The 68,325-nt window shown below is 62.0% G+C and overlaps 2 protein-coding genes across 3 annotated transcripts in view; one reads left to right on the top strand and one right to left on the bottom strand.

Moving 5' to 3' along the window:
- The window catches only part of BNIP3 (BCL2 interacting protein 3), an 8,529-nt gene extending 4,605 nt beyond the window's left edge, over positions 1-3,924 (top strand). Inside the window, exons 3-6 of the mRNA XM_054585036.1 lie at positions 250-334; positions 1,592-1,698; positions 1,772-1,921; positions 3,037-3,924. Coding sequence (XP_054441011.1) covers positions 250-334; positions 1,592-1,698; positions 1,772-1,921; positions 3,037-3,082 — 388 coding nt within the window. The 3' untranslated portion in view covers positions 3,083-3,924. The remainder of the gene's footprint in view (positions 1-249; positions 335-1,591; positions 1,699-1,771; positions 1,922-3,036) is intronic.
- A 2,103-nt stretch (positions 3,925-6,027) lies between these two features.
- On the bottom strand, positions 6,028-30,836 carry PPP2R2D (protein phosphatase 2 regulatory subunit Bdelta). Of its 2 annotated transcripts, XM_054585044.1 has the most exons (10): positions 30,699-30,836; positions 30,514-30,606; positions 19,252-19,349; positions 17,028-17,193; positions 16,521-16,633; positions 13,827-14,004; positions 11,650-11,814; positions 9,902-10,071; positions 9,738-9,829; positions 6,035-6,705 (listed from the first exon to the last, which is right to left on the bottom strand). In XM_054585044.1, the coding sequence occupies exons 1-10, from the start codon at positions 30,703-30,705 to the stop codon at positions 6,426-6,428; spliced, it is 1,362 nt and encodes a 453-aa protein (XP_054441019.1). In that variant the 5' UTR covers positions 30,706-30,836; the 3' UTR covers positions 6,035-6,425. The 2 variants fall into 2 exon arrangements, with proteins under 2 accessions (XP_054441023.1, XP_054441019.1); XM_054585048.1 differs by lacking the exons at positions 16,521-16,633; positions 17,028-17,193; positions 19,252-19,349; positions 30,699-30,836 and having other exon boundaries at positions 6,028-6,705; positions 30,514-30,595.
- Positions 30,837-68,325: the final 37,489 nt, after the last annotated feature.

The raw sequence follows: 68,325 nt of genomic DNA on the forward strand, positions 1-68,325 counted from the left end.
TGTGCAAGACTGCAGAGCCAGGAGGTGACAAAGCCCACTGCTCTCCGGCCACCCCTGTCCCTCTGGGACTGACCACTTGGTGCTTTTTGAGCTCAGCTGCAAAGGTGGGGGATGGGTGTGGTGCTGGCCTGGTGCTGGGGGGAGGGAAGCCACTCCTCCCTGGATGGCCCCCTGCCCGTGGGGCTTTGCCTCTCCCGGTGGAGGGGACGTCAACGCGCCCGCCGCCCGCCTTGTTCCTGTCGTCCTTAGCCCGCCTCGCTCTCAGACCCCTCAAGACACGAACCGAGCGTTTGAGACGGACAGCCACAGCACCGGCGAGAAGAACAGCTCTCAGGTAGGCTGGCCGCGGCGGGGGGTGGGGCGGTCGCACCGGCAGCCATTCCGCCCAGAGGCCCAGTGGAGAGGGGTCCGGCATGGAGGGCGCCCCTTGCCTTTGTTTGGAACGTGTCGGGGGAGGGCACCTCCCGCGCGGGCCAGCGCGGAGCTGGGCAGAGGCAGCGCGGGCTCAGGTCGGACCCAGGGCCGGCCCGACGGGGCTGTGCCCTGGCGAAGGTGTGAGGGGGGCTGGGGGTCCTCAGTGGGTGGTCGCTGTCTTCTTGGCCACAGGTCGGGCCTTGAGTGGGCTGGGATTCCATGTCTGCAGGAGAGCCGGCCTCTTCTACAGGCCGCTCAGGGCCCCTTGGCTGTTGTGGTCAGGACGCTGGCAGGCCTCTCGCGGTGGGCGCTGCGGCCGCCTCCAGGGACTCCTCTCCAGCCGTGCTCACTGGTGCTTGGGTGCCGTTGAGTCAGGCGCTGAGCAGGCTGGCACTTCACCCTGGCCCGGTCCCGCGTGCCAGGCACCCAGTTTGGCTTGAGCTCAAGTGCAGGGCGATGGCCCTCAGCTGCAGGGCCGGGGCGTACAGGAAATGCCCCGGGGGCGGCTCCCTCCCTCCCTGGTGGCCTCCTGCAGAAAGGGGGAGGGAGGACGGCCTGTGCCCCGGGCTGTGTCCAACACCCCAGCGCCCGGGCCCAGCAGGGGTGCCTGGCCGGCTTGCAGCCTATGTTCTGCAGTGGGGTGCATGGTGCTGTTCTGGGGCGATTCTAAAATGTTAGACATTCCCCCCACCTCCGAGTTTAGAAAGGAATTTTATGCTCGGGTACAGAATTTTGAAGTGCAAAAGCACCTACACGCTTTCATTGTAGAACCCCTTTCAGTTGGTGTGCTGTCTGTGCCACGTGCTTTTTGCACGCAGCTGGACTCACAGGCCTGTGAGCGGGGCCTTCCCCTTGCGTCCTGCGTCCTGCGGCCCTGACACTGAGCCGCCGCCCGGCCTGGGCTTTCGCCTCCCCTCTCCGGCCGGAGCGCCTGTGTGGACGTCTCTGTCCGCCCCCTGCGACCCTCCCCAGGGGCAGCGTTTGCAGGGTCTCACAGTTGGAACTTGCACACAGTGGTCGGTCGGTTGGTCCGGCCTGCCTGCCTGGCCCCGGAGTGTGGCCTTGGCCTCTGGCCCCGAGTACTGCCCCTCGCTTGGCCCGCGGCCCGACGGCAGGTGGGCGGTGCTCCTGCTGTGGGCGTGATGGCCCATGTACTTGTAACGCCCCCTTCCCTTAGTCTGAGGAAGACGACATCGAGAGAAGGCGCGAAGTCGAGAGCATCCTGAAGAAAAACTCAGACTGGATATGGGACTGGTCGAGTCGGCCGGAAAACATCCCCCCCAAGTGAGTGCTCTGCGCGCCGGGGAAGCCTGGGGACGGGGCGCGGGCCGCGAGCTCACGGCTCCTCCCTCCGCAGGGAGTTCCTGTTCCGACACCCGAAGCGCACGGCCACGCTCAGCATGAGGAACACGAGCGTCATGAAGAAGGGGGGCGTCTTCTCGGCCGAGTTCCTCAAAGTCTTCCTGCCATCTCTGCTGCTGTCGCACCTGCTGGCCATCGGGCTGGGGTGAGTGGCCTGCCTGGACAGCCTGGGTCTCGGGGACTCCGCCTTAAACGCTTTGCTGAAGCAGTAGGTCGTAAGTCGTAGCTTGTGTAACAGCGTGGAGGAAAACACGTCCACGTGGCCACTGTCCAGGTCAGGAAACAAACATGACCTTGACCCCGCGGGCCAGCTCGGCACAGACGCTGCCTGCCCAGGTGAGGGCACGTGTGGGGACTCGTGCTGGTTGCTTGCCTGTGCTATGTGCAGGTGACAGGTCCCTCTCAGTGCTGTGGTGAGCAGAGAGGTGCCATCACTACGCCTCCTGGAGGTCCTTCTGCAGGACAGTGAGGCTCTTGTTTCTCTGGCTTCTCACAATAACAACGCAGAAAACACCGGTTCAGCTGTGGGTCCTAACTAGGAGCCTTTGGCCTGGACGACGCTGCGGCACCCTGGCCCGAGCCTGCGGGAGCCGGGGCTGCTCTTTGCCCCGGTGCCGCCAGCTTCGGGTCGGGGGGGGAGGGGCACGTGGCCTCGCACATCCTTCCTGCAAGACAGTGTCCTGTGGCGGCAGCTCACTGGGCAAGGCAGCTGCGGCCCGAGGCGGGCGCCACTTGGCGGGAGGTGGGAATGGGGCTGCTTTCCCTGACCTCTGAACCCAGCCCACAGCTCCAACCGACACGGGAAAAGCTTCCCGGGGGCTCCTTGATGTCCGTGTCGGGCTGACTGTGGCTGAGGCTTCATAGGGTCGTCCGCACCCAGGGAGCTGACCACAGCGACTTCTGGTGCTTCTCCAGAACCAGCGCCTCGGGTTCTATGGGGGCAGAGCCTTCAGTTGAGGGCAGGGGTCTGCAGCCAGCTCCCGCCTGGCAGCTGCCCTGTGTGCCTCCTGCCGGCTCCTCCACGTGTCTCCTTCCCGGGAGGGGCCCCTCCCTCCTCCGTCCTGGCCTCTGGGACACAGGCCATCACCGTGAGCGGTGACTTTGTGCAGCCGGCCGCTGTCGGGCCCATGGAACAGCAGAGGGTGCTGCATCAGGGGCGGCCCGGCGGGGCCCACGTGGCGGGAACCCCAGGCACCTGTGCGCCTGCCGGGGCCGAGGGGTCCTGGGCCCGCCTTCACCGCCTGTCACTTTTCTGCTCAGGATCTACATCGGGCGGCGTCTGACCACCTCCACCAGCACCTTCTGACGAGGCCTGGAGCCGGCGGCTCTTCGCAGGGGAGCGGGGTTCACACAGGAGCTTGCGGCCTGGCCCTTGGCGGCCAGCCGCTCTGTCGAGTTGCTCTGTAAATGCTACGCTCCTGACTTAGTGAGATGAGCGATAGCCACTACGGCCGCGCGAACCTGGACCCAGCCGTGCCCGCGGGGTCTGCCAGCGAGCATGTCACGCTAACCCTACTGGAATAACGTGGTGGCAGGTTTTCTTTGATGTTATAAATACCTGAGCATAAATAATTTTACCATGCTAGTCAGGACGTATGTAGTGTTTTAAGAAAAATGATCTGTAACCTTAATTCAGTTAAAATTCTCCCTATTTTGAAAGAGTGAATACTGTTGCTAGAATGACTCCATAAAGGACTTACACCAAGTGAACAGGTGGCCTCACGCCCACACCGCGGCGGGAGGCCTGGACGCGGCTGGGCGGCGGCTGTTGGTGGCCACACCCTTCCCTGGCTCCGTGCCGGGTGCCTGGGCTGAGGCTGGCCTTCTGTGTGTGTTGCGTGCTCTGAGAGTTGGCTTCCTCCTAAGCACACGTGTCTACAAGACTGGAAATAGGAAGACATAAATCTTCGCCAAATCCTTCAGATGACTGTATTTCCATGTGATTCTATGGTTGAAACAGCATAAAAGCTTTTTGATTTAAGCTGGGCCTATTCTCCGTGACCCGAGTTCTTCCTTCTCCCCACAGTGTGGCTCTTCAGAAGCTGCCCTTCTGGCGGGCTGTTTACATGCTGTTGTGTATTTGTTCCACTTTTCCACACTAAATGCAGTCGTGTTAAAATAAACGTTTCCGTTTTTAAAAATGAAAAACCTTGGTTGATACTGAAACAGTTACTTTGGAAGGAGTGGGCCCCACAGCCCTCTCGCTGGAGGTGGCCGGCTCCGTGGCACCAGAGTTCGTCACATCCCCTCTGGAAGCGTCTGCGGTCTCACTGACTCAGCAAGCGTGCGCCTTTCATGGGCGCGATGGGGCCTGACCCTCGGCTCGTCTGGTACCCCAGCCTTGGGGTTGCCCTCGGCACGTGCAGGCCAGGCTGGGGTCCTCGGGGCTGGCACCCCTCCTGCTGTCGGAGCCTTCCCTCGGGGGCCAGGTCGACGGCCCCGCCACCGGAGGGCTTCCGCCGAGCGCTCGGGGGAGTGGGCCAAGGCCTCCGGGCTGCGTGTCCGTCACGGCGTCCGTGAAGGTGCACGTGTCTCAGGTGGGAGGACAGCGTCGTAATTGAGCTTTTGCAAGCAGCCTTTTGTACTGTTGATAGGAATATGCAGCACAAGATATCCCAACCGGTTGTGGATTTAAAATTAAAAAGCGACTGGCATTTTAAAATGCAGTTTCCTGTCCAGATGCGCGCATTGCCCAGACTGTCTGCAGCTGTGCCGCGACACTGGTTTTGCCACAGAAGGCGCACTGGGGACAGCTCCCTGGAGTGACCCTGGGCAGACCCAAACAAGGGACATCGGACCGGTCTTGTGACCTGGAACCCACGTCAGGGCATTTGCCCTGAGCAGACCTCAAACCCTGAAGTGGTGTGTGCCCAGGGATCCCGCCGAAGGCCACACAGCGCTGCCCGGGAGGGGACGACGCTGCCGCCGCAGCTCCCGGCGGAGGAGCGGGCGGGACAGGCTGGCGGCTCCACAAGGGGGCGCCGCCTGCTTTCTCGCAGAAGGCGGCGAGGGTTGGGGGGTGGGTAGGGGCAGCACCCTGACTGTGTTCTGAGCTGATGCCCAGTGGACAGGAAATAGTGACCATTGTCCAGCAGCCCAGCCCTCTGACGGCCAGTCTCGAGGAGGTGCTGCTGGGCTGCTTGGGCCAGTGTCCCTGCCCTCGGGCGCAGAGGCCTGCCTGGGAGGGCGGGCCAGCCGTCAGGGCGGTCGGCCTGCAACGAGGACCCTGGGGTGTCGGGTCAGCTGCCCCAGCAGCCCCACTGGGAGAGGCGAGGAGCCCGCTGAGTCCAGGGTGCGTAGTGGTGGACCTGAGAGTGTCAGGAGGGGCCACGCCACTGACTGTGAAAAGCCATAGGAATACACACACCTCGTGTGTGCGAAGGCAGACGGCGACAGCGCCAGGAACGAGGCCGGCTGCCGGGCGGGAGGGCGCAGCGGCACGTGGGAAGGCTGGGGGCCGGGCCGTCTCTGTCGCTCGCTCTCCGGACCATCGCGATGCTTCCCCTTCCGCCAGGGCCAAGGAGCAACCAGGGAGCCCGAGGGACGAGCGGGTGCAGCCACGCGGAGCGCTGGGGAGGGCGGGCAGCCCGGGCGCCGGGAGGTGAAGCTGGTGGACGTGAGCGCCCGTGGCTGGTCGACCTGATGTTCATGCGTGGGCGGTTCGGGTTTGAGCTGCCTCGCTGTGGGCTGATGCCGAGCGCAGGCACGTCCCGGGCGGCGCGCTGAGCGGCGCGGAAAACACGGCTCCAGTTCCAGGTGTGAGCCCTGGACCCTGACTGGCTTGGGCTCAGGTGGGGGCCGCACCCCGTGGCGGTGCCTTGGGGGTGCCACTGGCGCCCTTGTTACTTGCGTAACTTTGCGGGCTGGAAGCGCAGCCCAAGACCCGGCACGCGCTGCGAGCGAGCGGCGACAGCCTGCGCCCCCGGCACCGCAGCCCGCGCAGACCCGCGCCCCGCGCCTTCCCACCCGAGCTGAGGCGTCCCCGGGCCTGGCTGGTGTGTCGGGCGGACCCTTTCTCCAGAAACAAGCACAGCCAGGGGTCAGGGACAGGCACGCGCAGCGCTGCACAGGGCCCCCACCCCGCCAACAAGGGACAAGCGTTCTAGCTACGCTGAAGCGCAATTCTGTGTAATTTCCTCACACGTGCTCAAAGAAAAAGGCGATCCTGAGGTCTGGATTAAAAACACTTGGGACAATGCGTGGCCTTTATTGGGTGGCCACGCCCCGAGGCGTGACGGAAGATACAGGTGTGCGGGGGTCCGGCTGCCCGAGCCTGCTTGGCGGTGGCCCCGGGAGGTCGGCACAGTTGCCCCTGAGAGCCCAGTCAGCCAGCAGAGGGACGAGAGACAGGGATCAAGTGTCCCGCTGGGTGTTCATTTTTTGGTCTATAAACGGGAAAGGACGGCTCAGGTTTAAATAAATACATTTATTGTGAGTAATGGCCTTTACTGAGCTCTGTCCATCAGTCTGCCCCGAGCAGGCACGTCGCACGTGCAGCGACTCCCGTGGTCCCCCGGCCGTGTGCGTGTGGGCTCCTGTCCGGGCGGGAACGGCGCGCCCCTGCGCTCCCGGACAGGGAGGGCACCCCTCCCCCGACAGGAGCGGCCGGCTTAGTCGTCCATGCAAGACGAGACGCCGCCTCGCGCTGCCTAGTTGACCTTGTCCTGAAATATGTACAGGTTGTTGGTGGCCGCCACAGCGATGATGTTGTCGGCAGGGTGCCAAGCCGTGTGTAGAATCTTCTTGTTGAAGTCCAGACTGTCCACGCTGATCTCGTCCTTCTTCCGCTTCCCACCTGGACATACTCTCCGCGGCTTCAGACTGGCACGAGGCTTGCTGTTCTCTCTGGAAGCTTCCAGCGTCACGTCCCTCCGTGTGTTTCTGTCAAACATTCTGAAGAAGTTGTTGTAGGACCCCGTCATGATCGCACTGTTCAAACAGAGAGAGGGGCAGGTGAGCCAGCAGGCACAGCGCGGCACCACAGCACAGAGCAAGTCTCGGAGACGAGACAGCGCAACCATGGCCGGGGGGAAACGCGCGGAGCAGATGGATCACGTCAGCGAAAACAAGTATTACAGAGTAAAAAGCAATGGGTTCGTGCTTTTTAATTACATAGACATATTTTCAAAAAAGGTAAAAATACCCTCTAAGTATCACCTGTCCTGGTCATGAGCAACAGGGTGATTTATTTTCAAGCCTGACTTCTGTGCTGTGTCAGTGATTCAAAGTTGATACTCATGTGCACATTCAACAGACACTAGTCTAATGTCGCTGTAGCGTCTTTTACAGAGGACCAAAGAATGCAGTTATAAAGTCATTAATTTCAAAGTCTTTTCACATGAAGCAGCAAGTAAACAAGGTCAGGGACGGTCGCCAGGAGACGTGTGGGAGACGGAGGCTCACTTTGCAGCGAACCCCAGGTGAGTGTGCCTTTGCTCCAGATCAGTTCTGACGGCCTCCAGGCAGTCACGCCTCCCGCACTGCGCTTCTGTGGCACTGGTGCAGACCTCTGGCCTGTCTAGAACGAGCGCAGAGTGCTGACTGGCAGCAGACACGGCCGCGACTGGAGCCCTGGCTGCAGGAGGAGCCCAGCTCTGCCTGGGACGGGTGGGCCACACAGCCCGGTTCCTCCTGGCGGACGAGACCACAGCCTTCGCCACTTCTCCCCGCTTCTGCTCCGATGCCCACGTCCTCTGGCCCCCCGACGTGCAGGGCGCCATGAGAGGGAAGCCCCCGTTCATTTACACGGGTCAGGGCTGGTCCAGGTTGTGGGCGCCTAGGTCAGTGTCTGATTAACCCCGTGTACGCTGCACTCGAGAAAGAGCCACTTGGGAGAAAGCTCGTACCCAGCTACTTGGGCTTCGCGTGGCTGTGGGCATGCGGCCAGATGTAGGCGGGCGTCCATGGGCTCCCTGCTGGGCTGCTGGCTCCCACGAGGCAGGGCCGCTCGCAGCCTGGCCCAGGGACAGGGGCCCTGCCCTTCACCCCACCCCCAAATGGAAGCTTCCAGGCAAAAAAGCAGGGGAGTGTTGTGAGAACAAGGAACACGTCAACACTACTGGAAAGCTTCTGGAGGTTCCTTGAACAGGTGATTTCAATGGATTTTGCATCAGTTCAGATGTACCAAAAAGGAAAAAGAATGGAAGTGCCCATGTACCCACAAGCTGACAGTTAAATGCCACTGTGTCCCCTGCGGCATAATCACTCGAAATCGAGGTGCCCCACCCTGTGCTTGCTATGCCCCAAAGAGTCGCGTGTTCTCAGACCCCGCTGTCGGAGACCCCAACGCCACACAGGCCCCCAAGCACAGGCCCGGGCAGGTGGCTGCCTGAGTTCCCTGAGCCGCTGCGGGGGCCTGCGCTTCACTTCCCACGGGACGTTCCGCTGCAGCTCAGTCACTCTGACAAGCTCTGCTGAGGTTCCTGCCGTCTCGTAGGCCAGGCTCCTCTGGTGGCGCCTGTTCAGGTTCGGCTCCTTCCTTCAGCCCCAACACTCCCGGCATCGCTGTTGTCTGTCCTGTGCTGCTGGACCGCACGGCCTGTGTTCTTGGAGGGAGGTCCCGCGGTCTCGGCTGGCGTGGGTCCTCCCGGCGGCGCGGTGTTCCCGCCAGAGCACGCCGGTACCGCCTGCCGCTGGGGCGCGCCCCCGCAGAGGCGCTCCACCCCGGGGCTGCCCGCATGGCGCTCGAGTGCTGCCCGCCGGGCCCGCTGGCCAGGGCTGGGCCGGCAGGGGCCGAGTGCGGGCTGGCTCGCCGTGCCCTGGGAAAGCCCCGTGGGCGCTGCTGTGAAGTGGCCCACTGCCAGTGCGGCTGCGCCTGCCCGGGCCCCTTGCGTCACTCCCGTGGGGCTGGGGGGCCATGCAGACCCAGGGGTCCTGTGTCCTCAGCCACTGCCCGTCAGACACCGAGGGCAGGCACGGCGGTCTGCCGGCGGGTGCACGGCCCGACCCGAGGCTGGCTGCTCCTGCAGACGCCCTGCACACCGTGCCCTCGGGACAGACGCGCAGCCAGTGCAGACAGACTCGTCACTGCGAGGGGGGCAGGCCGGGGTCCCGAGCCTCCGGATCATCGCCCACTGCAGCCAAGGCTTCTGATGGGTCCCCCTGGGACAGTGCCCGAGCGCAGATGGAGCCTTCCTGCGACCACGCGGGCCCCGTTTCAGGGCCCCGCTGGCGGTCCCGCTCCCGGGCTGTGCGGGCTGGGGCAGCGGGGTCCTGGCGCCCCGGCCCTTGGGAGGTCTGTCCCCCCGCGAGCCCGGCTGAGCGTGAGGTGGTGGGGGTGTCAAGGCGCCATCCCCGGCGTCTGTGCAGGGGGCTCCTCAGCTCGCCCGCCCCCCAGCCCCTTCCTCCCGGGAGGGCTGTGCCACGCAGAGCTGTTAGAGATGCGCGAGGCTGCACCCTGCCACCGTCTGGGACAGGGGCGTTCGTGTGACGTGACAGACGCGGCTCAGCACTGTCGCCGTATCTGAAGGACGTGCACAAAATAAACCGTCCAGGTGCCAGAACTGTCTCGCTATGAATCCACTCGGGGGGCCGCCCTGGCCGCCACCTCTCTGTCCAAGCGACGACCCATAGCCCCTGCTTCCCTCCAGCAGCAAAGGCAGCCTGGGCCGCGGCCGCCCGCACACTTACGAGCAAGGGGCCTCCCCACTTCCTCTTCACTCAGCTTGGAGAGTGAAAAAGAAGAAGTTACCGTTCATTCAGCATTTAAAAACCGCCAATGTAAACCTAGCACTGAGCTTCCTGTCTAACCCCTGAAGGAGCTATGAGCAAGGGGACATCGCTCGGGCACCCTGGTTCCCTCCCCGGGGCTGTCACCGACACACACACGGTCTGAGACGCCACGCCGCCACTGTCCCCATGCAGCGCGCCCAGCTCCCTGTCTGTCCCTGGGAGCTGCGTGCCGGGACCGAGGGGACCGAAGGGGTGAGTGTGGGTGGCGCCCAGGTGCGACGCAGGCTCACCTGTCCGTGCCGTTCCAGCAGCACTCGAACTTGTCGAAGATGCAGTCGTTTTCGTACAGAGAGCAGAGCTTGCTCCGAAGGTACTCGTGGACCTTAACGAGACCACAGGGCGGTTAGGGAGCGCCGGGCGTGCGGGGCGGCGCGCCGCTGCCCAGGAGTCTCACCTGGTGGCTCTCGACGGGCCGGCTCTCCATGTTGAGGTCCCAGACCTTCACTGACAGGTAGTCCCGGGTCATCATGTACCGACCGCTGTGACTGAACTTCACGTCGGAGATGGAGGAGATAATTTCTGAGAAGAAAGACCGACTGCTGGGATCTTCAGGTTCTTCAAAAACTAAAAAACACAATGTTTTGGCTTCTGTTTAGAAACCAGACAACCAATCGCCGCGACCCCCCTGCCGGAAGGAGCCCCCCGACACTCCGGGGGGCGCGGCTCCAGCGCCCAGCCTCCACGCGCTCCTGGCCTTGACGGCTGCGCCCAGAGCGCCCAGGCAGGCCCCACGGTGCTGGCGGGCGGTGAGGGACGGCATCCGCAGCGCGAGCCCCACAGCGCCGGACTCGGGCCAGCGTCTCCGTGGGCAAGGCCTCCACAGCTGCCTGGAAAAGCCCCCGGGACCCCCCGGCGTGGGTCCTGGGCCGGCACCCTGTCCAGGCCATCGTTGCACAGGCCCCTGTGTCCTTGTGGCACTGGGCCCTGGCCCCGCCGTTGGCAGAGAGCAGTGGCACCCTAGGAGGACGCAGGCGCTGCACTCGGGGCCGCTGCGGACACGCCCCACCCCGGCTGCGTGACCACCGCCTCCACCTGGGCACAGTGCGGCCCGGCTCCACTGGCCTGCACGCCCACCTGCCGGGAGGTCGGCTTCACTGCTCAAGGGCCAGGGTCTTCTGACAAGGCGGGGCTGTTACTTGCAGGAAGGCCTTCCTCCTCCTTGGCAGACCTGCCTGGCCCCGAGTTCCACTCTCGCAGTAGCCAGTCCACGGCCTTCCATCCGCGCACTGTGGAGGCCGTGCCCTGCCCCCGAGCCCTGGGCAAGGAGGTCGGCAGGGCTTTTCAGTTATAGCTGCCTTCAAAATAATTTTTTAAAAAGGGAATCTGTACGTTTGCTAGCTCTGTATGTGAATTTTAAGCAAGCTGGTGGCAATACCAAGCACTTATTCAAACATCACTTTGCTGGCAAAACCAACCCTGGAGCTGACACCGTGCACCACAGGCGCGCCCTGGAGACGGAGGCCCGGCGGCCCGCAGCTCACCCTCCCCGCAGGGCTCCACGAGGAGCACGGGCCCTGCACACCCTTCAGCCTCCAGGACACAGCGCAAAGCAGGGCGGGGCCGCACACCAACGCCGGCCTGTGCCTCCTGACCGCCCAGAGTGCACGTCTAGGCACCGGCTCAAGCAGGACGGCTTTCCGGGTGCGTCGGCACCCGCCAGTGACGTCTCCGCAGTATACATCACGCCCCTGACACGCACGCTAATTTCTATAAAGTGGGGCCCACCTACCGGCGAAGAGGAAACGAAACCGCACTCTCCTGACCTAGAAGGAAAGTCAGGGTGCCAGGCTTTCCCAAGGACTGGCCACCAGTCCAGCGCAGCCTGATGGCAGAGGTGGGCCCCAGGGCACATGCATCCCAGCAACGCGGGCCCAGGGCGGAGGCAGCCCGCGGCTCTCGGCTGCTGGCCAGGCCCGGTTGCCGACACGTCGGGACTCTGGGCGGAGCGGACATGCGCTGGCCGCGCCCTGCAGTGCCTCCGGGAAGCAGGCCTTATGGCCCCTGCTTTGCAGCAACAGCCCACGACCAGTGTGGCCGAGGTGGCCGCTGGGTGTGGGGGCGAGAGGAGCGCCCGTGGCCTCTGTGCCCAGCCCCGCGTCTGGATGCAGGGCTGAAGGAGCCACTCCAGCTGGCGGCACTTACACTTCGAGTGCCGGTCGCACAGGGCGGAGGAGCGCATGTCGCACAGGCGGATGGTGCCCTTGCTGCTGCTGTACACAAGCACGTTGCACTGGTGCGGGTGGAACTCGGCTGCGGTGATTACCTCCGTCAGCTCCTCCATGTTCGCGGGCTTGATATCCACAATGTCTGCGGGTGCGGTTAAGGCAGAGAGCCGGGTGGTGCAGCCAGTCCGCGAGCCACGGGGCGGGGCCGCCCCCACGGCGGGGACCGGAGATAAGCTCCAGGCCGGGCAGTTACACGCAGGTCTCCCGGTGCGCCCGCTCTGGTAAGAGGGCCCGCGCCGACACCCTCACCAGGCCAGGGTGACGGGCCAGGGGATGCGCATGCGCGCGCGCACACTTGCAGCGCTGCCACCGTGGACGTCCTGAGGGGCCTCCGTACAGGCTGCCCGGCTCCGAAGGCGCAGGTGAGGGGAGTGAGCACCCGCCTGCACGCAAGCCCACGCTCACCCAGGAATAACCCCACTCGCGTGTTCCCAGATCCCTCGAGGACCCCCTGTCCCCATCTCTGTCATGCGAGCAGATAGGTCTTTTGAAAGTGGTCACAGAGGCAACTATGTGTGAGGCAGTATTTGTTCTCTCGTCTCGGCACAGGGAAGGGCGTCTGAGGCATGGATGTGGGACCAGTTTTCCAAAAAGCAATGAAAGACAGGACCGCAGAAACAAGCCCTTTAGGTGTTAAGAGTTCTCACAGCTCTTTAGGGGAAAAAGGCGAGCTTCCAGGAGGAGAAAAAAATGACAAAGGGCAGTAAAGAAATACTCACAAAAATGGATATCAACCTAATAGGAATCCACGGCTCCAATGAGCAGCACATAAAACAAAGGACCGCTTGTACTACGAGTCCCGCAGTGAGAAGTCCGCACGCCTGCCGACGCGGGAAGGTGGTCACAAGCCGCTATAACACAATGAGGCGCATGGCGGGGGGCCGCGCTGCCCCGGGCAGCGGGCCAGGAGCTGTGCCGCCCTCTTTTCCTTTGCTACAACCCAAGGGGCCTGTTCTAGAGCCTCGACTTGGCCGAGGACGAGTGGCTCACAGAGGATGAGTGGCTCACAGAGGCCGGCGGCGGGATGCCGCGGGCACTGAGCTGGCCTTGGGCCTGCCGACCCTCCCGGCCACTGGGACCTGCACCATCACCGTGCGGGGGGCGAGCTGGTGTTTTTAAAATGGGCACTTGCGCGCAGCCAGACGCCTCGCCACGGGCGCGCTCTGCAGGGCTGCACGAAGGGAGACTCTCCCTCCCTCTGTATCGCTCCAGTTTTACTCAGAGAGAAGAGGGACTGAGAATCGGAGGTTCAAAGGGGAACGAAGGGGACACGGGGGCAGAGGCACACGCAGGCATCACGCCCCGGGAAGCTTCGCCCGGTTGGAGAAGGAAGAGCGTGGGGGGCCAGACGGGCACGGGGGGCCAGAGGGCTCCTCCGACGGCCCCGCCGCGGCCCCAGGGGACTGCGCCACTGAGTCCAGTTGGGGGCGGCCGCTGACAGAGCTGCACGTGAGGTGCTCGAGCTACAGTCGCTTCCACTCCCTCTCACGAGATTCCCCCGGGTGAGAGCGTGGGCGGGCCCCCGCCCCCCGGTCCCGGCGTCACCCCAGTCGGCCGGCCGGGGCTCCGCAGCGCGGAGAGATCTGCCTGACGCCACTTGGTGCGTACGTTTCACAGGCCCCCCATTTTCTGGAGAAACCAGCACCTTTAAAAATGTGGGAGTAGCCAGTAATATTTAGATTTTTACTCTAAGAATAATAGCATATATCACTTAAAGATGAAAGTTTGATTATTCCTTAAATAGTGCATCTTCTAAAACAGAACTCGTCCATGATCAGTGGGCTCTTGGGTTGGGTAATTAGACATCACTCTAACCAAGGCCAGTATTTCCTATTACCGAATTTAGCCGGGGGCTGGGGGGGGGGCGGGCGGGGCAACCTGGCCCTCTCCTGTGCTCACTACTTAAAACCGCCCCCTTGTCAACCAGGAAGGCGGGGGACTTAGCTCTGCCCCGCAGGGGGAGCCCCTCCCGCAGGCGAGCTGCGTGGTTTGGGACACCCACCCCAGGCTCCGGGGCAGCAAGGACAGACGCCCGCACAGAGAGCTCTTTGTCGGAGGGCAAGCCCGGAGGCGGCCCTGCCTGGCGAAGGATACTGAAGCTTCTGTCTGTGACCGCTAAGTGCCACAGGTTAATCCTCAGGTCATCTGCAGAAAGATACGTTTCATGATCACTGTTTACAGAAATAGAATTGATATGGTATGTGTGAGCGTTTGCAAAAATTCGTCGTGGGCTTGCTTCTACCATGAGGTCCATGGGCTTCAATATTGGGACCTAAAAACGGAAGGAAACAGGAATTCAAAACAAGATCACAGCAGTGCGCAGTCAGAGCACAGAGTAGAAAACAGAAGGGACAGACCTCCATCCCCGGGTGACCGCTCTGCACAGGTAATGCCCGGGCTGCCCCTCCTGGCTGCCACTGCCTCGTGGAAGAGAAGGCTGACCTGGCACCTAAACCAGCTGCCTCCAGGGCCCTGAGGCCTCACAATGTGGGGTCGCTGTCCCCTCCGTCCCCGCGGCCACAAGCCGCCCGGGGCTCAGGCGGACCCGCCCCATCTGCCCCACCCCGGCAGCCGGGGGCCCGACCTCCCCTCTGCCTCCACAGGTGGCCACTGCCCCGCGCGCAGGGTGAGCGGGGAGGGCGCGGGGCTGGAGGGCGCACAGGAGGGGCCCTGGGCAGGCCCCTCACTCAGCCTGGCGCTGGCCGCTCGTGTGTTCACGGGGCTGCTCACTAAAGCGGCAGAGGCGTTTGCTCCAGTAAGAGGTTTTTAAAAGGGGTCAGACCCCGCGGCTCTGGGACGAGCAGCTGAGGCCGGCGAAGGCTTCCTGGGGACAGGACACCCACACAGAAACTGGGGAAGAGAGCCTGTGAGGACGAGAGCAAGGGTCACCGCCCGGGGGTGGGGAGGCGCTGCTGTGGGCGACAGGGTGCACCTGCGACCGAAGGGAAACGTCCAACACCGCGGACACCCAGCGAAAAGGAGGGACTTTAAAACGGAAACAGAAGATGTGTGATTGTATTCTTTTTGTAATTCAAACCCAAAAGGGAATGCCTAAGACGACCAGGAGGAAATCTCTCAATTCAATCTTCTCTGGCCAAAATTCTTGGGGAGATGCGCACAGAAAGCCTCCCCTCACTCCAGCCCGCTGCGCACCGACCCCACACAGCCTCCCCTGGCGCGGTGCCAGCCTCCGCGGCTCGGGACAGGGCCGCCTGCCCCCGGCTCACCTGCCCCCCGTCGGGGCACAGGGCCACCGGGCACGGTTACCCGTCCCTTCTGACGCTACAACGATTCAGGAGAACGACATTTTACGAAGCGCAACGGTTCTCTCTCTCTAACCCAGGTCGGGCTGGACAGCCTGCGAGTCCACCGTGAACCGTCAGCGAGGGAGTCAGGGACTCGGGCACAGCCCTGAACTCGCAGGGGAGTCAGGGCGGCTGCCCGGCCTGCGACTTCCGACCTCACCCTGCGAGAGATCAGAGCAGCTCCGGGGACAGCGCTCTCCTCACGTGCTTCACGGGCCACCAGTGCCCCCACTTTTAGTCAGGCCACACCCACACAAGCAGCCTCGAGGGGCACCGAGGCGGCCCCCCCACAGGCCCGGGGGCGGCAGGCCCAGGGGGAGGGCAGAGCGCTGGGGACAGGCCGGGGCAGGAGGCGGGGCCGCGCACTGGCCGGCGCCATGCCGCTGCTCTCCTTCAGGGCGGCGGGTTACGGGAGTGGCCACGTGCAGTGGCCGAGGCCTGGTGTCACGGTCACTGACACACCTCCCACGCCACCACGAGCCGCGGACGTGAAAGCAGCGGCCGGGGCGCCCGCAGTCACCGTAGGGACCGCCGCTCGTTTCCAATCAGGGCCCCACAGACTCCGTTGGGGTACGGCACACAGCTGCCTGCTCTCAGCCCCCCCGGGAACAGGGCGACGCCCCCGACCCGAGCGGTCTCCAGGTGACCGTCCCACCCTGCGTGGCTCCTCGGCCACGCTCACCCGCCCCCGCCCCCCTGGGCGCGCCCCGCCTCCCACACCCGGGTGGCCGCGCCGGCGGCCCTCTGTGCCCACAGCGGCGCTTCCCGTCCCCACGGGGAGGCCCGCCTGGCCACAAGGTGCGTGGTCTACCTCCCTTGCCACATTTAGGGTGCCATCCACGGTAAGCACCAGCAGGCCAAGTACAAGACATTGAGACTTGACGTTTTATTCAGTTCCATCCACACTAACAATGTGAAAAAACCCTAAGTACCAGAACTGATGAAACACGGCTATGGCACACCGTGCCAGGGACACGGCAGAGGGAGTGGAGAACGCAGCCCCCTAAAACGGCAGCGGCGCTCAAGGCCGACAGGCAAGGGTTCTGAAGCGCTCAGCCCCGCCTCGGTCGGCTCAGAGGAGGTCCGCCTCTGGCCACCACAGATGCGCCTCCGTGGCCTGGAGCTCCGCTTTCAGCCTGCGCCCGGCGCTCTGCGCCCGGGCGGTGTCCTGCGCTCCTCCCGGCGGTCAGCCCTCCCACGTGCCATCCGGCCCCTGCACAGTGACAGGCAGTCCGTACACGTGCAAAGACTCCTGCTGTGGGTTCTGCGGGAGCCTTTCTCTTGTACGCATTTTCTGAAGATAAAGTGTAACTTTTGCTCTTGTGTGAATATGAAAAATCCCGTTTCTAACACGTGTATACACGTAATGACCGCAGTATCACACATAACTTTCTGAACCAAGGAGGCCGCCCACAGCCGACGTGGGCGTCACCGCCAACCACCGAACGGGAAGAACCGAGAGTGTGAGGGAACGAGCGCATACCCGCAGCGCTGTGATCCTAAACGGGTCTCGAGGTCGTCCGTCTTCGTCTTTCAGGTTATAGCCTTCTGCTCTTTTATCCCGTTCACTTATTTTCCATAACTTAATAGTTTTATCTGAAAATAAAAACCTCACTCTCCATATTAGAGGAAAAACCACACCGTGCTGCTCCTGGCTGGGAGCTACACTAGAGTGCTCCGCGGGTTTCTGACCGCGGCGCAGGCCCGTCACCTGCGCGAGCAGGACGCCAGAGCTGCCCCCCGGGGGGCGCCGTGGGCGCTTCATTCGCCTGCGGGGCTTCCTCCCCCTGTGAGTGGGCGCCGCGGGACAGAGCGGGCGCGTGTGTGCAGGCTGTGTCAGCCCATCACTTGCTTCCTAGTGAGTGAGCACCCTCCCCCCGCCAAAGTTTAAAGCAGAAATAACTTCTGAAACAGGTTAAAATAAAAAGGAACCTACACACAGAAAATTAAAATTCTAAAGCAAACAGCCATTAAAAACAAAAGCTCTTACCATTCGTAGAGAGTAGAAAATGAGCAGCATTCTGTTGTGGTAGCCACCTAATTTTATTAATCTTTTCCTCAATTTCTAGACTTTTCAAATAGTCAAACTCTGGTTCATGACTTTGAAAGGTACTGTAAACATTATATTCTCCCCTAGAATGAGGACGGCTTTTATTCTGCAAGGAAACATGAAACTGTTTTAATGAACAAGCACATTGCAGGAAAAATGTTAGTACAACCAATATGAACATCAAGTGACCGCACACATCTTTAAAAGTTCAAAAAAAAAAAACAAAAACAAAAAAAAACCCAAAACCCCAAGTCAACAAACAGCCCCACAGATGACGCTCAACATTAAGCTCCTGAGTCAACGCAACCGTAAGAAAGACGCTGCCCAGCCCCTCTGCTGTCACCCGCCAGGGTCCCAGGACAGCCGGGCGCCTGCTGCAGCTGCTGGCCGGGCTGACGCTCCCCACCCCGGGACGGGGGTGGGAGGGGGGGTGCTGCGAGAGCGGGACCACGGAAGTGACCAGGCAGAGCCTGCCCGCCGCAGGGAGGGGCCTGGCCGCCAGCGGGAGGGGCCCGCCGTTCCCCGGGCGCCGCTCAGCAGCTGCGACACAAGCGGCGGGGGAGACCCCTCAGAGACCTGCCACCCGAGGCCTCCCCTGCCAGCCCCCAGCACACAGAACAACGCCATGCGCTGCGGCACGAGCAGAACCCAGGCTCGGGAAGGTGGCCGCTGTCACAGAGCAACGACCAGCCCCGGGGGACGGCAGGGTGCCAGCCCCACACCGAGGCCTTTCTTCCCTCTAAAGACAAGTGGGATCTGGGTGGTGGGTTCACACGCACAGTTATGTTCGTCTCTGAAGTCTTCATTTGTGGACAATGCTGTTTTCTATAAAACATTAAATATTTCATAACTAAAAATAAAGGAGACCCGTATTTTGTCAGTCCTTGCTCTTAATGAGTGAAATAATTGGATGTTTTTGGGTATCTGAAAGTCTACTCGCTGTTGAACACCTGAAACCAGCACAATGAGGCATCAGGGCCGTAACGGAAAAGCCAGCTGCGTGAGCCTCGGCTCGCGGCGCCCAGACGAGCTCCACCGGGAGCTTACCGGGCTGGCCACGGTCCTGCCAAGACTGAGGAGGGATGACTGTATGTATATAACACTCACAAAAGAATTCTCACCACCCGAATCAGAGAGTTAGCGTGTAAAACCTTTTCAAATTTACATGGCCACAATGAAAACTAGAGCTCAGCAGATACATTTGAGCAAGGAGATGCTGGCGCCCTGTGGACCGTCCGCATTTACCAGGCAACTGGCCCTTCCGTCGGAAGCCAGGGCGGCCCGACGCCCCCCGGCAGCACGTGTGCCCCAGAGCCTTCCCTGGGAGAGAACAAGGGCTCAGGAGCCTGCACCCCCAAGCTTTGCCACAGACCCTTAGAGATCAGAGCCGGGAGGTGACCGATCGGCCAGGAAACAGACAGGAGGGCCAAGGGGGCCTTGTCGTGCGCCCGTGGGGAAAAGCGAGCCCAGTCTGCGGGCGGGGCGGGGGGGCCCGGCCCGGCCCGAGAAGCGGCAGGGCACGGGACCCGCTCCGCCCCGGCACTCTCCTGGTTGCCGGTGAGCGCCTGGGGGCGAAGGGGCGGCCGAGGCCAGGCCGCTCCCGCGCCCTCCACGCCGAGCCAGAAATGAGGGGTTCTCTCCCTAGCCGCCCCGAAGGGGCCTGACCTACGACTGGCACCGGTGAGTGAGACTCACCTGTGGGCCCTCCTGGGCCTGGGCTCAGAGGACGCGTTCCTTTCCTGCACCCACAGCACCACCCTCCGGGGGCGAGGAGGAAGAGGGGCCAGACACCCCCACCCCGACAGGGTCCCGGGCCACAGGCTGGGGTTGGTGAAGGGAGTTTGTGGACAGCCCCTCTGATGAATTCCAGGCTGAGAACAAACAACGCAGCCCCTGCACCCTCTTCCATCTGACCCTCCCAACCCCGTGTCTGCCTGTGGGCAGGGCAAGGACCCTCCCCCTCCCCTAGAGGCGAGGGCACCGACTGGGGCTCTACGGCCTGACAGTGTGTGCTGCGCACAGACCACCCAGACATGGTTCTGGAAGAAAAGACTGCCTGGTTAGAGGGGCCTCCGAGATGGAGGAGACAGCCCTGCTTTTCTCCTTGTAAGCACCCAAGAAGGCTCCCGCATGTCTCTGGGCGTGTGGGTTGTAAATTACTGACCTCTTGTTCCCGCTGAAAAATAACAACTCTGCCACCCTTGTCTCCTGTTGCAAGAAGATCTCCGGAGTAATTAAATTCAACAGTTGAGATGATGTCAGCTGTCGATAAAATACAGAAGCAATTTACCAGATCATCGCTGCGAGAGAAGGCAAAGTGAACATCAAAAATCAATAAAAAGAGTCCAAAGGGGAAGACATATAAAACCTTCCCCTGGATAAAGTCAGACTTTCATGGGAAACCTGCCATCACCAAGCAGCGCCTTCTGGGCTCTGGGCCCAGAACCAACGAGCGCCCGCGGATCCACGGGTTCCGCTCCAGCGACCTGTGCACCAGGGCTGATCTAGACTGGGTTGTCTCCCCACAAGGACAGAGGCAGAAATGCAGGAAATACCGAAAAGAAAAAGAAACAGTCCTAGGAGACCGCGGCACAATTTATAACGCATGCCGACTATCGCCTTTAACTAAACCAGGCTGCTGCAGGACACTCACTGAGACTCTGTCACTCCCACGCAGGGACTTTGGCCGCTTCTGCACAGAACGGAATTAGAGGCAGTACAAGTTCTGCCCCTTCGTCCGGACCAAGTCATCGCCGCTGACAATAGCGATGTGACTGCCCAGCGAGACACTGCGGGGCAGGTCCCCAAGACTTCGGACACTGTCAGGACACACACCCTGGACATCGGCTTCATGGGGACCCAGAGAACAAGGCCAAGGGCTGGATACTCCTTAGGTGTCCTAAGTCTAATGCCTGAGTTAGAGGGACAGGATCTGAATTTATGACATGACACTGAAGCAAGAAATACCCCCTCCTCCCCGACTCTGGAGGGAGCAGCGTTGCCTGAGACCCTGCCCCGGCGCCCACTGAACCAGGACCTGGTGTGGGCGTGGACTCCTGAGGGGCCGCGACCCCTGCCACCTCTGTGGCCGCTCTGAGGAAGGACCCGTTCACTGCTGATGGCGCCGCAGCTGGGGCGCCAGCTCCAAGGGCGTGTCCACAGGCAAATGAGAACGGCCCCCTGGGCTGCAGAGCCACGCCAGCCTGTGGCTCGAAGACACGCTGCCGACGGCGGTCACGCGCGTCCTCACGGCTCGGAGACAGACCCCACGCGGAAGCTGCTCGAGGGGCCCCCGACGCAGTGGGCGCAGTGTGAGCCAGCACCTAGGGGTCTGCACAAACGTTCTCATCAGAGAACTGCGACGTGCCTTCTCGCCGCACTGGCCCCGCATGCGGACTTCCACTGGACTCTGCTGCCTGGGATTTTTTCTTTAAAAAAGAATCTTTAGTTCTACTTGGGAAAAAAATTAGGCTTCTTGTTAGATGGGTCAGTTTTTAAACTAAATTTCTCAAGGCAACCTATTTTGCTTACATGAGACCGAAATATCCTGAACTGGACCGAAAGGGACAAAATCTATGTCAACTCGCACCCGGGGCCGGGCCGTGCGACCTAAGTAATGGCGCTCCAGCTGGCGGTGGTTGTCAAACGTAATTAAAATGCACTAAATCTTTTAAAACAAAAACTCCCATGGCCGTCAGGGGTGAAAAACTATTTTCATTAAGCTACGTAATATGTATAAACCTAAAATTAGAAATACCCTCTGTATTTTAGAAGAGCTCTAAAATAAAAATAAATATGCAAACTAAGTACTAACAAAATTATAAAGCCAATAAAATGTAAATGACCAACATGAACTCAGTCTGATACACAGTCCTTTACAAACGAGGCTGCTGCCCACAGCACACGTGCGACAGCGGCTGCAGGCACCAGGCCGGCGCCTGAAAGTACCGCGCGCAGCGCAAGGACCCAACGCCTGGGCCATGCCCCCGCCACCCCCACGGGGACCCCACGGAGAGCGCCGGGCGGCCCTGAGCGGCCCCCTCAGCCCCTGCGATGGTGCGGCCGCCAGCCCCAGCCCCACCCAGGCGGCCGCGGGGCACCCAAGGGGCCTGCCCGTCCGCAAGGCAACGAGGAGCCGGGCCGGGGGAGCGGGGACCGACCAGGTCCGTGTGGAACTGCCAGGCCCCCAGGCTCGCCCCAGGCTGGCCGGTGGGAGCGCAGGGCGACTCCTGCTCTGGGGTCCTCGGTGCCGAAAGTCGGTCGTCCCCCCCACACCAGGGTCCCTCTCCAAAGCGACGAAGCCCTGGAGAGGAGGCTGCAGGGGTCACCACACGGGGTCCTTGAAGAGGAGAACCGCCTGGGGCAGCCGTCGGCTGAAGAGCCCACGTACACACAAAGGGCCCGAGGGCCCAACATGGCTCCACCTAAAACGTGAGGCCACAGCTGAGGGCCAGCTCAGAGGCAAGGGGACGCCCAAAGCCCAGAAGGCCGGCGGAGGAAAGAGGGGCAGTGCGGCGGAAAACGGCACAGCGCTGGCCCGACGCCAGGGGACACTCGTGCCGCGGCCTGAGCTCGCGGCCTGGGGGACGGGGCGCCGGCCTGCGAACCACAGGGGCGCCGGTTTGATTCCCCGTCAGGGCCCAGGCCTAGGTCGCGGGCCAGGCCCCCAGTGTCGGGGAGCTCGAGAGGCGACCTCCCCATTGATGTTTCTCTCCCTTCCCCCTCTCCAAAAATAGATAAAATCTTTCAAAAAAGAAAACAACACTAAAGACACAGGGACTCAGTATGTGAAAAACAGGCAATTACCATCGTCTCCAGAAAAACCCTGCTTTCGTAACGAACAGCACTCACGCGGCCACCGGGCACCGGCATCACCAAGGCTTCTAAGGGCTCTCAGATCCCTGTGTTTTCTTTTTGAGGAGGCACAGGTGCAGGGGGGAGGGCGGTATTAGTTAAAAAAAAGTCCTGTAACATGAGTTCACGAGTATATTCAGACTGCTCTCTAAGAAAGTCTAACAAGAACGTCAGGTAAAACATACAATTCCCACTCCCTATGGTTTACGATGATCCCGCGCTCTGGGATATTACATATTTATACGACAGAAAAAGCCGCACACGTCCTACCAGACACAAACAAACGTGGTCTGTGTAAATGCAATATGTTAAGTGCGCTGTGGACACAACACGTTTCTCGCCATGTGTTTTTAGGGCAGGCCACCAAAGGCAAAGGAAGCCAGGCATGAATGGACAGAGGACGAACCACGTGCCTCCGCCAAACAGAAGCAGCGGGAACCGCCCGCACGGGATGGAGTAAGAGGTATGTTGAGCAGGGCTCTAAGCTATGGACTCTACAACCTAGAAGCACTCCAGGCTGACTTTCTACAAATGATGGCTAGATAGAATGAAATTAATAAAACATAAAATCAGATTCCCCTACGATGAAAACGCCAGAAGTGACGGTGGCAACTCCCCTGCTGCCACGAGCACACGTAGTCGTGTGCCGGCGCCCTGCTGCGCCTTGGCCCCGGCCCGGCCACGACCCAGCAGTCCCTGGGCTCTGCCCGGCCCTCTGTCCTGCACGCCGGTGCTCAGGGTCCCCGGGCCAGGGAAGCGCACCCCCACCCCCCGCCCCCAAGCCTGCATCACAGGGCTCCTGTTCAGGTCCTTCTGCAGCCGCGGGGTGGGTGGGCGCCCCACAAAGCAGAACAGGGCAGAGCTCCGGGTGCCCTCAGTCCTGGACGGCTAACTGCTCCTACGCGGCAAGGCCTGCTCTCCAGCTCCCCTCCTGGCCCCTGCCCAGACAGCGGACGCGCCACTCCTTGGTATTTCAGACTCGGACGAGCAAGAGGACAGAGCATTTTGTCATCTATGTAAAAAGGTCATGAAGCAGGGAATTTGGTATTAAAAGGGAGAGACTCTCCTCTACCTGGAAAGTGCTCTTGAAACGTGGTTCCCCACGTCAGAAAAGCAAGGCTTTCATTAGCATCCGGTGGGAACACGTGCAGCCCAGACAGCCTTCCTTGGGCTACATAAGCACAAGAAAGAATATTTAAACATGCGTGAAAAACTCACAGACATTTTGAAGTGAGAGAAATCCCAACATAGGTGAGATTATGACGCGGTACACAAGCCAGTTGTATCAAACTTGAAGCGACACCGGTCGCCCGGCCCAGAGCATGGCTGTTCGCTTCAGCTTCCCAGGAACACACTTACTGTTCGAGAGTGAAAAGCTCCGCCGCGGTAACTACAAACACTGTAAATTAAAAAAAGGTTAGAAACACGTAGTTTCCAAACTCCAAGAATTCAGGTCGAATTCTGCTGTGAACCCCCGTGCGCCCCGCTCCTGCACCAGGGCCGACCCCCACGCAGGTCTCGGCTTTTTCTCACTTTCCGACGGCGGCAACGCCAACAAGTGAATCCTCTCAGCAAAGACTCACCAACAGTGAACGTGACTGCACTCCGGGTAGGAGAGTGTATGAAATGGGGGCAAGAATTAAAACTCAAGGTTAATAATAAAAAACACTCAGAGAGATTAATATTCATAACAGAAAGAGCTTTTAAAATTTGGTTTTCAAAAAGAGCAGTAGAAAAATGATATAATTCAACAATTCATGAGAGAAATAGAGTCCATAAAAAAATCTCAATGGCATAACCAGTAAGGAAATACAAATTCCAATACTGGATTTGCCACTGAAATAGGTAAACTTAAAAGACTGCCGTTCTCAGCACGAGTGGGGAGGAGCCCTCCTGGGGAAGGGGGAGTGCGCCCTGCCTGCCCTGGAAGGGCCGCTCAGCTCAGCGGCACAGGGCGCGAGCACCAGGGGCCTCTGACAGCGTGCGTGCTCCTGGGAATCCGGGGGCCCCCCGGACGGGGCGGAGGGAGGGGCCGGGCCCTGCTGCAGCCTCCGCAGTAACAGCACAAACTGGAAACTGACCCGAGGGGGCCTGTTAGAGGAATGAGGCGACCCGGACGATGAACTGCTCGGCAGCCATCAAAGCCTTGCAAGAAGGGAGCATGGCTGAAATACGGAGCGAAGGCGGCCCTGGACTTGCAACAGGAGGACTGACACCCGGACCCTCGCGCCCACCAGCTCTGGGACTCTGGGCAAGCGACTCAGCCCGACAGCCAGCGTCTCTCGTTTGTGAGATGGAGTCGGCAGCGCCCTCCCATGTCGAGGGGCGGCGGCGATGGCTGGGGGAGCTGTGTGTGCACACAGCTCATCAGGCGCTGGGTCAATGGCCGGACAGGCAGGACGGCAGGTGGCAAAACAGTGTTTCTAAGATTCATGGTTTGTAAGGAATAAAAGAATTACTGCTTACACACCAACCAAATTTTAAAATAAAATTTAATAAAAAAACAAAAAAAAATGAAATTAGATAAATGCCTAAGAAATGGTCTACAAATAAACAGGCACTTCAGGTGGGGCACGTCTGGGGAAGACTCCAGCACAGCAGCAGAACGAGGAGAAACTTCCACTTTTACTCTTTCTGCATCTGCACCATTTGGCTTCCTTTAATGAATGCTCTGCATTTGCATTTTGAAATAAGAGCAACAAAACCCAGGAACGATGGGAGGGGACAGTTCATCCTGAAACGTGCCCTGCTCTGCCAGTCCTCCGCGACCTGCTCTGCCAGTCCTCCGCGACCGGCGCGCTTCGGGCAGTCGGCAGGTCCCAGCGCGTGGTCTGTGGGCGCTCGGGCGTCCCCGAGAACCGCTCAGAGGCCCGGCAGGTCTCACTCTCTTCATGGAACCCGCGCATCTCTTGCCATCTTTGCTGTGCGTCATCTGCCTGGACAAGCAAAGCCACAGCGGGTCACCTGCTGGCACCTCGGCACAAGCCGCGGCCCAGGCCACGTAGGAGCAGGCTCACGTGGGAGTGTTCCCAGTGAACAGCGAGAGCATCTGTTTACTCAACCCCTTCGCCTTAGCAGGAGCGCCTTTAACACCCTGGCGGTACAGGCGCGCGCGCACAGGGCAGTCATGGCGCCCTGGCTCCGGACCGTCTGGGGGAGGAGCGCACACAGGTGTCGGTGCTGAAGCTCAACCCACCTGGCAACTCAGTGTAGGGACGGAAACTGCCCACGACCCAGGTGTGGCGCTACCAAGTCACACACGGGAACACGAGATCCAGCCAAAGGACAAGACAGAACTGTGGATTTTCACAAACAAGACAGAAAGCCCGCAGATCCAGTGTCAGGCTCCCGAGTGTAACTCAGCTGTGGACGCTGTCACCTCTAGTTCGGTCCTGCTGTTAAAGGACAGCAGCAACTGTGGGAGGGGCTGTTACAGCGCCCCTTCCTTTGCTAACTACACGTAAGGTGAGGCCAAATTTTCTTCACGTGTTTCCCGCAGACAACAGCAACGGAAGGAATGCACAAGCCTGTCTGAGAACCAGGGGTCTTCCACTGGGCCCTGGGCTCACAGGGTTTGTGAAGTGCAAAACAACGCCACTCTCATCCATTTGGCTTGGTTTTCATTAAAAATGTTATGCTGACATGTAACAGGTTATGATTTTTAAGTGAAATAAATATTTTCAATTATTCCCTCTTGAGTCAAACATAACAAACATCAATAGCTGTAACCCACGAGAACAAAAGCTCAAGGGGCCTCTCGGGAACCCAGGCTGAGGACCGCTGGTCTGGCCAGGGCTGGCCAGCTACAGCCCAGGGCCCAGTCTGACCCCTGCCGCTCCGTGAACCACGGCACCGACCCGCCGCGGCGCCATTCCTAAGCGGGGCTGCGGGCTGCTTCCTGCTCCAAGGCAGAGCTGTGCTCAGCAGATGCGACGACAGAGACGCCTGGCTGGCAAAGCCGGCGAGGTTTCCTGCTGCCCTTTCCAAACAAGCCGGCTGAGCTGCGCTGCAGAGCAGGCCCGGGCTCCAGCCTGTGTCGCTGCGGCCACGACTTCCTCGCCGGCACTTCGGCCCCGTTCTTCTTCCCCCCAGCCAGCGTGGCCTCCCTGAAAAATGCCCCTGGGTGCCGCCCCTCTGCCTGAAATCCTAACAGCTTGTTCCCACAATCCCTTCGGGGCGCCATGCGGAGCCCTCAGCACGGCAGTCAAGGCCCCCGTTCCACACCCCGGCCCTGCCCACAGGCCCCTGCCCAGCCCGACTTCCCAGCAGGCGGCAAGCTCGCTGCAGCCTCCACACCAGCCCCCTGCCGCTAGCACAATCCCTCCCCTGCCCTCCCTTCCTCTGCCTGCACACAGCGCCCCCCGCCCCCCACCGTCCCCACCCTGCCGTCTCCGTACAGGCACTTCTATTCCATTCTCACCACGAGCCCGGCTCTCGGGACGGTGCCAGTGACCCACCTGCCTGTCAGTCTGGCTGAGCAGAGGGCTTCGTGAGGCCGGAACTGGGTTTCTCCTCCAACACCCAGCACCTGCAGCCCTCGGGACCCCACTGGGAGCCAGCCCCGCACCGGTCGTGCTGAGGCCCACTCCCTGGGGAGACGGCGGCAGCGACCGTCGGCAGGCCCCGTGCGGCCTGCTTGCCAGAGCCTCCCCTGCATCGCCCGGGGGCTCCCCAGCTGCCCTGGCAACGCTCAGGGGGACAGCGCCTGTTCCGCCCGAGGCGTCGACGCGGGGTAGGCAGCCTGGCGGATGGACGCGGAGCTAGTGAGCCCTTCGAAACAGGACTTGTTTCCACAGCCCGCTGCGCATCCAGTCGAAGAGAAAAGCCTGACCCACGTGACGGAAGGGAGGACCAGCCAGCAGCGCGCAGCCAACTGTGCAGCTGAGTGCTGAGTGCAAGGCAGGTCGGCTCCTGAAGCAGACCCGGGGGGAGGGGTGGAGAGGGGGGTGTGGGCGGGGCTTCAGAGCGAGGGCTCTGAGGCGGACGTAGAAGCGGGGGTAGGGTACACAGCACAGAAAGAATATTCTAAGGTGGCAAAGGGTATGAGCGAAATTGGAGGGATGAGAAGTGTCACTGAAAATAATGGAAAAAAACAGAGGTCCAGCACACGGGGAGGGACCTGGGTATGCGGAGAGATTCGAGAGAGGTCAGGAGAAAACAAGAAACTGCTCTTTTTATACTTAAATATAGCTACAACAAAACACCTTAAAATACACGAGTCAGTTGACAGCTGTACCCCACATCTGCAACAATCTACGTGTTACAAAACCACCCCACACTGTTTGATCTTAACAAAAATCTTCTGGCACAATTTCTACATGAGTAAGCGAAGGTTCAGTGAGGCCCCACTGACCAATAACTGGCAGACACACTGCAAACCCAGGGCTTCCCCTGGAAACAACAGACTTTTAAAACCAAGGAGCAAGCCCAGGCTGGCGCGGCTCAGTGGGCCCGCGGCCTGTGAGCCGCAGTCACCAGGTCAATTCCGAGGCAGGGCACAGGCCTGGGTCCCCAGCTGGGGGTGCGTGAGAGGCAACCACACACAGACGCTTCTCTCCCTCCCTCCCTCCCTCCCCCTCTCAAAATAAGTAAGTGAAATCTTTAAAATCAAAATACTACCATGAATCTTGTAAACTTAATGTGGTTATACAACTAATATCAGCCCAGCTTTGTGACACGCAGCCTGATTTCAGAGACGTTACAAGAAACTTGTGCTCAACGAGCATGCCGAACGCATTAAAGAAACCACGCACGTCTGATTCCCAAAGGCAGGACCTCCGTGTGAAACCCCCAGGTTAAGCTGCAGGCACCAGGTCGTTGTCCTCGGACGGCTTCCCCAGAACATGCTTTCCTGAGGCGTTAGTATCAATGTCAAGCACACGGAAATCCCACAGTGGAATGCAGACATCAGACTGGGAACAATTCAAACAACCAGACACCTTGTCCCTTCCTGACGTAAGGGGAAAAAAAAACCCAATGACAAATACTGAATGCCATTTTCTATGAAGAAAAAGATCAACCATCCTACTCTAAGAACAACGGCTGCGACAGAAGAGTTCCACGTTCACGACTACCGTATCTCATTGATTCCGAGGAGCACGTTTCCCCCGTTGTAACGCCTTTGGAATCAGGTCTACCTTGTGTTCGATGAACAGAGTAACTTCCCCATCCTGATGCCCAAGTGCCCTGGATTTCTGTTACCCTCCCCCAGAGCAAACCCCCCTCCTTCCACGCTGTCTCTGTGAACCGCCCAGAAACGCCGCCCCGCCAGGTCGCTCCGGTGCCCAGGTCACCTGCACAGGGCCCGGGGCTCAGGCTGCAGTTACGCGGATACGCCTTTCGTCTTCTTTAGCTTTATTTCCCTAGAAAAAGATCTCTAATTTAAAGCAACAGATCAGACCATGGATTAAAATACTGATTAAAACAAAATCATCACATAAAAAGTCAAGAGACTTAAAACAAGAAATTCTGAGATGAAAGGAACCAGATACGATCAAGCTATGCAAAAGCCACATGAAAGCAGGGGACAGTTCCTTACAAAACCCTCCTCCCGCCCAAGCAATCACCGTGCAAAGGCCAGGGACCCACCTCTCCCTGCAAGAAGGCAGCGGCGTCACCACCAGCCGCCGGGCGCCAGAGCTCCCGCGTCACCTGCGCGACACCAGGCGCTGCACTCGCTCCTCCTCCCTGAGCCTCCCCTCCAAGCACCTCAGACTGCCCGCTCCCCAGCCCCCACCACCAGTGCCATAGGGTCTGACAGGCAATCCCTTCCGGAGGGTCTCACCGCCTGCTTTCAGGCACCACGCCTACGGTCCCCGAGGGTGAGAGGTCAGGGCTCTAGGACCCAGCGTCCCTGGGCCGGGCTGCCACCTCCCCCAGCAGGGGCAGCAGTACGGGCCGCGGGCGATCACTGACCAGCACCGCACTCCCGGGCCCTGGAGCCAGGCGCCCGGCTGCAAACGCCCGCTCTGCCGAGTGCAGGCTGCTGCCCGAGCCGCTGGCCCCGGCGCGGGGGCTTCGCGTCTGAAGCGGGAAAGCAATGGCGAGGATGGCGCTGGGGGCCCGGGCAGGCACCGGCGGCCTGGAGCAGCCTCTGGGACACCATGCTCACCGCTGGGGGCGGCGGTGACCTTCTGGGCGGGGCCTCTGCCAGGGGCTGGGCTGGGGGTTCAGCACGGAGCCCTCGAGCTTGAGAAGCTCACGCTCTGCAGAAGGCGGACAAGCAACGGGCCGCGGCGACACAGGGACACCGCAGGCGTTCGCCGGGGCAGTTCTCCATGGGAACGCAGTGGGGCCGGGTGACGCCTCCTGCGTGAAAAACTCGCACTCAACAATTCCCAGAAAGCAACCACCGTCGGGAATATGGTACTTGGAGGCATAAGCCAGCGGCCGCCCTCCCTGCCTCCGGCGGCCGCGCCTGGTGCTCCGGCCGCGGCTCTCGCCCATCTGGGCAGGAGGGCCCCTTCCCACCTGCGCGGCCGGGGCCAGGCCTTGGCCAGCGGCCCAGCTGTCCTGCCACGGCCGGGAGATGCCCCGCCCGCGAGGCCCTCCTCCTCCGAGGCCCGGGTCTCACCCGGGGCTGCGCCCTCCGAGCCCCAGGCGGTCAGAGCTGCGCACGGAGCAACGACAAGCCCCAGCCCGCGGGGCCCCTGCTCTCAACTCCCGGCCCCGGGCGGGCCCTCAGCCGAGCAGAGCTCGGACCCGGCGCCGCGCCGGCCGCCCTGAGCCCGACGCTGCGGTCCCGACGCGGCTACCCGCTCCCTCTCGGCGGCCTGGCGGGCCCCGTCCTCCCCGCTGCGCAACGGTCGCTGGTCGCCGACGGCCCCACTTTTCTGCTTTGGCAGCGGCTTCGATCGACAACCCTCACGGCTCCAACTAGGGCGACAGGGGCCGGGCCCCACGGAGGACCGAGGCCGCCGCGCGCGCGGACCCGGAGCAGAGCGAGCCCGCACACGCGGCTCCCTCGAAGCCGCGCCGGCCCCGTCGGCCCCGCTCAGAGGACAGCGCGCTTCCCGACGCCGCCCGCCGCGGGCCGCCGGCGGGGCCGACTCGTCGCCCGTCCGCGCCCCTTCCTCCCGGGGCGCCGGGGTCCCGGGGGCGGAGGAGGGCACCGCGCGCGGCGGCCGGTCGCCCGGGGCGGCGCAGCAGGGGTGCGGGTGAGCGCGGCCCGTCGCCGCGGGCCCCCGACAGGCGGCTCGGGGAGGCCCCCGGGGCTCGCAGTGAGGAGGACACGGCCAAGTTCCCCAGAGAAGCAGCGGGAGTGGACGACGGTGGAGAAACCGCGCCCGACGCCCGCCCCAGCCCCGCAGGGCACAGGCGGCCGCTCTGCGACGCCGGCCCGTCCGGGGGCCCGCGCCCCCGGGCTCCGCAGCGACTCCAGGCAGCCCCCTGCGGCGGGAAGACCGAGGGCGAGCAGCGCCATGACCTTGCCCCGCGCGCTGCAGCTCGGACCTCTGCGCGGACGCTCCCGGCGGCCGCGGCCGCCACCCCGGGGGCCGGAGACCGGGGGCCGATGACCGAGGGCCGGGGCCGCGGGCGGGGCGGTGAGGGCCGCGGGAGGGCGCGGTCTTACCTTCCGCCACGTCCTCGTCGATGGCCCCCTTCACCTGCGAGAAGCACCACTGCAAGTCGTTGCCGCTCGCGGGGCAGCCGCCGCCTCCGGCTCCTGCGGACACACCGGGCACGTCAGGCCGCGCGGCCCCGCCCGCCCGCGCCCCCTGCCCCGGCCCGGCCACGCGCCCCCGCGCGGGCCCTCACCTGCCATGGCCGGCCGGCCGGCGGGCGCCGAGGCGGCGGCGGACGAAGCAGGCGGCCCCGCGCTGCTGCCGCCTCAGCACCTCAGCCCGGCCGCTGCCGCTGCCGCCGCCGCCGCCGCCGCCGGGGAGGGATTTTTTTTTTCCCTTTTCAAAATGGCGCCCAATGCCCGTCGCCCTGTTCAATGACGTCATTCCCCCGCCCTCTCCGCGGCCGCGGGCGGGGCCGCCGGGATCTCCCCTGGGCCGGGGGGCGGGGCCTGGGGCCGCGGGGACTGCCGGGGGCTGCCGGACCGCGCCGACTGCGCCTGCGCGAACACTCCCGTGCGGCGCGGGGCGCCCGGAAGAGGGCGCTTCAGGCATCCAGGAGACGCCACGGCCTGCAGGCTGTGAACCCGGGCCCGGCGGTTCCTTGAAAACCGCTAGCGGCGCTGTGGGCCGCCGCACACCTCTCCAGGGTTTACGGGAGGGCTCCAGCGGCCCCGCCCCAGCCAGCGCTTCGGCCAATGGGAGCGCGCTCCGACGGGCGAGCGGGCGGGGCGTGCCGGCTCGGTTGGCACCTGGAGCGCGCGGCGCCTGAGCGCGTCCTCTCTGGCCCCTTCGAGTCGGGCGCAGTGCGAGCCTCGGGACGTCCGTGTTCGTCCTTGATGGCAGCCTGAGACACTAGGTGAGCTCACCGCGAGAGGGGCGGACGGGGAAGAGGGCCGAGGACCGAGCCCCGGAGGAGAGGCAGCGGCCACCGGGGCGCTGGGCTTCCGGAGGACCGGCGGCGAGGACAGGGGCGGTCGTCTCCGCTGCGCGCCGCGCGCCGGGAGAGACCGCTGGCTGTCGCGCGCCGCGGCGGGGTGCGGGGTCCGACCCTGACGGCCTGCAGTGGGCCGTGCGGAGAAAGCCGGGGAACGGCAGGCAGTGCGCTCAGCCCTCCGCTGTGACGCCGAGCGGAGACGGGCTGCAGCCTCCCTTTCTAGCCTGCCAGTCTGCCCCGAGCGGTTGAAAAGTGAGTTAAGGATCGGACTCCCCTACTGCAAACGCCTTAGTGAGTGTTAGAGATGCCTTTTGAAGCGATGACAAGATCATTAGTTTTAGTTTAGGCTGTAAGCCACCTTTAAAGTGAAACGTAGAAAACCACAGTGGCAGCCCGGGCCGGATCGCTCAGTTGGTTGGAACGCCCTTCCCTTACGCCGAGGTTGTGGGTTCCATCCCTGGTGGAAGCACAGACAAGGAGCAACCAATGAACAACAAATCGATCTCTCTCTTTCTCTCCCCCTCTCCTCTCTCTCTAAAATCAAGCAATAAGAGAAAAAAAATAAAAAAAACAGATGTATTCTTGAAAATAGCTAGCTGCCGTCCTTTGTATCTGAAAAATTTGAAAGCAGTCGCAGTTGTTCTTTGCATATTTTAAAAGAAAAATTCTTTGACTTTAGCTTCCAGTGACTGGATACCATTTAAGATACCAAGGGTGGATTATTTTCAAGTTCAGATAAGTAGCTGGCTCAGAGTTGTCATAGATGGGTCCCATAGAGACGTGCACGTGTCTAGTTGTATATCACACAGAGTGTTTTTACGGCCTTAAAAGGCCTCTGTGCTCCACCCCTCCTGCCCCCCAGCTCCTGGCTGCCACCGATCTTTTCACTGTCTCCAGGATTTTACCTTTTCCAGCATGTCTTACAGTTGGCTTTTTTCACTTAGTAATATGCTTTTAAGGTTCCTCCATATCTTTTCGTGGTTTGATTAAAAAAATTTTTTTTTATCACTGAGTAATACTCCATTGTCTGTGTGCAGGGGACCAGAGTTCGCCACCCCAAAATCCGCCACTTTGGGATTCTGATTATTTTAGGCTGTTTAAGACACAGCAGACCCGGGAGAAGCTCTGTAGACCAACCCAAGGGCAGAAGGAGCCCTTTGTAAAGGACGTTAGCCTTGCCAGGGAGACCTCCGCCTGCAAGGTGTCTTCCCCGCAGGTCATGCTGCCTTCACCGTCTGCCTGGCATCCTCCTTCCTCTGCTCCTCCTGGGAGCCTCCCGCAGCCGCCTTTTCTCCCTGACATCTTCTCTCTTTAGCTGAAGGTGGCATGTAAGGTGATAGCTTTGCCATTTTGGCATGTAACTCGGTTCCTGGGTCTCTCCCATGTACACAAGAGGTATCCATGTTATTAAACTTCAACCTGTTTTCCTCTTGCTGATTTGTCTCGTGTTAATCTGGTTATCAGCCCAGCCAGAAGAACCTTGAAGGGTAGAGGCTAAGTTTTCCTCCCCAGCACCTGGATGGACCGCGCTCATGTGTTCATTCCCCTACTGAAGGGCGACTTCATTGCTTCCAAGCCTTGGTGATTAGAATAAAGCTGCCGTCAACATCGCTGACTTTGACAACCTGCTGCCGCCATACAGCTGGAGTCCAACAAGTTCACTTCATCCCATATTTTCTCTTTACTCCTGAAAAAAGAATTGGATCCCTGAATTTTTCTCCAAGTTATTAAGACAGGGGAGAAAAGAAGGCAAAAACAAAGGATGAGAGTACAGGACGTGGCCCAAGGGACTTTGCAGGTGTAATGAATTAAGGTTCCAGACGTTAGCACTGGGAGGCTCCCGGGATTGTCCGCACGTGCCCAGTCTACGCACAGGAGCGCTCCAAAGAGCACAGCATTTTCTCCAGCTGTGCTCAGACATGCAGAGCTTGTGAGGTACGTGACCTGCTGCTGCTGGGGCGACCGCAGGGGACGCATGAGAAGGGACGCGGGCAGCCTGCGGGGGCAGAGACTGGCCCTGGCTGAGCGCCAGCCAGGGATGGGACCTGAGGCCTGCGACGAGCCTCCGAACCGAATTCAGCCAAGAGCGTGGACACAGACTTGCCCCCAGAGTCCCCAGATCCCCAGGAGACCGTGCCGCCCTGCCAAGGGCCGAGCTTTCAGCCTGGGCGAGGGCCCGCGGAGCCGTCCTGAGCCCCGCTGACTTCACAGCTGGGAGGTGATAGTGGGCGTTGTCTGAAGCCATTCAGTTGTGGTCATTCTCAGGGCAGCAGAAGAAAACGAATATGCTGTGTATGTGCGAAATGAACAGACTTGTGCCTGCGCGTTCACCCAGCTGCCTCTGCTGTCGGTGCACCCAGCGCTTACTTCACTCACTGACTCAGGTGGACGCCGCCTGCGGGGCCGCGGCGCCGCGTGCGAGCAGCTGAGTGCACATCTTGTCTCTGCTTCAGCAGAGGGTCGCCTCCTGGGGGCCGGCAGGTCCATGGCGAGGGGCTGGTCTGTGCTCTCTGAGAGTCGGGAACAGCCCCGAGCACTTCATGTGCCTGCCGCTGAGGGCTCAGGGAACTCTGCTCTCTGCGCATTTTCAGGTGAGGAAACCGAGGCTGAGAGATGAAGTATTGACTTGCCCAAGGCTTCACAGTCAGGATCGAAGCCCTTTTAAGCTCAGCTGTAACCTCAAGGCTGTGGCCCAGGTGTTACAAAACAGGAACGAGGGGAGAGGACACCCCAGACCCCTGCCGTGGCGCGGGTAAGCCACGGGGAGAACCCCAGCGCTTGCTCTGCCCGAACTTTACCCGCCTCACCAGAAAGCTGTGGGAAGCGCCCGGCCGCCTGTGGCCGGCTCTGTCGCCGGCTCTGTCGCCGCGGTGGCCGCCCAAGGTGCGCCCTGAGCTGTGCAGGTGCGGCTGTTCCTGGCTCTTCGGGCAGAGACGCTCTCCCTGGGCCTGTAGCGGCCGCGCCTGGGGGTCGCTCCAAGCTGACTTCTCGGTCCTCCCGCCCCCTAAGCCTCCTTTCTCAGGGGTCCAGTCTTACTTCCCTCACCCCCGTTTTCCGTCACCCCTCCGCCCCCTCCGCGTCCCCCATTCCCTGGCTGCGGCCCCCCCGCTGCCCCCCAGCCCCTTTGGCCCAGCTTGGTGAGTAGGTGCAGTGGGCCACCAGGTGTGGCAGTGCCCTCCTGGGGGCGTGAGCGTCACGTGACTGTCTCGATTCTCACAGATTGCGTTCTGATTGGCCCAAGTGTCACATCATTTTGAATGCCCTTCAATGTTACAGCTTTATCTACGGAGAAGGCGCCTTGCAATGTTAAAGCCCCCGTGTGACACCAAGGGGGTCGCACTGCGCTTTCCCGCATGCCCCGCATTTCCCAGGGGGGTCGCCGCCCTTCAGGGGCTTCTGGTGTCCGTCTCTCACCTTTTGGCCGGGACTCTGCAGAGTCCGGGTCCTTCTTTCTTTCACCCGCCCTCCTCTCTCAGGCTCCTCCCCGGGCTCCCCCAGCCAGGCCCCGCCCTCCTCTCCTTTCTCAGGCCCCTCCCCCTCCCGCAGCCACACCTGCCTTTCACCTGCGCTCTGGGCTCAGCGCAGGGCAGGCCGCTGGGGGTGGAGCTGTGAGCCCCAGACCCTGCGTGCAAGGCAGTGGCTGCCCGGGGTCTGCAGCCATCACAGCAGCCGTGGTCCTCGGGCCAGAGGCTGCCATCCTTCTAGAACTCTCCATGGGAGCCTATCAGGAAACCTTCCCCGCCCCCGCCATGTGATTTAAAAAGTCTGCAGAGCACATCAGCCCTCAGGCACAGAGAGCCAGACGGGGAGGTGTCCCCAGGCCCTGGCTTCCGGCCGTGGTCCTGCCCAGAAACCCTGGGCCGCTCTGCCCTTTGCGCGAGGGGGCAGCAGAGCGAGGTCGTGGGCCTGCCGGTGGGCAGACCCGAGCCGTGCGTCTCTCCGAGTCCGTGAACCGCGGCCCGGAGGGCGCCGCCCGTGCCTGTGGGGAGAGCGCTCTCCTCGCAGGCCCCAGTCACTGCGCCTCCGTAACACGTCAGTGACGTCACATTTCTTATTTTTAAATCGGATGCTTGAAAGTGAGGAAAACACGTGCTTATTTTAAGTGTTTTTTAAAGAATTAATTTACGGGTGGGAATAACTTCATTTCAAAACTAAAAATGCTAGCTTCGCAGCACTCACAGTGCGGCTTGTTCTCTGAACTACAGATTAAGGCGGATCTAAAGCAGTTTGAAACCCTGCGTCAGCAGACGGGTCAGAGTTGAAGGCTTGCAGTTCAGACTATCTTGTGATTTTCCTTTATGGGGAACCGATTTGCATTTAAATTATGCACAATAAATGTCACGTCTCCCTCACTTGTCTCAGTCACTGAGGAGTTCTGTGTATTTAAAGAAGGCCTCTGCGCTTCAGAGGCTCCTGGGCTGCGCGAGCCCTCCAGCCCCTCCCGGGGAGGCGTCAGCCGGACCCATCCGAGGGCTCTGCGCGCTGCCCACGCCCACGCCGAAGGCCTTCTGTCCTGAGCTCAGCTCTGCCGCCGCTTGCGAAACCTTTCCGACGTGCCCCTTTCCCAGGCACGCCTGCCTTCTGCCTGGGGTGACGGTTGGTACCGAGACAGCCGTCACGAGGGCGGAACACCCGCCGCCTGAGCGCCGCTCTCAGGGGCCTGCCGCCGGGGCTCAGGGCAATGAAACCCAGCACCGGCTGAAAACAAAACGCAAGAAGGCGTCTTTCCTGCCCGACCCAAGGCTGACCGGCCCTCTGTCCTGTGACTGCTTCCAGTGTGAGCTCTTCGGCACATCCCAGCCTGTGGTCACGAGCCTGTGGTTCATGCTGCAGAAGTTCCTGGGGATTACTCTAAAGCGGGGGTGGAACTGTATAGACCTGTGCCCCAGGCGACCTCCGTTTTGGTAGCTGGTGCTGAAGGTTCAGCCCCGAGCCCTGCAGGTGTCTGCATGTGCCCCACAGGGGCATGGCCAGGTCCTGAGCTTCCGAACCCTGGTTTGCCCCTCCAGCTGGAGTCTGTGTCTGCATCCTCAGCAGGGAAACCTCCACGCAGCTCTGCCGGCCACCCGCGGTTACAAGGTCAGAAGGACCGATGAACCAGCTCTGGAAGCTGTCCCTTGTGTCTAAATGCGAGCTCTTTTCATGATCGAGGCCTCAGACCTGAGGAGCCCTGCCGTGGCCCCAGCCCTTCCTGGCACCGTGGGCATCACGATGAGATGCCTGCCTGCCACGCTCGCCGTGGTCTGGCCCGGGGCTGGGGCCTTTCGTTGGCAGCCTGCTGCCCTCTGCTGGCCAAGCTGGAGGAAGCGGGAGGGCCCTGTGGGGACAGGCCAGGCCCAGAGAGGGGGCTGTCTCTTCCGTGATGTGAGGCGTGTGAAATCTCACAGGTGGACAGGCGCCAGGAGAGGTGGCCACACCTCTCCATGCACCCTGGGTCGGCAGCTGGGGACCCTTTGCTGGCCCTTCTGGGCTCTGGCCCATCCGCTCCCGCCTTCCCTGCTGGGGGAGGGGCGTCGTCTCGGAGCGCCCTGGTGCACGGCCCCCATGTCCCCCCCCAACCCCGCCCCCCAGCCTCTGACGGGTCTCTGGGCTGCAGCTCACACGCATCCCCTCAGGTTTTGTGGCTCTTCAATGAAGGTTTTCCGAAGTGACCCTCCTCCTCACGACATCTTGAGGGTGTCCTCAGGTTCCACGTTGCATTGAGAGGAAGTGGCAAAGGGGCTGACACCCGAAAGGAGTAAACACAAATGACAACCCGCTCGGCAAGCGTCTGGGGAAGCGCGTGCACGCAGCGCAGCGCCGCGCCTTCAGCGCCTCCTGTCTCCCTCAGGTCTCCCTGTGGGGCACGGGGTCTTCGTTCCACCTCACCTGATCTCGGGGCTGCCGCCTCCGTGCCTGCCCTGCTTCTGTCCGTCCTGGCTGCGCCCCTCGATGCCAGTCCTGCCTCCTGCCGACTGTGGCGACCAGAGAGTGGCTCCCAGCCCTGGGACTGGGGAGGGCGGTGTTGCTCGGAAAAAGGGTCTTTGCGGTGCGGTTAAAGGCCTTGCTGTGAGACTGTCCTGGGCTCCCGGGGTGGGCCGCAAGCGCCATCCCGAGGGCCTTCTCAGGAGAGGCAGGGAGAGGCAGGGAGAGGCGTGCGGGCGAGAAGCCGAGGGAAGGCGGCGCAGAGGCTCCGGGGGGCCCCGAGCCCGGGCGCCAGCAGCTGCGGAGGCCGGAGGACGGGGATTCTCCCCCAGCCCCCGTGGGAGCGCGCCCCCTGGTGCCTCGAGAGCATCTCAGGGGGGCTGAGTGTGGGTTCCTGGCCCCTAAGCTGCGAGAGAGCGCGTCTGTCGTGCCAGCCGCCCAGCGTGCGGCGACTTGTGCGGAGGCCCTGGGAAGCGAGCTTGCCCGACAGTGGCGCTGCTCTGCGCTTCTAGGTACGCTTCGCATGCGTGCCCTCTGTCAGCTGTGCCTTTCATTGTCTCAGTAGCATTTTTCACAGAGCGGAGGTTTTTAAATTCAGACGGAATCCAGCGGACACGCTTTTCTTCCACGCTGTGCTTTCGGTGCCGTGTCGGGACGACCTGGCAGAGCCGGGGCATCTGGGCTTTCTCCTGTTGTGGCTCCTCAGAGGCGCACGGTTCTGCGCCCCGCGGTCAGGTGCGCGGTGCCGCTGAGTGCCCCCTGCGGAGGCCGGAGGCCCGAGTGGGGATCCGCTTTTCTGCATGTGGCCTCGGCACCGTCCGCTACGGGACTGTTCCTGCTCCGCGGTGCTGTCCCTGCTCCTTTGTCACAGGTCGGTCAGCTGCGCTTGTGAGGGCGTATCTCTGGGCGCTGTTTTGGTTCATGGATCTGTCAGTCCGTTTCTGCACTAGCACCGCCCTGCCCGGGGGACGGTGGCTCTGCAGCAAGTCAGGAAGTTACGTGGTGTGAGCCCTCCAGGAACCACCCCGTTCCGTTGGTGCCGGTCGTTCTGCGTCTCATCTCTTCCTCCTCCGCCTCCTCCTCCTCTTCTTCTTCTTTTGTATTTTTTTAATTTTCATTTATTGAGGAGAGAGAGACAGAGAAACAGAGATAGCAACATCGACTTGTTCGACTTGCTCATGCACTCATTGGCTGGTTCTGGGATGTGCCCTGACCAGGATCGAGCCCGCAGCCTTGGTGTGTCAGGACGACGCTCTAACCCTCTGAGCTCCCGGCCAGGGCTCTTCTCTTCTTTTAAACCTTAGGGTCAGCCTGTCGGTACCCACGGGATAGGTGGGGCTTTTGGTTAGACTGCACTGAATCTGCAGGTCAAGTCGGGAAGAACTGACCTCCTGACCATACTGAGTCTCCCTGTCTGTGAACATGGGACACGTCTCTCCACTTATTTATTTAGATCTTTGATTTCACTCCTCAGAGTTTTGCAGTTTTCCTCATATAGCTCTTGTGCACACTTTGTTAGGTTTATTCCTGTCCTTTTTTGTGCGCGCTAATGTAGATGGTACTGTGTTTAAATCTCAAATCGTGCTCGTCAGTTGTACAGGAAAGCAAGGGACTTTGTCCATGAACGAGTGTCCCGCAGCCTTGCTGCAGTTGCTTGTTAGTTCCAGGAGTTTTCGTCAGTTCTTCCGATTCTCTACGTCGACAATCGTGTCCCTGCGCACAGACAGGGTCACGTCTTCCTCCGTGATCTGCATGTCTTTTGTTCCCTTTTCTTGTCCCGTTGCATCAGCAAGGACTTCCAGTGTGGTGCTGAACAGGGGAGGGGTGTGTGCCCTGGCCGGGTGGCTCAGGGGTTGGAGCACCGTCCCGTACACCGAGACGCTGTGGGTTCAAGTCCCCGTCAGGGCACACATGCCGGTGTTGGGTTCGCTCCTCGGTCTGGGTGCGGATGGGAGGCAGCTGTTCGATGTTTCTCTCTCACCGATATTTCTCTCTCCCTCTCTCCCCAGCTCTCACCCTCTCTTCCTCCCTCCCTCCCTCAAAGCAATGACTACATCCTTGGGCGAGGATTTAAAAAACAAAAGGAAGGGAGTGGCGTGGCCCCCCCCCCCCCCCCCCCGCCGTGTGCCCTGGTCCCAGTGGGGAGGCCCGTGGTCGGGAGATGACTGCGGCCTATGCAGACGCCCCTCACCGGGCGGGGGGCGGGGGGCGGGGGTCCTGCTCCAGGCCACACTCACTGAGTTACTGTGAGATGTCCGCCCCTTTAGATCCACGTAGAAGTTATTTTCCCGACTGAGTGGTGGGCCAGTGTTTTGGAAGCATCTCCCTAGGTAACTGCTCGCTGATGCCCCTTCCTCGCCCCTCTGCCGGGACCCTCTGGGCTGCTGGTCCCTTTGTTTCCATTTTTTTAAAGAGAAAATGATCTTTCTCAAGTGGATTTAAAATACTAAGCTGTGTGTGCTGGGCATCATCAGGGTGTGGTGTTTGCGGGGCACCTTGAAGTGGCGTCTAGGGGCGTGTCTGGCCAGGCCTCAGGGACACCCTGCCCCGAGGGAGCCCCGGCCCCGCTGGAGTCTCAGGAGGCCTGGAAGGCGGGCCTGGGCAGGCGCTGGGGCTGGGCGCCTGGCCTGGGGAGGCAGGCGGGGAGCCTGAGGCCCAGGGAAAGGGCCTTTGCCAAGGCCACAGGGCTTGGGGGGAGCGGGGCGGGCCGGCCAGACTGCGAGCCCGATACCCCCGGTTGGCGAAGCAGGCAGAAGCGCTCCCTCGTCTCTGTCCCTCTGGCCTGAACCCCGTCTGCCTTCTCCCAGGCCCAGGGGAGGCCCGAGGAGCTGGGAGAGGGGTGGAGTGGGATCTGCCGTCCCTTTCCTCTCAGCGCCTGCGGGGGCAAGGGAGTGATTGGCGAGGGGGGCAGGGAGCAGGTGTCTCCTCAACTGCAGGAGGGGGAGCCCACGTCAGCTCCTGAGCCCCAGGACCCCCGGACCCCCGGGCCCCAGCCCGAATCGGCCACCCTGGGGCCCAGGACCCTGTTCCTGGGGACCCAAAGGGAGCCGTGACCCCCCCAGGCAGCCCTCCCTGCAGGCTTTGCCGTCTCCTTTCCTGGGCCCCGTCCTCAGCCCTGGGGCTCAGGAGGGGACTTCATCATTGGCCAAGGTCTCAAGTGGAGAGCCACTCATGGAGCCTCTAGTCGCGGACGGAGCCCCTGGTCGCGGACGGAGCCCCTGGTCGCGGATGGAGCCCCTGATCGCGGAGCCTCTGGTCGCGGACGGAGCCCCTGGTCGCGGACGGAGCCTCTGGTCGCGGAACCCCTGGTCATGGAGCCTATGGCCGCGGACAGAGCCCTCTGGTCGCGGAGCCTCTGACCGTGGACAGAGCCTCTGGTCATAGATGGAGCCCCTGGTCATGGAGCCTCTGGTCACAGATGGAGCCCCTGGTCATGGAGCCTCTGGCCGCGGAGCCTCTGGCCGTGGATGGAGCCCCTTGTTATGGAGCCTCTGGCCGCGGATGGAGCCCTCTGGTCACGGAGCCTCTGGTCGCGGAGCCTCTGGCCGTGGACGGAGCCCCTGGTCACAGATGGAGCCCCTGGTCATGGAGCCTCTGGCCGCGGACGGAGCCTCTGGTCGCAGATGGAGCCCCTGGTCGTGGAGCCTCTGGCCGCGGAGCCTCTGGCCGTGGACGGAGCCTCTGGTCGCAGACGGAGCCTCTGGTTGTGGAGCCCTTGGTCATGGAGCCTCTGGTCACAGATGGAGCCCCTGGTCATGGAGCCTCTGGTTGTGGACGGAGCCTCTGGTCACAGACGGAGCCCCTGGTCATGGAGCCTCTGGCCGCGGAGCCCCTGGCCGTGGACGGAGCCTCTGGTCGCAGACGGAGCCTCTGGTTGTGGAGCCATTGGTCATGGAGCCTCTGGTAACGGACGGAGCCTCTGGTCACAGACGGAGCCCCTGGTCATGGAGCCTCTGGCCGCGGACAGAGCCCTCTGGTCGCGGAGCCTCTGGTCGTGGAGCCTCTGGCCGTGGACGGAGCCCCTGGTCACAGACGGAGCCCCTGGTCATGGAGCCTCTGGCCGTGGACGGAGCCCCTGGTCACAGACAGAGCCGCTGGCCACGGAGCCTCCGGCCGCGGACGGAGCCCCTGCGGAAATTTCCCAGCCCGGCTGTCCCTGCCTTGGCAGAGGAGGCTGCTGGGCGTGGGCAGCGTCTCTGCTTCCTTGTGGTCCGTCTTGCTGCCAGGGCGGGGTCCCCAGGGAGGCCACAGTGGGGGCCCTGACCTGCCGGGCGCCCGGGCGGAACAGGGCAGGCGCCCCGCAGGCCCCGGGATGTGCCTGGGGAGCCCGCCCTCTCTGCCCCAGTGGCCTGCAGGGCTGGGGCGGCGCCTGCAGCAGCCCTGGGGGAGGCAGAGCCCGGGTCTGCCATGGGCCTGCGTCTGTCCTCAGAGAAACAAATCGTGCAGAGCAGGCGGCCGCCTCTCCCCTTGCCCGGGCCATGGGAGCGGAGGGGCTCCGCCGTTTCTCCCCAGGACCTGGTGGGAGGGGGCCGTGTGGCCTCCCCGTCTCTCTACTTCAGCCTCTTGGGGGAGAGAGGCGGGGTCCAAACATGCTTGTGGGGGGCCGTGTGGACCAGCCCCGTGACCCGCTCAGAAGGCAGACATGCTGATCGGAGGGCCTTGCATTTGCCAAAGGACGGACCCCCACAGGACACAGGAGAAAGCCCCGGGCCCCTCTTTAACTTCCTGGCGGACGTATGGAGCTGCCCCGCCGCGGGGAGGAGCAGGTGAGCTGCGTGCGGGTTCCCCAAGCGGAGAGCCCGGTGCTCCCCAGGGGCGGCAGCTCGGGGGTGCACTCGGCGGGGCGGCGGGAACGCAGTGCGGAGGGGGACGAGGAGCGCGGGGCCGACGGACGTCCCGTCCGGTGAGTCCGGCAGCGCCAGTGAGGCGCAGTGGCCACGGGGTGGCGCCCTTGCACCTCAGTTTATTTTTTGTTTTTTTAGCTTTAAAATTTTATTGAAATTCGGGTTTAGAACTTAATAAATTAATGTAAGATTATATTTAATATTTCCTAACTAGTATTCTGACCTGCCCTACATTGTTTCTGGGCACATTTTTAAGTAATTGATACTTTTTAATTTTCCATAATGTGTCAATTATGCATTCGTTAAAATCTCACACTTCCTTAACATTGTTCTTACCTCAGTGTCAGAATTTTAAAAAATAAGCTCAAATATTGAAATTTTAAGACATTAATATTGCAGCCACAGTAATATAGAAAAGAAAAAAGTTATAGTCTTTAAAATTGTTAACATTTACTGTAGTAATGCAATATGAATTTTTAACGTAATCAAATGAATTTTTCATTAAAGTGTTCAACCATTTCCTACTGAAGCACGTCCAGATTGATAAAATCTTCCCTTTGAAAGGAACCTGTACTGAATTGGTCCAAAAGTAATGGTGGCGCCTCAGTGAAGACAGTTGTTCAACTGCCTGTCTCCAGTGCCCGGCGCCTGCGCAGCAGCGGGTGCGGGACCAAGGCGGAGCCCGGCCCCCTTTAAGGGGGAGGCGCCTGGGGGTGCGGGGGCGCTGGGTTCTGAGGAGCCGCGCGGGCCCAGGGCTGCCCGGTGCTGGCCCCTCCCAGCCTGTCCGCGGCCGGGGGTCCGGTCGTCAGAGCTCCCGCGGAGACACGCAGGGCTGGACTGTCCGGAGTTTCCTGGGTCGGGCGTGGTGTGGAGACCTCTCGTGGCTGGCGGACATCTACCGGGAATATAAACACTGCCCCACATTTCCTTCACCAGTGGCCTGACGGCGCTTCCCTCGGTGAAGGCTGCGCCTCCCCAAGCGCAGCCAGCGCTCCGCCACAAGCCACCGAGACGGCTCCCAGAAGCCAATGGCGCGTGGGGTGACTCACTCCCTGCCGGAAGCCCTTCGGCTGTTCGGGCCAAGGTGTCAGCAGCTTCTTCCAGAGCCTCACGGCAGCAGCGACTGAAGCCATTTCAGCGTCCGAGCGGCGAGGTCCGCTGGCGTCTGCGGGAATTGGCGGCTTTGGCTCTGAATGCCGGCCTTGGGCCTCACTTCAGAGGGCTGGGAGCCGGTTGTGTCTCTCCACGGCAACCTTAATTTTTGTCGCACGTTTGCTAATTTGTCTGCAAGCTCACAAGAGGACATCTGGAATGAGATACAGTGTTGCTGGCGCTTTTAGGACCTCCGGGTGACGTTTCCCCGGCTTATCTCCGCCTTCTCCTCCTCCTGTCGCCGCCACCTCCTAGCAGCTGTCACTGTTTCGGAGATGACGGGACAGAGGCACTTGCCTGTCCTCCTCTGACGGGAGAAAAGCCCAAAGAACAGGCCCATTTTCCAGGAGTCTCCCCGGCACTGGGTCTGCCCGCTGGGGGGCCCGAGCGAGCAAAGCTCCGGCTCCGAAGGAGACCCCGTGGGACACCCCTCGGCGCTGTCGTGGTCCCCGTGGGGAGGCCCTGCTGCAGTCCCGGGAAGGGGTGTCGGGGGGCGGTGTTGTTCCGAGTCTTCGGAAGGCTGGTGGTGAGACGTTCAGAGCCGCTCGCCCGTGTTCACGTCACGATCGGTCCGACCCCTCGAGAGCAGGAGGCGGCCGGATCCTGCTCGCGGCTGCAGCCGGGGTGCCGGTCGCCGCCTCCACGGTCCTCGTGGGCCCCTTGGTCCCACAGTGTGACCAGAGCAGCACTGGGCACGGGTCGCAGCGTGGGCACGCCCCTCGTAAGCCGGGCCCCCGCCTGCCGTTTCCTGGGGAGGCCTGCGTGGGTTCGCATCTCATCACGGCAGGTGGGGCACAGTCATCTCCGCGGCGAGAGGCACTGATGTCACGGGGCGGGCGCCGCCGACGGGGGGCTGGCGGTGCCAGTGGGCACTTGGGACGTTAGGTTCCCTGCCGGCCCCTCAGCCTTCACCTGTTGACGGGGTCAGGGCCTGAGACCTCCTAGCCCTCACGCTGGGCCTCGTGCTCGCCCGGGCCTCCCTGGGCGCGGGGAGGGCGGGCGCGGCGGGAACTAGTCGCACGCGCTCAGAGGGAGCTCAGCCCCAGGGCCTCCTCCCAGCCTGGACCCGGGGGCCGGGCCCGGCGGGCCTCCTGGCCACAGCCCACAGCCAGGCCCTGCGCCGCCCGCCTTCTCCAAGGCCCGTTGGCAGGTGCTCCCGCTCTGTCGGGCCACCGTCCCGCCCGCCTGGTGCCCTTGGCAGCTCGGGACAAAGCCCCCCACGGGAAGGCTCAGCGGTCACTCCTGTTTGTCCTCTATGTGCCACTGGTTGGCTTCCCCGCTGCCTGTGAGCTGTAGGAGGGCCGGTGGCAGCTCGGTCCTCTGGTCACTGAGACTAAACGTCACACTTGTGGGAAGAGGCCCACGACCGGCCCTCCGAGTCACACAGATGGCGCGGTGGGTGGGGTGACAGGGCCCCTGAGGCTGATCCGGCCGCCTCCCTGGGTCCCAGGGCAACGGGGCCGTCTGCGCGAAGGCTGGTGCCTCTTGGGAGGGCAGCGGTCAGATTTGGGACCTCTGTCCTTGTGAGGCTCAGCATTTGGGAGTTTCTCTGATGCATTAGGGCTCCCACGCAGATGCCTGGGCAGAAGGCCCAGGGCTGCCAGAGGGCCCTGGGGGAGGGGGCGGGTCCCCGCAGTGTGGTGGCGCGGGGGCCTGCAGGGAACGGCCGATGGTCAGCGCAGAAAGGAAAGCCAAGGCTGGGCTCCTGGGAGTCTGCTGGGCCAGGGCTTCTGGGCAGTCAGGCCGCGGAGGGCTCAGAGGGCAGGGTGACCCTGGGGACCTGCGTCCACGGTGACTCCCGCTGGCGGTGGGGGCAATAGTGCAGGCTGTTCGGCTCCCCAGGGCTCACCGGAGGGCTGGTCAGACGCTGTGAGGTGGAGACGCTGGCTCCCTCGGAAGACGCCGCTTGTGCAACTGAGAGCGAAGTGGCCGCCACCGTGTCCCAGGACGGTGCCCGCAGCCTGTGTTTTCCTCCAGACTTGGGGGCCAGGGCGGGCCTCGCCCTCCACGTCCACACCTGAGAGCCGGGAGCCCCGAGACCTCCCCAGAGCTTGGCGCACCGCAGGTCGGAAGGCAGCGGCTGGACGCGCGGGGCCCCGCCAGGCCCCGGGGCGCTCACTGAGCTGGGACCTGCAGGGATGCTGGTCTGGGCGACCACCTGCCCACGGATCCCCTCTTGCTGAGGCCTGACCTGGGGAGAGCTTTAAACCACGCTGTGCCGGCAGCGCGCGCCCCGTGGTAAACACCCATGGGCCTCGTGGTCCCACCGGAGTCCTGGGGCAGAGACCAGGGAGCGGGGAGCGGCCCCTCATTAGGCGCCACCAGCTTTCGCTAACGGCTCTTGTGACCTGATACTCTAAACACAGATTTCAAATGGGTTGTAGAGATTCCTATCATTAGATTTGAGGATTTATGTCTCTTTAATTTGGAGCTCATTTTGTGTTCAACATTTTATCACTTGTCAGTCCAATATCTCAAGGTCAAGGAGGAAATAACTGAGCTGGAGACGCGAGGCTCCATAAATAACTGCAAGCGAGCACTGGGGGTGCCGTGGCGGAGCCGGGGACTCGGTGCCGGCGGGGAGAGGAGCTTGTCCCCGCCGCCCGTGGGCGCAGACGACACACACCCTTGCTCAGGACGCAGCAGGACTGGGCCAGTGTTGCGGGGACCTGCGACAGCCGCCTGGGCCCCAGTGGGCACGGGACGCCAAGGGGTCGGAGCCGCCTCCCGGCTTCCGCACACAGGTGAGCGGGAGGGGGCCGTGCCCTCGCCATCCCCACTGTGCGCAGCCTCGGCCTCTCTCCCCAGGCGGGTCCTGGTGACCCCTTCATGGAGCGTTTTCTATGGTAAGAAGGAGCGTATTGATGGAGTGGAACACTGGCGATTTTAAAGAACAGTGAGTAGAACGGGCAGGGTCTGTTCTGTGTGTGGCGGGCAGCGCCAGGCGGCGCCCCGGTCCCGCTGTGGCCAGGCCGTGTGCTGCCGAAAGGAGAGGACGTTCTGGCAGCCCGGGCCGGGCGTCGCTCTGCTCAGTGCGGGCGTCCGGCCGGGCCACTGCTCCCTGGGTGATCGGGGGTGAGTGGCTCTGTGGCTCCCTCAGCCGTTGTGATGCCCACGGCTGGCGGACCGGGGTCGCCCGGGCCAGCCTCCATGTCCCCTCCCGCCCTCCCCTCAGGCCGCAGAGGTCCCAGTTCCAGCCACTCGGGCCTCCGAACGAAATCAACTTGTGGCGTTTGCTCAAGATGAGAGCCGGTTGGAGCTTTTGTCCGGAAGTTGATTTGACGGTACTCGTGGGGCTCACTCAGTTTCCCTTTGGGGGACGATCCCCGCATCGTGTCTGGGGCAGAGAAGCTGCGCTGCAGAGAGCTGGCGCGGCGCAGACAGTCTTGGGGACCCGCGGCCCTGCAGGGCGCGCCCACACAGACCTCGCCAGCACACGTGCTAGTGAGGGGGCGGCTGCTTGCGGGGGGGGGGGGGTGCGTGCCCGCCGATGGCCAAGACACGGCGGACGCCCGAGGCGCCACTCCCAGAGCCCCCGCCTGCTCCGGGTCCCCCGCGGGGCCGCCGCCCGCCTCCCCGCGCCCACGCCAGGCTTGGCAGGCCACGGCCTCTCGTGCTTGTCACCATAAGTCCCTTGTGCTCGTTTTGGACAGTGTTAGAATGTTCATCCGCGCTGCCTTTCCAAATGTTTGTTAAATTAGCAGGAGCTTGGTATTTCCCCCCTTGAAAAGGCCCGTGTTGATTTGTTGAATCTGCTCAACGTAATTGCAAGGGAAGGTCTTAAATACAAGTTAGTAATACTTTTAATAGGATACAAAAAATAAAAAGTTTTAACTGAGGTAAAATCCTGGCATCACAGTAAAAGCGGTTAGACTCTAGGACAGGGGTGTCCCACCTGTGGGCATCGCTGGGTCACACGTCAAAATACACGAACCCTAGCAAAAACAGAAAAACCTCATCGTGTTCTAAGTAGTTTACGATTTTGTGTCGGACCGTGCTCACAGCCGCCCTGGGCGGCGGGTCGGACCCCCAGCTCTAGGAGGTAAAAAGTCAACCTGGGTCTTAGGTGGGTGGTGCTGGAGCTTGAATTAGCACGTGGCTTTATGTCGCCTGAGATTAGTCCCCAGGAGGGCCAGCAGAGCCACTCTGTGGAGCGGCTGCTTCAGGCTGCCCCCGGCTTCCCCGGGACAGCACCGTGGCTGCGGCCTCGCGCGCGGTGGCGCTCGGGGGAGTGTTCCGGAAACAGCCACTGAGCACGTGGGCGGGACGGTGGGGGGGGGCCCTCGTGAGGGTTCCTCTTGTTTCTGGAATTGCTCGGTGCTTCGGGGCCACCAAGTAGACGTGGAGCCGTCGACCCTCGAGGCGACCTCGTTATCCAGGCTGGGGAAGGGGGACGTGGGAGGGCTCTGTGGACAGGCCCTCCTGCCCGGAGGAAGGTTCCGGGTCTGCGCTGCCCGACACGGTGGCCGCACGGCGCCGTTGCTCTTCGAAGTGTGGCTCGTGTGGCTGGGGACTGAATTTTAAATTAAGTTTAACTTAAATTAATTGGAATTCCAATGTCATAGCTGTACGTGGCCAGCGGCCAGCGTGCCGGGTGGAACCCCATAGCAGGAGGGTCATAGCTCGTCCCTCTCTCGCAGGAGGACAGGGAGCCTTCGGGGCAGCTGGTCTGTGTTTCCGCCCCAGAGGGAGCCCGGCCGCCGCAGCGCCTGCCGGGAGAGCCGGGCTGCCTCGCCGGGCAGGGGGCGTCGGGCGGCCCGCATGTGACCGCTGCCTCCTTGTACCCACCCCAGCCCCGTAAACCGCCTTCTGATCAGGGCTGGGCTTTAGGGCGCACCCACTATGACGAGGACGGCACTGCTCGTCCCCGACGCTGTCAGCGTCAGCTGTTCGATCCTCTAGGGAGTTCTGAGGAGTGTTTTTGAGCCAAACTAACAGCATGCGCTGGGCGACAAGGCCTCCCATGCTCCAGAGATTGACAGTCTTGCCGTTTCCTTTCTGCACTTGAGGGGGGAGGGAGCACGAGGGAGGTGGGGGGGGCAGGGTGGGGATCAGGTCCCAGGCTCCCGGGAGGGCGGTTGCGGCAGATTCCAAGGGCGTGGTCACCTGGGCGCTCGGGCCGCGGGCGGCAGGGCCGGCTGGAGGAGGAAGTTACACGCCCGTTTGTGGCCAGACCCCCCGAGGGTGACGTTCCACAGGCCCCCTCCGTCCACGGGGAGCCCTGAGGCGTTTCTCCCGTCGCGTCCCCGTGGCAGCGGCTGGGACAGGAAAGCCAGCCTGTCCGCCCGGCTTGGTCGTCCCGGCGCCCGCTCAGGAGGCCTGTACTGCTACCGGTCCCCTTTCTATGTGCTTAGTAACGAGGGTCCTTAAAGGATCCAAGCAGGCGACTTGGGTCTCCAGGCTGGTGCAGGGCCTCGCCGACGCCCTTAAACGGAGGCCCTCCAGGCCTTGCCGCGCAGGGCAGGGCTGCCCCCCCGCCTTGGCCTGGAGGCTCCCGGTCGGCTCTGGCCGGTCGGGGACGTGGGACCTGCTGGGTTACCGCTCAAGGGCTCTCCGAGAGCGTCCACTGCTGTGATCGTCCATCAGGTGGCTTGTAGCTGCGGGGCAGCTTCAGTGTAATCAAGTCAGGACCCTGGCGTGTGGCCGTCAGACACAAGCAGTGTTCGCTCCTCCCTCTGGCGGCCTGCGCAGCGCTTCCTCGGGCTCCGGGGACGGGGCGCCGAGGACGGTGGCCCACGCCGGCGGGTGGTGCCCCTCTGCAGGCCCGGCCATGCCCTCCGCCCCCTGGGCCCACACACCTGCCTCGTCGGACACGCCCTGTGGGCACCTGTTCACGCTCGGCCAGGGTGGTCACGGGGCCTGCCCCTAACTTGTTCTTCTAGGACATCTTATTTTTACTTTTATTTTTTCTTGTTGTGGTAAAACACGCAACATAAAACTTGCCGTTTTCCCGTTTCCAGGTGCGCGGTTCAGCGGCACTGAGTGCGCCGCAGCGAGTGGCCGCCGCCGCCCTCCGTTCCCAGGACTTCCCGTCCTCCCAGATGGACACCTGTCCCCATCAGCCGCCCTCCCCACGCCTTGCTCCCAGCCCCAGCACCGCGTCCGCCTCTGTCTCTGGGGCTCTGGCTCCCCAGGGACCTCGTGGGCGTGGATGCACCCCCCCCCCCAACCGCAACGGCCTCCTGTGCTGGCTCCCTGAGCCCACGGCCCCGGCCCTCCGGCCGCCGCAGGACCCCGTCCCACGTCCACGCCCGCCAGCATTTCCTTCCTGAAGGCGGAGCAGCGCGTTGCGGTGCCAGGGGCCACCCTTTGCTTCTCCATCCATCCATTTGGGACGTTGGGGTTTTTATGTTTTGTCTTTCTGCTAGAGCGAACGATGCCGCTGTGAGCGGGAGCGCGGGCCTGTTCCGCCCGCTTTCATCCCCCGCCCCGGTGCCCACCCGGAAGGGGGAGCGCGGCTCCCACGGGTGTTCTCTTGATTTGCTGAGGAAGCGCCGCACCGTCTCCCACAGCGGCCGGGCCGTTGTCCGTCCCCCCCGCCCCCACGAGGGTTCGCACTTCCTTCACAACTAGTGATGCCGGACATCTGTCCATGCGCTTACGGGCATTCATGTGTGTGTTTTGGAGCGAGGTCTGCTTCAGCCACACCTTGCTCAGTTTTGGATTTTGCTTTGTGTGTCCTTTTGTCGTCGACCCGCCCACTTTGAAACCCGCCCTGTGGCACGGGCACCGTGAGAAACCAGGGCCGGCGTCCTGATTTAAGCCAGTAACTGCGAGAGCGACATGGCCGGGCCGTCGGGGGCCAGGCCCTCCTGGGTGGGCCTCCTCGGGAGGCCACCCGCCAGCCAGCGCGGGGGCCCCACCCGCCTCTGCGGTTGGGGCTGCAGGACAGGACGGGCTCCCCGCAGGGGTCGGGGGCGGGGAGGCGGCTCCGTGTCCGGGGGTGGGCGTTGGCTGGGAGACAGGAGTCGCCAGCGCCCTCTCTCTGCAGGGAGGTTCCACCTGAGCCAATGGTTTGTGGAAGCGTGTCCCCCACCCCCGACAACAGCCGGCTTCTAATAACCGGCGTGGGAGGCACCCGGGGCCCGGGGCGCGGGGGAAACGGCTGCACCGTGTGCATGGTCCTGGGCGTCTACTCCACCAGGGGAGAGACGGGGCCGTAACGGCTCCAGGAGTGGGACTCAGTGAGAGCAAAGGCGGGGGTAACGCGAAGGTCAGCTCAGCAGCGGGGGCCGCAGAGGGTGTCTAATGAGCTCCGGCAGCCCGTCTGCTCTGTCTGCTCCGGGGCGGGCCCTGCGGCTGCGGCACAGGGGTGTGGCTCTGACAGCACCGCAGCAGCCCCCGCGTTTATTCGGTTCTTGGCGACGTGCAGAGCCCGCCCCCACACTCTCCGATGGACCCTTCCCGACGCCCAGGGCGGGGACTGTTGGCCAGCCTGACCCCGTGAGGCCTGCCCAGGACCTGGATCCGGAGGGCCAGGGCCCAGCTGTGGTCCCTTCTTGTCACTCACTCCTGGAGCAGCGGCCGCCAGCCCCCCGGCCTGGCCCACGCCCTGCGCTCTGTGCGGCTTGTGGAAGAGAGCTTAGCCCAGTGGTGCTCTTGCTCGAGGGCACCACCGTGAAAGCCGTAACTTGGCCTCTCCTCGGGCCTCCTTGTCGCCTGCTCGCCTCCCTGACGTGGCATCAGAGACTCCGGATTTAACCCACTGGCTTCTGAGTCCCGGCCAGCTGTCCGTGGGATTCAGAAGTGGCCTGGGGCTGGTGGTGGGCCTGCCGGTGGGTGGGGTCAGTCCACTTGGGGTCAGGGGACAGCAATGTGAGCCCGAGGTGGCCTCCAGTGCCGAGCCCCACCCCAGCCTGAGGCTGCTTTGGCTGCATCGCCTGCCAGGAGCACCTGCTCAGAGGGGCGTTTCTTGAAGCTTCTGTGTGCACCTGGAAGGCAGGTGGGACCTGGACGTGCAGCTGCTGGGTGACTTGGAGAGACCTGGGTTACTTCTGTATGAAGCCGTCAAAGGGTCTTCCGAAGGGGCGGGCTGCTTCGCGTTTCCACCAGCAACATGCGTGCGCTCCCGTGGCCGCGTCCTCCGCCGCCCGCGGCGGCCTCGATTTTCTGGCCTCCGGCCCCTCCTGGAGGCTGCAGCGGTGCCGCACTTTTGCTTGGATCCTCAGCTCCCTGATTGGGGGCGAGGTCCGCATCCTTTCTTGTGCTGTCTTCTGTGCTGAGGCCCCCTTTCAGGCCTTTTACCTGTTTTGATTTGTTTGTTACATGTTACTGAGTTTTAAGTGTTTTTCTGTCTATGTTGGATAAAAGTCCTTTGGGTGTCTTGTAAATATTTTCTCGCACTCTTTCCATTTTCTCAATGTCTTTCACAGAGTAGAAATTGTGAAATTTAATGAGATCCACCTTATTATTATTTTTTCTTTTGTGACCCATTCTCTTGGTGTTGTGTCTGAAAACTTATCGCCAAACCCAAGGTCATGTAGGTTTCCTCTGGTTTTCTCTCAACGTTTTATAGCTGTATTACATCTAGATCCGTGAGCCATTTTGAGCTTTTATTTTATTGTCTTACAGTTACGTATCCTAAAATTCATTCCTTTAAAGTGGACAGATCAGCCGCTTTTAGTGTATTCTCGAGTTGGTGCCGCCGTCACCGCTGCTCGACTCCGGGCACTTCCATCGCCCCCGAGAGAACCGCTGTGCCTGCGGGAAGCCGTCCCTCCTGAGCTCTCCCCTGGGGGTGGGGCGCGGGGGCGGGGGAGCCGGGCGGAAGCGGCGTCCGCGTGCGGGTCCTCTCCCTGCCTGCCTTTGCCCTCACATTCCGTTTCCCCCTCGCTGGGGAGACCGTCCTTCCTCCGTTGGGTCACCTTTGCTCCTTCCTCGGACGTCGGGCGACTGGCTCACGCGGGTCCGTAGCTGGGCCTCCTGTCCTGTCCCATGCGTCTGCGTGTCTCTCCTTCTGCTAGTGCCACGCCGCCCTGATGGCTGCGGCCTTATAACAGCTCCTGAAATTGGGTAGAGGGAGTCCTTCAAAATTGCTTTTTCCAGGTCTTCTGTCTTTCCACATACACTTTAGAATCAGATTGTCAGTGTTTACAAAATGGCTTTGGAGTTGTATTGAGCCTGGAGGCCGAGTTGCACAGAACTGACTAGTCTTTGAGCACAAGTACCCCCCATTTACTCAGATCGTTGACTCCTTTTACTAATTTTACCATGAGATTTGCATACAGATCCTGTAGTGTTTCCTTACCTAAGTGTACACCTCGGCGCTTTAGTTCTTTGGAGCTCTTGCACATTGTCTTGTTTCTCCGATTTCAGATTCTAGCCGTTCACTGCTGCTGAACAGAGGAGCAGCCGGCCTGGCCAACCTCCCTGTGTGGAAGGAACGGGTGCCGGGTGCTGGGTGCCGGGTGCCGGCGCGGCCGCGTTTGTCCCTCGGCCCCGGGCGGCAGGTGGTGCTGCTGAGCTGCCTGCGTCCTCCTCCTTCTTGGCGGCTGGGCCCTCGGCGCTGAGCCCTGGGCGCTGAGCGATGCTGGAGGCTCCGGCCTGGAGGCTCTGGCTGCAGCCCTGGGCTCCTGTGCGTCTCTCCTCAGTGTTCCCGGTGTCGCCGCCAGATGTGGGGCCTGGGGGTCGGCGCGCACAAGCGGGGATCGTCACGTTTCCTGAGCACGGAGCGCTTACTCTGTAACACCCCCCTTTATCCCTGGCAATTCCTCCCGTCTGAAATCTGAAATCCAGATAGCCACCCCAGCTTCCTTTGATTGGGGCTCCCTGGTCTGCCTTTCTCTAGCCCTGTACTTTTAACCGATCCTACTCTTTATATTTATAGTGGGTTTACTGTAGTCAACTTACAGTCTGATACTCTCTGCTTTTAATCGGTGTATTTAGACCATTCACATTTAATGGGATTATTGATATTGCTGAATTACTACCTGATGTTTGCAACTGCTCTCTTTTCTTTGCATTTGCTCTGTTTCTTTTTTCTCCTTTCTCTGGTTTTAATTGAATATTGTATATGACTCTGTTTTTTCTCTTCCTAGCTCATTAATCACCCTTCTTTTAAAAATGTTTCTTAGACTTTTGGGCAAGATGGAGGAGTAGGTAAACATGCTTTGCCTCCTTGCGCAACCACAAAGAATTACAACTAGACTCAAAACAAGTAACACCCAGAACCGTCAGAAAGTTGAGCTGTATGGGAGCCCGACAACCAAGGATTTAAGGAAGCCACATTCACCCGCACGGGCGGGGGTGTGGACACGGCGGGGCGCGGGGAAGCCGCGGCGCGGAGCCGGCGGTCCCGCGTTCACATGTGGTGCGGTAAAAACAGGGGGGATGTCTGGGAGCGGGCGATCCCAGCCTCAGGCCAGACCAAACAGCCTGCGAGTCCGGTGCCGTAACTTCTGGCTGTGAAACCTGTGGAGGTTGGGGTGACAGAAGAAACTGCCGGGTTTCCAGGAGACTCTACTTGGAGGGCCCGCACAGACTTAAACTACATGCAGAATCCCACCCCCTCCGGGATTCAGCACCAGCTGCACAGGGCGAGTGGCGGGCCAACCTCCAGAAGCACCCGGTGGCACCGTCCCCTCTCGGAGCCCTCCCCCGACTCAGAGCCACAGAGCCCTGCCTGGTGATCACCTGAGGCTCCCCCGCAACGATGTGCAGGCCTGTTCTTCCGCGTTAGGCCACGCTGCGGAGACAGGTAGTCGGAGCAGCTCTGCGTAACACCCAGGAACAAATACAAGGAAACGGCCCCATCGAGGGGACAAAGAAACGCGGCCCAGACAGACGGACGGGTCAAGGCCCGAGTGAAAGGGCTAAAGGACGTGAGACGGCCGGCCGGTCAGGTGCGGCGTTCAGAACCCTGGGGGCGGGTGCGCAGAGCCCTCAGCACAGCAGCGGCATAAAGGGGACCCAGGCAGAAATGAAGGTTACACGAAGGGAAATAAAAAAACCCACAGGGAGCCAGCAGTCAGGGGGGTGAAGCCAGGATTCAGATCAGTGAACATGAGGAAGAAACAAACATTCAACCAGAACAGCAAGAAGAAGAAAAGAATCCAAAACATGAGGATCGTATAAGGAGCCTCTGGGACACCTTCAGTGTATCAACACCCACATCAGAGGGTGCCAGAAGGAGAAGAGGAAGAGTGAGAAATTGAAAACTTATCTGAAAAAATAATGAAAGAGAATTTCCCTAATTTGGAGAAGGAAATAGACACACAAGCCCAGGAAGCACAGAGAGTCCCAAACAAGGTGGATGCAGAGAAGTCCACACCAAGACACAGCATAATTAAAGTGCCGAAGGTTAAAGGTAAACAGAATCTTACAAGCAGCAAGAGAAAAACAGAGAGTTCCCTACAAAGGAGTTCCCATAAGACGGTGTGCTCATTTCTCAAAGGAAACTTTGCAGGCTAGAAGGGTCTGGCAAGAAGTATTCGAAGGGATGAAAAACAAGGACCTACATCCAAGGTTACTCTACCCAGCAAAGCTATCGTTTAGAATGGAAGGGCTGATAAAGTGCTTCCCAACAAGGTAAAGCTGAAAGAGTTCCTCATCATCAACACATTATGGCATGAAACATTAAAGGAACTTATCGAAGACAAAGAAGATAAAACTAGGAACAATAAGATAGCAGCAAACTCACAACTATCAACTACTGAATCTAAAAGACAGACTAAGCAAGCAGAACAGGAACAGAAGCATCGGTATGGAGACCAAGTGGAGGGTTGTCAGTGGGGAGGGGGAAGGGAGAGTGGGGGAAAGGGGACGGGGAGCAGGAACAGAATGGGCAGGAACAGAATGGCCCGGGGGAGGTTAAGGACGGCACAGGAAGTGGAGAAGCCAAAGGACTTAGGTGCACGACCCACGGCCATGAACGAAGGGGGGGACTGCTGGAGGGAAATGGGGTACCAGGCGGAGGGGGGCAAAGAGGGAAGAACCGGGACACCTCTAATAGCATAATCAGTAAAATATACTTAAGAAATTGAAAACGTTTCTTAGCGGCTGCACCCCGGTTTCCAGTGCCCTGGCCAGGCGGCTCTGTGCTCGCCTTCCGGCGACGCCGCAGCACCTCCCAGCTGCTGCTGTCCCGGAGCAGCCCAGCTCCGGGTCCCCGCTCGTCCCCGTCCCGAGAGGACGCTTCGCGCGCTCACGCGCCCGTGTGCTGTGCTGTCCTCACCCCACACTCGGTTGCTGTTACTGTGTTGAGCACACAGCCGCCGCTGCCCCTTCACCATCGTTGGGTGTACCGTTCAGCTGTGCTCAGTGCGTTCACGCTTGCTCATCTCGCATCACCGACACCGGCACCCGCTAAACACCGAGAGCAAACTGTGTTTTAGGTCCATCAAGGGAAGTAACGGGCTTTGTTTCACCCTCATTTATTCGCGCCCTGACAGCCTGCTCCTGAGCCCCCTGTGGCTGCAGGCGGAGCCGCGCCGCTCAGGTTCCGGGCCTGGGGCTGCTGGTGAAGGAGCCGGGGTCAGATGGAATGGAATCGGCGGAGGGAGGGACCGGCGTGTCACAGACCCTCCGAGAGGGCGCTGGCAGGGCCACATGGCGGAGGTTGGCTCCGTCCTCTGCTTTAGCTAAAGAAACAACCCCCTTCCGTTGGGCGGGTGCCAGGTCCTTGGGAAGGAATCTTCCCGTCAGGGCTGCCACCACCGGGGGTGGCTGCGGGGACCCGGCGGGGACGGGCCGGCGGCCCTGGTCCTGGCTGCGCCCCGGAGGCGCCTGAGCTCCCCTCCCAGGCTCGCCCCTCGCCAGCCCATCCAGTGCCGGGCGCGTCCCCTTTCCGTCCGTGGGGCTGTCCTGGGCACGGACCCTCCCCGTCCGTGACCGCCCCGTGGACCCGGACAGGCCAGACCGCCCCTGCTGCGGGGGCAGCCTGAGGACATCGGTGTTCGCTGCCTCGCGTGCTACATGGGACAGCCAGGCGCAGCGGTGTGACCGCCGCGGGCGCGTCCAAGGGGCCGCTGGGTTCCTCTGTCGGGGTCCCGCCTCGGAACACCAGCCGTCGGACCCGCCGGGGGCGCGGCCGCCGTGGCTGGGCGGGGCGGGCACACGTGCCTGCAGGGGGGCGCCCTCCCTTCCCCCCTCGCCCGCGGACTCCTTGTGCTGTCCCCCGGGTGCCTGTTGCGTCTTCCGTCAGAATGTGGGAACGTTCTACCGTGAGGGCATTTCACTTAAAAAAATGCCGTGACACGCACCAGAAACGAAGACTGGCACGAGGCGATCCGGGGCTCGTGCGGCATCCGCGTTCCCGGGGCGTCCGCTGTCTCGTCTTGGGCGGACGGCTCTGCCCCTTCCGAGGATGTGGAACGGCGCCTTCAGCTTCCTTCTACTCTTTCCACTTTACATCTTCATTCCGTGGGGAGTGTATTTTTACATGTCGTGTGGCCCAGGACCCTGGTTTCTACCCTTCGCAGCCAGCGACGCCAGCGCCCCGTGTTCCCCGCGTGGCGCAGTCCCACGCACCGCCTGACCCCGGGAACGAGGCGGACCGCTCCCCGCGCCCGGCGGGTCCTCGGGTCCTCGCGGTCCTGCGTGTTCCTGGGCTGGGCCATGTGGTCAGGGTCCCTTTGTCGATGTTGGAGTTTTGCAGATCTGATGAGACGGGTTCCCATCTCGTCATTTAAACAACGCGCTCAGTTTCCAGACGTTGTCACGCCCTGTGAATTTAAACACCATCTCGGTCACCTCAAAAAAAGAAGGCGGACCAGGTCTCTGTAGCACCCTGAGGCGGGAGGCGTCACACTAACCCCTCACGTGGGGAGGCAGCGCGGCAGCGTCATGGCCCTCCCTCCGTCAGCTCGGCTCCGCTCTGACGGTTTCTCCGTGTCGCGTCCGCTTCCGGTTTAGTTCAGGGATGTCCGGGGAGCACACCGACTGGGAACTGTCTGTCGCCGGCCTGGACCCCCAGCAGCTGGCGCAGGAAGGAAGCTGCTGCCCGGCCCCTGAGCCCTGAGGCCGTGGGGCGCCACCTGCCGCCGACCGTGGGGCGCCTCCTGCCGCCGGCCCTGCGCCACCTGCCGCGAGCCGCAGGCACCGTCCCCCTGCCTCAGGCGCCGTGCGCCCTCTGTCCTCCCTGTCGGGTGGGAGCCGGCCGCCTGCCCTCCCTGCCCCTTCCTTGGCAGGCGCTGCCGCCCAAGGCCCCTGTGGCGGTGACCTCCGCGTGCGACTTGGCTGGGCCGCCGCACCCAGGTGTTCGGTGACCCGTTTTTCAGAGGTTGCCGTGAAGGTGGTTCTTAGCTGAGACTCACGTTTGCATCGGTCGACTTCCAGCAGGGCCCGCGGTGGCCCCTCCCAGTCGGTCGCAGGCGCCAGGGGCAGGCGACTGGCTCTGAGGGCCGGGCTCCGCCAGCGCCCACCCTCCCGGCTCCGCTGCGGCCCGCCCGGCAGGTTTGGGGCTTGCCCGCCTCCATGAGTGCGGGAGCCAGTCCCTCAGAGCCTCTCGCCCCGTCTGTCCCCACACGCACACACCTGCACACACACATGCTCACATGCGTGCACACACGCAGCGGGAGAGAACTTGCAAGGAAACGGCGTTAGGTGATTTTGTTGTGCGAACATGGCAGAGGAACTTGCACACACCTAGACGGACAGCCCTTCGCACGCCGGGCTTCGTGGCGTGGGCAGGCTCCTGCTTGGGGAGCGCACCCCGCAGGAGGTGAGCGTGGAGGCAGGCGGAGGCAGGGCCGCGCCTGGCGCTCGCTCCCTGGGAGGCTGCTGGGTGTGGACCTACCTGGCAGCGGCCCTGCGGCTGTGGTGGCCGTGCCATGCGCTCTGCAGGCAGCAGGGGGCAGCGTCTTGACACGGACCTCGGGGTCAGGTGGCGGGGCAGCGGCTTCCGTTTGCCAGCTGCTGGGGATCAGGCCAGTGACAGACAGGGTCTCATTGGTGTGCTCCCCGAACATCCCTGAACTGAGTCGGAAGCGGATGCGACATGGATGGAAAAACCGTTTCGTATCTGAAATTAACGTGGGTTTCCAGTGTAGCCGTCAGATGTCGTGGACTGAGCCGTCTCCGCGCAGCGGGGACCCCAGAATTAACAACTCCGCGCGGAGCCTATCCGATGAGCCAGGGACGTGCCCAGGCCTGACCGACCCCTCGGACGCGCCCTGGGCGGCAGAGCGCACCCTAACCCTGAGGCGCCCCCCACGCGGGCGCAGTCTCCCGTGTGTGGGGAACAGGGCGATCGCCCGTGGGTAATTCATAACGGGTCGCAGAGAGAGTGCTGGCGTTCCCAGAACTGTTGCGACACCCGTCCCCCTCCGTCTGGCAGGGACACCCAGTCCCCCCCCACCCCACTGTCCCTGCTGGTCTCCGGCTCCTCGTTCTCGTCCCGATGTGTCTTCGTGCCCTTCTCCCCCCAGAACGTCTTCTCACCCCTCCTTTTCTCTCTCTTCCGTCTGCCCTGCTTTTAAACCCCCTGATTCATGACAGCGTGGAAACCAAGTTCTTTCCTCTGGGCAGCAGGTGCTGAGTGGGGTCTTTTTTCCTGTTTGTGATTTTTAACTTTTAAAAATTTACTTATCTATTTTTAAATTAATGCAGACAAAATTTAATGTGTTGAATATATTTTATTTATTTTTGGGTGATTTCTTTTTCCTTTTTATTGACAGAGGAGACCTGAAGGAGCCTCAGGGACCTCGCTGCTCCCACGTGGGAGGCGACCGCGGCGGCTCTCCTTTGGCGAGGTAAGGACGGCGCCCGCCTCGGCTCCGGGACGCGTGCGCTGTGCAGGGCCACCGGGGTCCTGTGTCCACTTCGCCGCCAGGGGAGCTTCCGGGTCAGAAACGCCTCTGAGGCTGCTGGCGCCCGGCGCCGGATGTGGCTGCTGGGTGCGGGCATTCAGCGCCTCGCCCTCGCTTCCAGGGGCTTGGAGAGATTTGGTAATTTTATCGAGTTGCTTTCCACTTCCCTGGCTGCAGTGGTCCTACAGGAACGGTTCTGTTTATTAGGCTTCTGTCGCTGCTACGTGCGCATCCACAGGCTCACCCCGCCAGGAAGGTGGCGTGGCTTTCTGGCTCTTCCTTACCTGCTGATGGCCCGTCTTCCCCCGCCACCCTCCACCCAGGTTTACTGCCTTTATTGCCTCTTTCATCTCGACAAGCTCTCAAATTGTACTTCACACACCTGTAGCAATAACTAGAAACACCTTCCAGTGGAGAACGTGGGAGAAAGTCTTTGTGACCTTGGGTTTGAGAAAGATTTCCTAGGTCTCGTACCGAACGCACACACCATCAAACACTGACGAAGCGAACTTCACCAGCATTGAAAGCCTCCCTTGGAAGGTGCCGTCCAAAGGCAAAGGTGACGGCAAGGCCGTCGGGGGGCAGCCTGAGCGAACGGGGCACCTGGGGACGGCTGGCGTTCGCAGTGTGGAGCTGAGCCTCAGGACCCCACGGCGGGGAGAGAAACAGCGTGATCTGAAGCGCGGGCCACGGGTTTGAGCAGCTGCTTCGCTAACGAACGTGCGTGGATGGCGGATAAGCGCAGGAAAGGGTGCCGGACGCGGCTGCCTTCGGGGATGCAGAGTGAAACCACGAGGACGTCCCACTGTTAGAGCAGCTGGAAAATGAAGACCAGCACAAGGCCGGTGACAGGGCGGTGAGCTGGCTTCCGGCGCGGTGACGGCGCGTGGGTGTCCCGCTCCCGCGGGAGGCCTGCAAGGAGGTTGCGGTTACTTACCAGCCCGCCCACGGCGTTTCTGGCGGTTTTATTCACAACCTCCCCGAACACCAGGCGGCCCCGGTGCCCTGCTGGTGGCGATGGGCTGAGCGGCTGTGCTGTGTCCGTGTGGGGGCTGCCTGGCGCTCGGGGCAGCCCCTGTGGGCCGGGGGGTGGCCCGCGCGCCCTGACCTTCCGTGGGGGCGGGTTCCGCCCTCCCGCGGCCGCCACGCACACTCTCGCCGGCGTGTCCGCCGCCTCTCTCTGCCGTGTGCCGCCGCTGGCCGTGTGCCGCGGGCTGAGAGTTCAGGGAGTTTCTCCTGTCCTGTGTGAGTCCTAGGTCCCGCAGCCCGAGGCCTCGGGTCTTAGCAGAGACCCGGCAGGTACTTCGAGGTGTGTCTCGGAAGAGGGGCTGATTTTGGTAAAAAGCCTAAATGTCTTCCAGGCTTTTGGTGCCCCCCTGCCTGCCCCCTCCCTCAGATCAATGTGCTTGGGAGCCGTGACCTTTTCTCCGGCTGCTGCAGGGGTGGGGGTGGGGGTGCTGCACAGCAGGGGAGGGGGCGCAGGCGGGGCAGGGGAGAGCCCTGGCTCTGGGGCGGGCCTGGCCTGGCTGTGGGGCTCGGGGAGCCTCAGAGGCTGGCGGGGGCCCTGTCGCTGGGTTCACAGTCGGCGGAGGAGGGGCAGGCAGGACGCCGCAGCCGCTTCTGCTGCCGGAGCGCCTGTGGCCCACACCACGCGCCACCAAGCACTGCAGTGCGGAGGCGAAGGGCTCTCCCTGGGGCGCGGCCTGGCGAGGGGCGTGCGGCCGCAGCGGGCTCCCCTCCGAGGCCCGGCTGCTTTGGCTGTGGGCTTGGGCCGTGCGCCGCGCCCCCGGGGAAGACCGGCTCCTCCCGAACCTGGGGCTCCCAGGCAGGCCGTCACCGCTCCCCGTGGTCTGGCCTCTGCGCCGTCTCAGGCCCGCAAGCCACTCAGACCACGGAACAGGGAGCCGCTTCCCGCTGCCCGGGCTGGAGTCCCCCCTCCCCGCCCCCCCGGGCCCTGGCCAGGCTGCTGGGGCCTTCTGTGGGCGGTGCCCCCAAGTGGCTCAAGAGGAACCGAGAGGGCGGGGGATGGCGGCACCTGCCGGCCTCCTTGGACCGGTGACTCCCTAGGCCGGGTCACGGGCGCGCTCTCCGCGCCTGGCCCCGCGTGGCCTGAGCCCGGGGCAGGTTCTGCAGGGCGGCTGTCGGGCGGCTGGCCAGGGCCGTGCGCCGGTCCAGCGAGTGACTGATGAGGCTGAGGCGTGGAGGCAGGACCCGGTTGCCCCTCTCCCTTTCTTTTCTTTCCCTCTCACTTGCAGTGGCGGACTTGTGAGGGTGGAGCAAGTCTGTTAACACGTGGAGCTGGCCGAGCTCTCACTTCCAGGAAGGCGTCCTTCCCACACCTTCTCCTGGGGTCTGAGGCCACGGGGTCCCCGGCCGCAGGTGCGGGTCGGGGCATATGGCTGGCCAGGACCTCTGACCTCCAGCTCAGTGTAGAAGGGCTTGTGGGTCAGTCAGATGGCCTAGAGCTCGCGAGCTGACTTAGGGAAACGGGTCGCTTCACAGGAGAGCTGGCAGGAGGGACCCCGTGTGGAGACAAGGCTGCGCGCATGCAGCAGGGGAGCAGGAGCCGTCCCCAGGACACCCCTGGCATCGGGCGTCCCCAGGACACCCTGGCCCCGCCCCCTCTTCCCCACGCTGCCCCGCAGACCAGCATCGCTGGGGGAGGCCCGGGCGGCAGGGTGGCCCAGGAGCCGGGGGCGCTGGGCCCTCTGGCCCCTCCTGCCTGACTGACCCCCGGGGGGTGGCCGGGGCCCGGTGTCCAACCAGGGAAACCTCAGCGGAGCGACGCGGCCCTGCCTCCGGAGGGGGACGCGCCCGTGGCAACGCGGGCCGCGCTGGCAGGCGCAGCTTGTTCAGGGCTGCGGCTTGTGACTGTGGGAACAAAGGGGGTCACAAAATGTAGGAGAGCCGTGGGCTTTGTCTTAGGACCAGAAGTTCAAACTGAAGGCCGCTTTTGGTGTTCTTCTGCTTTAGGGAACTAGTTCCTTGGAAGGGTAAACGTTTAACGTAGGTATTTTTTATAACCTTCACATTGTTGACTTCATTTGGCATCAGCCTATCTTCAGGGCGCTGCCCAGTATGTACAGAGCTCACCGGGTCCTCCCGACGGGCGCGGGCCATGTTGTACGTGCGATCGACGCCAGGTCCGCGAGCACGGCAGGCGGGGCTGAGGGGGGCCCGTGGCGCCGGGCGCGGGGACGGGGCCGCGCTGGGGCCTGGCGGGGAGTGTCCCCTCTGGCCGAGCGCCCACACCCCGCCAGCGGGCCCTGCGTGTGTGGCTGCGCCTCCCCCTGAGCTCCCGCCGCCCAGGCCTCCCCTCGGCCCTGCCCGGGGTCGCCCCTCCCCCCACCCGAGCTTCACAGGGAACGGCCTGTCCCTTCCTGCTCCCCCGCCTGGGCAGCCCGTCCCTCCCACCCCTTCCTGGCCCCCACGGTCGCCGTGCCGGCCCTCAGTGCGTGGCAGCTGCCAGGCCCGTGTGTCGCAGAGTGTCACCCGACAAGCAGGTAGTGGGGTGGGGTGTCCCCCCGAGGACAGGTGTCGCTGGTCTGGGCCGGGGCACAGCAGGCAGGTGGAGCCAGCAGGGCCTGGAAGAGCCGAATGGGCGTGCTGCCTCCCCGCCTCAGCCTCATCGTCACTCGCTGGACTCTGTGGGCGTCGCTGTGGGGGGGAGCCCACGTGGTTGCCCGTCCGAGCGTCAGGCGGCGGGGCCGATGAGGGCGAGCGCGAGAACTGGAGGCCGTCTGCCCGCGCGGCCGGTGCCCACGACCGGGCCGACCCTGGAGGCAGCCGGGCACATGCAGCAGGTCTGGCTCCCACGTGGGGCGTCTGCCCTCGGCGAGGGGCTGGCTCTGCCGCCTGCCCGCCCCGCCGCCGTTTTCAAGATGGTGGTGGCCTTGCGTGTGGGCCTCTCCGATCACGGCCGCCTTCAGGGCTGTGCCGTGCGTGGTCAGCACGGAAAGGGTGTGCTCCCCGACACGGCGTCTGCCCCAAGGCCGCCTCGGACGGCGGCGCCCAGGACGCGGGGGCGGCCTTGCCAGGTGTCAGCGGAGCCCCGCTGCTCGCGGAGCCGAGGCCCCGGGAGCGCCCATGTGCGCTGCCGACGCGGCTCGGGCCGCGAGGGCCAGGCGGGACACGCGCGGTCGCCGCCTTGGAGTCGGTGAGGGGAGAAAAGCAAGTCTCAGAGAAGCATGTGCACCACGTTCTGTTTTTTGTAGAACAGACAAGGCCCTTCTAAATGTGTCCAAGGTGGGGCAAAAGTAGGTTCACAGTTGTATTACTATTTACTAATTGTTGTGTTATTTTCCACAGAAACAACTGTACTGTGCCCCACCTGGCATTGCCTGAACAGCATAGCTTTACGTCTCTGTGCGTGAGGAGGAAACCATAGGCGCTTTTCCAGGACCTTTCGGGACAGTGACCTGGGGGCGGGGCCGGGGGGGCCGAGGAGGCAGCAGGAAGAAGCGGCCCGTGCCGAGTTGTTAGGTTGTGCGCCTGTGGACGCTCGTAAAAGTCCCCGGAAAACTCATGTTCCAGTTGGAGTCCGCCTCCCGGCTCGGGGGGCGGGGAACAATGTACAAGCCAGGCCTGTGGCTCCATCACGTGGGAGCCGTGGGGGTCGTGGTGGGATGTGCCCACGCGGTGCGCGTCCTGTCCACGACAGGGCGGCTGCGGGGGCTTCCAGCTCTGGACTGTGTCTGGCCTCCCCTGGGGCGCGGCGGGCGCCATTTTCAGAAAGAGCGCACGTGGCAGAGCCAGCAACAGAAAGTTGGCTCTTGTTCCCGGATGCTTAAACGAAAACTTATGGAACGACAAACTGCACAGCATAAAACAAAACACCCCCCCTGTACGGGTAATTAAATGCTTAAATATTTAAATCACCCGTATCTGACGTTCGCCACGCTGCCGGCAGCCCTGAGGCTGCGAGCACGCCGTTCCACCTCTCCCACATGTCCTGTGGCTTCGCCGCGCCAGTCTCAGGTTGTCAATTAAATCCCTCGCCACCATGGAGCTGCGAAAGCAAACATCAGCTCCACACGCCGCAGCCTGCTGGTATCAAGATTCCTATTATTAAGAAAGTAAATCTCCTTCCAGAATAAAGACATAAATACCATGTTTTTGCTAGAAAAACGATGTGGGAAGATGGTCCCCAGAGACTGTCTGTCAAACACTCTTGAAGAAACATCTTGGTGTGTTTATTGCAACAAACACCCTCTAAACTGAGTGCCTGCTGCAGCTCCCTTTGCCGAATGCCGCCCACGCTCTCCTTCCCGTGCCCACCCAGGGTGCCCGGGACCCCGCACCGCCGCAGGAGGACAGGCGGCTCTGCTGCCACCAGCAGCCTGTGCCTCATCCCAGTCCTGAACAGCCAGGTGGGACAGAGGGGCGAAACTTCCCGAGCCTGCAGCGTGCCGTCGGCGCCCCTTTCGGCCGGGGGTCGGGGGGAGGGAGGCTCCAGAGCAGCCGGCTCGGACGGGAAGGCGTTCCCCACGCGCACGAGGATCGGGCCTCCCTCACACCCAAAGCTTTGACTCTCTCTCTCTCTGCAAAACCAGACCGGTCGCCACGGGCAGCGCTGTGGCAGTGGCAGCTGCGTGACACATGGCTCCGGAGTCGAGCTGCCGTCTGTCACGCGCATGGTCCCGGGCGGCCGGGCCGTCTCCGCTCTCAGATGGTGAGGGCCGCAGGCGGGGACCGCGCGGGTGCCCCATCTGATGGCCGGCCTGGGCCTCACCCGAGGCTTGTTGCTCTTGTCTGGAGCCTGCCTGGGGGCCACCAGGAACCTGGGCCTGCGCAGGTGGTCCGAGGCGGCCGGACCCTTGGCTGGCAGCTCGAGGCCCGAGGACCCCAGGGAGCGGGGCAGAGCGGCCGCGTCCCTGGTGGCCCGGCTCAGGAGTCACCCCACGTCACTCCTGTGCTCCGTGGCCGGCACCTGCTTCTCCTTGGCCAGCCCCATCCACCTGCGCAGGGCGAGGGCCTTCTGGAAAAAGCAGTTTCCACCCACGCCGGCAGGGCCGCCTCCCTGGGGGGCCAGCTTTCAAGTTCTCTCGCAGGAGCATAGACGCTCCCTTCCCTGGAGCCGAGGGGTCTCGTGGGGGCGATGCGCGGTTGGGTGGGTCACAGGGCATGTGAATTGGGGGTCAGACACCGGGAACTGGGGTGTGCGGGCCAGGACCTCCGTGTGAGGACGTGGGAGTTCACAGTGAGGACGGTGGGGATGAGGGAAATGTGCAGCTGCCCTCCGCAGGGCTGGCCGGGTCCTTCCAGCCCAGGCTCGCCCAGGCAGAGGACGCGGGCATCCACATGGCAGAGGGGTGCGGCAGAGAAGGCAGCACCGGCACCGGTGCCAGCGCCGGCTGCGCAGGAACACCTGGACCGTGCAATCCGATGGGCAGGCTGCAGAGCGTGCCCCCAGCAGGCAGCCAGGCAGGAGGTGTCTGCGGCGCCGCGCCAGACCGGGTGCAAAGGCGGGGCACCGGGGGGGTGTGTGGGCGGGGCCCCTGCCCAACCCCCTCAGCAGCCGTGGGTGTGGGCCTGGTCTGCTGGCCGGCCGTGACCGACGCCGGGGCCTGACGTGAAAGGATGGCCCGGGCCTGTCAGGTCCTGGCCTTGGGGACCAGCCGTGGGGATGGCCCGGGACAGCCGTGAGGCCGGGCAGTGCCAAGCGGGCGGGGAGGCGAGCTGACCGCACGCCCCAGGCTTCGTCTGGTCTGGTCGGCAGGTCTGGTGGTCCCGCTGAGAAGGTCGGAACCCTTGGCCCGCCTTGGGGCGTCGGGGAGGTGCGTGCCCACGAGCTCAAGGAGCGCGGAAGAACTTTGCTGGGACCTGGGCACCCGGGCAGAACTGGTGGTCGGTTGGTCACAGAGGGACCGGGACCTGGCCGCCTGCCGCCCGCTGACCTCCTAGGGGCCCGGCAGCATGAGCCAAGGGCGAATGTGTTTAGGCCCCACGCCTGCAGCCAGCCGTGCCCGGGCCACCCGACCGCAGCGGGCTGGCCACCGGACGCCCAGGCCATGGTGCGGCGTCGCTGGGGCAGGCGGGCGAGTGGGAGTCTCCGTCGGCTGTCGCCCCAGAGCCCTCCCCTCCACTGGGCAGGCGAAGGCGGCCCGAGGGGGAAGCTTGGCCAGCGAGGAGGTTGTCCCTGAGGGAGGCACTGCCTCGTGCATGTGGCCTTCTCCCTGGCACGTCTAGTCAGAACTCGCAAACCCAGCTCGGCAGAGAAGAGGCCGGGGAAGGCCGTGCCATTTGAGCCACTTGAGCAAGTCAGCCTGTTTCGCTTGTGTGCCCTGCACTTGACCTGCCATAAACCTCCCCCCACGACCGCAGCCAGGGGCTCTGTGACCAGCACCTGGGTGCGGAGACAGAGGTCGGAGGCGTGAGGACCGAGCGGCAGTGCGGCTGCCCTCGGGGTGTCGGGAGGACTGTCTCCAGCGAAAGGGCGGGCACACCACAGCGTCCCCTGCGCTGTGTGCCTTCCACACGTCTTAGACAACGTACGCGTTCAGCTCTGTTGCCGTTAAATTGGGTGGTTAGATGTCTTATGAGTTAGGCAGTCGTTTGTATATTCTGTATATACGCCCTTTATCAGATATATGATTTGAAATATTTGCTTTCTATCTATGATTTGTCTTTTTGTTCCTTTAAGAGTGTCTTCAAAGAATAGTTTTCATTTTCATCAAGTCCAATATAGCAACTTTTTCTTGTAGATTATGGTGTCCCATTCAGGAACTCTGTGCCTGACCTGACGAGTTAGATTTTCTACTGTGTTTTATTTTAAGAGTATTAGTTTTTCATATTCCATTTGAGCGCGTGAGTTATTTTGAGTAAACTTTTATATACTGTGTAAAATATGAATTGAGGTCCATTTGTTTTTTGCACATGGCTGTCCAATCAGTTGTTGGAAAGATAATTTTTCCTCCATCGAACGGCCTTTGCATTTCTGTCAAAGGCCAGTCGACCACAGTTGTGTGGGTTAATTTCTGGACTCCCAGTTTTGTCCAGTTGATCGGTGCCTCTCTTCTTCCACCAGTATGACGCCATCTTAACCGTTGCAACTTGAGAATAAGTCAAAGTCCATCGCTATGAGTCTGCTAACTTTGTTCTTAGAAAATACTTTGTCTGTTATGGGTCCTTTGTTTTCCTGTATAAATTAAAAAGTAAGCAACTCCACGTCAATAAAAAACTCTGCTGCGAGTTTGTTTGGCGTTGTGCTGAGTTCACGGGCACCCCGGGAGCACGGACGGTCCGTTGGCCGGAGCGCTGCAGCCCGAGCACCCGGTCTGTCTCCCCGCTTCCGTGTGAGCGCTTTGCTTCCTTTCACCAGCACTTTGTGGTTTTCAGCCCATAGCGCTCTCGCTTATTTTTTTGGATTTATGCCTACAGATTTCTGTTTTTGGAGTAATAGTAAATGACATTACCTTTACATTTTTATTTTCTAATTGTTTATTGCTAGTATGTAGAAACATAGTTGATTTTTATACGTTGATGTTATATTCTGGGAGGAGCTTTCTAACCCTTGTATTGGTTCTGTGACATTCTAATCTTGATCACTTGGAGTTTTCTACATAGACGATCATGTTGTCTGTTCCTGGGGATAGTTTCAGTCTTTCCTTTCTAATTTATATGCCTTTTAATTCATTATTCTTGTCCAGGTGCCCTGGCTGTGCCACAGTGCAAGCTTGGATAGAAACAGCAGAGAGGCCCCCCCCCCGCCTCCGCTCTGTTCTCAGTATTACGGCTGTGGAGCAGGGAGGTTCGGGCCATAGCGCCCAGGTCAGCCTGGGTTCGAAGGCTTCGTGTGTAGTTGAGACCCACCTCCCACGTGCGCTGCCACGGCCGGCCCGACTGGCGGCGATGGTCTCCTTGGCGCTCGGCCCTCCAAGCCTTCAGCGCGCCAGCTGGCCCGTCTCGCCCGTGCACAGCGCTCTCCCCATGCCCTCTGTTCCCTGGCCCCCCGGCCCCCACCGCCCCGGCCTCAGCGGCAGGAAGCCCGGGCCTTGTTGTGGCAGGAAGCCCAGGCCGTGTCGCGGCGGCCGCTGCGGGGGAGCTGTGTCGGCCGCTCGAGTGCTGCTCTGTGTCTGGCTGAGGACGCCTGTGGCGGGCTGGCCACTGCGAGTGACGTGGTGCTGGGCCTCGCTCGTGACAGGGGCAGCTTCCTGCGCTCCGAGAGCAGAGGAGCCCGCCCCGGAGCACAGGGTGCAGAGCCGAGGGCCCTGAGGCTCGTGACTGGGCGTCGCTGTGAAT

Source organism: Pteronotus mesoamericanus, unplaced genomic scaffold (assembly GCF_021234165.1).
Source record: "Pteronotus mesoamericanus isolate MK-2021 breed Mesoamerican mustached bat unplaced genomic scaffold, CSHL_Meso_final contig_1201, whole genome shotgun sequence".
Taxonomy (NCBI): Eukaryota; Metazoa; Chordata; class Mammalia; order Chiroptera; family Mormoopidae; genus Pteronotus; species Pteronotus mesoamericanus.

Bases quoted from the DNA above. Each gene is read 5' to 3' on its own strand.
- PPP2R2D (XM_054585044.1), bottom strand. The intron at 19,350-30,513 runs GTAAGACCGCGC...TTTTATCGACAG, and splicing joins CGACGAGGACGTGGCGGAAG to CTGACATCATCTCAACTGTT. The intron at 6,706-9,737 runs GTGAGCCTGCGT...CTGTTTGAACAG, and splicing joins TGCTGGAACGGCACGGACAG to TGCGATCATGACGGGGTCCT.